A 72,089-nucleotide genomic window follows, 5' to 3' on the forward strand; every position below is an offset into this window, starting at 1 on the left:
TCTCTGGAATAGGTATATTTTGTTTACGTTAAAAGTTCTATTTTATTAAAGTTATAATTTATATAATAATCAATTTTGTTTTTTTGTTTTGTTAGCTTCGCTTGGGGTAGCTATCTCTGGGATTTTACTTATGTTGACCTTGAGGATACATGGAATAAGATACATAATTATTTATCACTTCCTAAGTGTGGTCAAACTTTAAAGTACTCCGTCTCAGGATTTACGGCTCCAATAAGGGTATAAAATTTTTCTTATATTTAAATTGTTTTATTGTTATGTTTTTTATTTTAATTTTAACTTTTATTACTGTAATTGTAAAAAATTGTAGATATGGATATATGAGATGATTTCGGCTGTTCGTGCATGTGGATTTGCATCGAGAAAAAATAAAGACTTGCCTCGGATGAAACGATGGAGTGGAACAAAAAAAATGAAATGGGTTGACGTGAACAAGATTTGGTCAAAGATGCAGGTTTAAAAATATTTCGTTTATTATTAATAAAGTTGATTATTATACTTTTATATGCATTTTTAATATGTTTAAATTTTTAGGAGGGGCTACCACCAAGACAAAACATGTTACCGGGTGATAGTGAGATGACATCTTTTTATTATATGTCATTTCAAGAGTATGTATATGGTGAAGGGAAAGCAGTTCTATCCCCAGTATGGGACCATTTTAGGAGACAAGACGAATCTTAGTCTAGTATGTCGTCCAGTGGTCGCTCTCATGGTAGAGGTCGGGGCAGTGGGAAACACAAGCTAGACGAGGTGTTGAAACGGCTACATGCACTGGAGCAGCATGTGTTTATGAACCGACAACCTACAGAGGTTTTTGTTGAAGAAGTGAATAATGACCAATTTTGGAACGACATTTTTTTTGATGATACGACAGTGTCACAAAGAAATTATGATGAACATGTTAGTTACACGCTACATTATTTATTAAATTTTATTAACATATATTAATACCTGTGTTCATATTTTATATTTGAAAATATAGGTTGTGCAAGATGAAGTGATGAATAAAAACAATACAACTGAAAATGTTTTTGGTGATACTCAAGACGACAAGGTTGTTATAGATGTTACCTTTACGATTTTAATAATTACTTTTTAATAAAGTGTCTTTCGTTATTAAGTAAAAAGTTATATTTTTAATGTAGGTGTTGGAGGAGAGGAATGAGTATGCGGGGAACAAATTTGATGATGATGTGTTTGATGTAAATGATTATAGTGAAGTTAAAGAGGTTATTATAGTTACATTAGTATAAATATTTTGTTTATTTAGATATTATTGCTTATTAAATTATGTGTATTTCGTTATTAAGTATAAAGTATTATTTTTAATGTAGGAGTGGGAGGAGAGGAATGACAATGCGGGGAACAAATTTGATGATGATGTGTCGGACGAAGACGAACTAATAATAACGGGAAATGTAGATTATTTTCATGATGATGATGATGACAAAGAAGTTACACCCGATAAACCGAGGAGTCGAAAACCATCACAATATTTGTGCTCTCCTTACACCGAGGTATTCGTTTTATTTATAAACTGATGATTTTATGTTTATGTGAATTATCTGAAAGATATAGATTTAAACATTTGAATATTGTTTTTAGTTGCACACGACACCGAAGCAAAAAAGAAGAACAAAAAAGAAGGTTGATATGAAATCAACAAGCCCCGTTCCTTCTCCAGTTTTTGGTGTTGCTCATGACTTCTCCATGTTGCGCCTGCAACCTTACGTAGCAGGCGGTGAAGATGTCATCCAAAATTATGTATTGCATTCATATGATGTCCAGCATCGTTTGTTTAATTTCGTGTTAGATAGAGATTTTTGGAGCTCATTGTTTGGGCATACACACGACGGATGGTTGGAGTCAGCGGTAAATTAATTGTTAATTAATTCTTTTAAAAGTTAATTGTTTTTTAGTCAATAACAAAAGTATCATGTGTGCAGCATATAACCATTTGGTACCGACTTTTGATGGAGAGACGGTTTGAGAGCGACCGACATACAATAATGCCTCCAAATTTTTTTGTTTCTCATGCTTTTGAAGGACAGGACTGGAGGGCGTTTATGGCTGGTATTGCTACGTACCCCAACTTCATGGTTGCTTGGTGGGATGTTGATACGGTAAACTTAATAGTTTATATTGAAAATAATATCGTTTTTTTGTTATGTTTTTGTATTGTGATGTTTTTGTATTGTGATGTAAATAAACATAATTTTATTTTCTGATCCTTATACAGGTCTTATTGCCGATTCATTCATCCCCTAATCATTGGCTATTTGGGGAACTACGATTAGCGTCAATGGAAGTGCATATTTATGACAGTCTTGGTAGAGGTGCTTATGAAAAATTCCAATCTGAAGGAATCTTTTCCAAATTTGAACGTCGGGTGGCAAATTATTTGGACAAGATTAAGTATTGGGCCCGGAGGAACATCCCAAGGATTCCATTGAATATGCAATTCATTTATGAAGAAAACGTTCCCCAACAAAGTAGTCATTTGGGAGATTGCGGTGTTTTTCTTTGTATGTTTATGGAGCAATTGGTTTCAGGTCAACCAATACGTGTTCTTATTGACCCAAAAAACGCAGCTTTAGAGTTCCGTCTCCGGATGGCAAAAATTATTTGGGGGTCTAGTCTTGGTCCTATGTAGTTGGATTATATAAATGTATATACAAATTAATGTTGGATTTCATTATTAGTTTATTTTTACAGTTTACTCAACGGATGACAAAAAATATAACGTTATGACAATTACAACAATTTAATGACCTACTAATTACTTATCAATACATACAACATAAGAACGACTACAACATTTGTTTTAACGTTACAAATACAACAATTTATTGACCTAACAACTTCAAAACCATAAAAACAATATTGAAAAGCTTACAACCTGTAAACAAGAACTGCCAAGAACAACACCCAACTACAAACCAACGCTATCTTTAACTTCTTATTTTCTGATTGAAAGAGCTTATTAGAGTTAGCTACTTTAGCTATTACCATAGAAGATTGGTCCTTCTCTTCATCAACCCAACTGATAAACCCGCATTTTGGTCCCTGTTAAATTTAATATTCACAGTAAGAAAATAAATTTTTGTGATGTAAACACGAGGGTTTAAATTTGAATGACGGTAAGAACATGATACCAAATACGGGCAAGCGTAAAACAATCTTCCTGGGTTTTTAGCTGTACCCGAAATCCTAACGATACGTTCTTCTCCGCAATTGCAGTATGCCATTAGCCTTCTTATTCTTTTAAATCGGAGTTACTTTCTCAGTTAAATTTTTCATAATGAGTGACACCCATTTATAGAATAAATCATATTACGGACAATTCTTTTTGACTATGAAATGAACTGGTTTGACTATGAATTCAAAAAGTTCAACTATGAAATGCAGACAAGTACATTCTGTAGTATTGTCATGTCGGTCAGTGAAATTTGACTATGAAATTAACTGGTTTGACTATGAATTCAAAAAGTTCAACTATGAATTTAAAAGGTTAAACTATGAATTTTGATCAGTAGAGATACAATATTTTCTATTTATATTTGCATTTGTTTCATATTGCATTTGTGTGATCATTGTAGAGCACTATCATCGGTATTGAAAATGAGTAGTTACAGCGAAAGAACCTTTTCTCAACTACCAATTTTCTTGCATAACCTTCAAAGAACAAATCCTAATACCTTCACAGCCATTAAGAAAACCGATACCAACCGCTTTCAATTCTGTTTTGTAGCTTTAGGTTGCGTGGTATAACATACTTCTTTTATTGAGTTATACAATATTTCATGGTAATGTATCTCGATTGGTTTTTACTTATCACTAATATGTGTTCGTTTTTATGTAGATTCGTACCTTCCTTAGGTGCATGATACCGCTGATATATGTGGGTTATTTACCCCTTCTTGGGAGCTTTCTGACAACAATGTACTTCGCAGTGGCTTTAGATGGAAATCATGAACCACTACTCTTAGCACTTGGTTTGGGAACCTTACAGTGTGAAGAATCATGGAGATGGTTCATGATGAGGTTAAGAGATTGTTTAGGTGAGGACATAGAGGTTGGTTTCATAAGCAACCTGTGTGATAACATAGACTTTGGTGTTGAGAGTGCCTACCCAGATTCCTATCATGGATATTGTCCTAAAGATATAGCTCGAAAGATACGTGAGTCTGTCGGACATAACAATACGGAAGTCGAATCGTTGTTTTGGAACTCATGCAATGCATATAGCGTTGATGATTTTTACTTGTGTTTGGAAAGGTTGCAAAGTACATGTAGGAAACCACCTTTCTGCACCTTGCTTATGAGTCCAATTTAGTGGCTTGACGATATACTGATTTCAAAATGGACAAGAACATTTTTCCCAAAAATACGTTACAATGTTAAATCGATTGACGTCCCTGAAATTTTGCAAATTATATCCTCACGTGAGTTTCCTATAACAACGATAATTGAGTTAACCACCACGTCGATACAATCAAAGTATGCTGAACGGGCCGAACTGGCTGGTAAGGGAGATTGTTATATTTAGTTTTTTTTATTGTGCTACTATTTTTATTAAAATATCAAATTTTACAGGGAGGTTGTCTGGTGGGTTGACCCCTTACGTTGAGAGTAAGGTTCAAAAAAGTCTCAACAAGTCTTATAATTGTAATGCAAGACGTTTGTATGGGGATACATTTGAAGTCGATGACACTTTTGCCACCAGCAACGTACAACTTGAACGAAGGGTATGTAGTTGTGGTAAATGGCAAAAAAGCGGCATACCATGTGGCCACGCTATAGCATGTCTAAGAACCCGTACATCTGAGTCCATTCAGAGAATGGTTGATTACAAGTTCACTAATTATGTGTATCGACTTGCATATGGATCTGAGTTGGTGAATGCTATACCATCACATGTGCATTGGGAAATACCAAATGAAACGATGGTCCTGTTACCTCCCTCAATGCAGTAGTTATTCATGTAGCACCTTTATGTTTTATGTAGTATTATGTATTAGTTTTTTATGTACCCCGTTTTTATTTTAGTGCTGTGTTACGTATTAGTTATCCATGTACCCAGTTTATATTTTATGTCGTATTATGTGTTAGTTATTTATGTACCCCATTTATATTTTATTGCGTTCTAAATATTGGCTATTGAGGAAAGAACATACATTAAAAGAAATGGACGTTTATTAAATAGTAACGACTAGACACATACAACAACAAGCAACTTAAATAACGAAAAACAATTAACTTAACCAACATGCATATTAAAAATAAGGGACATTCTTTAAAAGATTCCATGCATCTAAGTGGGTAAACTCGCTACCATCATATTCAAAACGGTATAGTTCCAAAGCCACCTGCCGTAGAATGTCTTCATCCGTATTTGCATGTTCGTTATCCAACTCGTTATAAATACGTTGAAATTGTTTCACCTTCATTTTCATATCTAGAAACTTCGCTTTGACATCTCTTATTCTTCGATATTTGAGTACTAGGTTATTTTCATGTACTAGGTTATTTTCATGTATTTCTGATGTATTTCGTATGTATTTCGTTTGTTTAAAATCTATTTTAGTTTATTATGTGAGCAACTCGTATGATTAACTTGAGTTAATAAATGACCATTGCATTAGTTATCACAATATATTAGAATACATTAGTAACAAGGATTCCATGAACCATTAAAAACATCACAACAATTACATGAAAAACAACGACATAATACGAACAAAGCATTAATGTAAAACACAAGTCCATGGGTTATTCTTAACAGAAATTAGAGCGGTCTACTTGAAATACTGTTTATCTCTAACAACCTTCCAAACTTCCTCATATTCGAAGTCTCTGCCGTCATGCTCACAGATGTAAAACTCTGTAACAACTTCCAAGAACTCTTCTTCGTCACGATAACGAACATTGTTACGTTTCGCATAACTACATGCTCGATTGAACCATGTCACTTCTTCCTTTACATCCGTCCACTTAGTAACAACATCTGATTTTTCTCTTTTTTTTCCTTCTCCCATCTCATGGTTAAACAAAGATGTGAGGCGACTCCATTCATCACCAATTAGGCAATGCGGGGGAGCAAGTAACGGTTCACCATCCTTAACACTTAGCCAGCATCGTGTTAGAAGTAACACCTCGTTTGTCGTCCATGGCCTTTCAGAATTGGAACCAGGTACTTCATTCGAAGAACTTGCTGCATTTGACGACATTTCTAATAATGGGAATTCGTTTCGTTTAGGTGATTTGGGTGTTTGGTTTATAGATCTTAAACATCTATTTATATAAATAAATAGACTATGAATTCATACTTTGACTACGAAATGGTAATATTTGGACTACCATTTTCAGCTTTATGCAGTGTTTTGTCATGTCAAACTGTCATTTATCTCTTGTCACTTAAGGGTCCCACTGGGATGTGCAGGTTACTACAGTGACTTGTCATTACTGTCTAGTCATTTCAAAGTTGGACTTCTCATTACTGTCTAGTATGTATAAATACCACTTATTGCTCCAGTTTAATACAATATCGACTTTATTATGAGTTCCTCACACAAATTCGAAATTTGCTCATGCAACGAAGTAGATTGTTACTACTGTGATTCGGTAGACCCTTTTTTTACACCCTCTTCAGCCGGGCCATATATGTCACATGAAAATTTTGAAGAATTAAAGAAGGCTGAAGCACAACAAGAAGAGGACAAAGAGTCATCCCGACTTCTCACTCAACTTGCTAATGATATAGATTCGGAATGTAAACAAGCTCAAGAATGGATTGACCTCAATAAAAACAAAATCAAAGAGCATAAAGATTGGATAAAAAAGAGTAAGAAGGCAATTAAAATGTCACAACTGTGAATTTTAAGCTATGTAATCTATACATTCAAGTTAATGTGAATCAAAAACTTTAATCAAATACAAGATACAAGTACTATAAATAGTCATCAAACAATTGGAGACCCTAGAAGTTTTGGTTAAGTCCATTTTGGACTAAGACTTCCTTATTGGATCCAAATGAACCAATAAGCTTCCAATTAGACTATCATGGGCTTAGGACCCTAATTGGGCTCTAATTGGACCCACATTCGTTTATTCCAATATTTTGGGCTAGGTAGAACCTAGAAGGAAATAAAACACAAGTTTGATCCATAATTTAACCTAACCTAGCTTAATAAAGCATAAAAAAAAAAAAATCACAATTTTATTTTATAAGTCCAATAAATACCCTAAACTACCTCTAATGTTGGGCTTAGGGGCAAAAGCCCAAATTTTTCCTCTTTCCCCTTCATATTCTCGGCCCAAGGCCCAAATCCAAGGGAGGTTGACTTTGGTTGCCACCTCACTATTATCTAATGGATTTCTAGGCACATATCACATACCTCCATGCATGTATCACTTCAAGAGTCACTTCTTTTCTCTCTTCTCTTCTTGTTTGGCCGAGAGCAACACCACACACACCAAAAATATCTCAACTTTCTCTCTAGAACACACAAGAACTCTCCTCCCTCCCCTCTCCAAAAATCTCGAAATTTAGGGACTTTCCAAGAGGATTTTGCAAGTAAATCATCATCTAAGGTAAGATTATGCATGGATCTATGGTTTAAATTCTTTTGTTATTAAAATCCTTTCCTAATCTATACAAAAATCGTGATCTTACACCCTAGAATCATCTCAAAACTCAAGATCTTCACCAAAGGGAGCCAAGGCCAAAAACACTTCATTTTTCCTTCCATTTTCCTTGCAAAAACCGAACCAACACCCCAAGGTGAGATTCATACCCCTATTTTCTGTTTTTATGAGTTTTTGTGGGGGGGAATACAAGTGAAAGTGTAGATCTATATGTGTTTGTATGCCTTGTATGATTTCCATGCTTATATGTATGCTTATATGTGTTTTAATGTTGGATCTAGCTATTAAACCCCTCAAAACCGAGATGTAACTTATGTTTTATGATTTTAGCTTCAAATGTGTTCCTACATAATAAGTGATACAAGAAAAATAGCTAAGTGGTTAACAACAATTTTCTTTAAGCTAAAAACACACATTTTGGGCCAAAAATGTGAAAAATACAAAATTAAGGGCCCAAATTGACATTTTACAGATTCTGATGGTTGAAATGTGCCAAAACAGTTTCCATAAAACTATTTCTGGAATTCTATTCAATTAGAGGATTAAAAACATAAATTTCAAGCTTATTGGGCTAAAAATGAAAATTTCGGCCCAAAGAGGCCCATTATGCGAATTTTTCTGTTTTGAAGGGCCAAAACTGTGAAATTCTGTAAAACAGTGGACTATAAGTGTCCCAAACCCTTTTCAAAGGTTTAAAATGCTTTTTAAATTTAAAAAGGACCAAAGTTGCAAAAATTTTCCATTTTGGGCCAAAATTGTTAAAATTGCGAAAAGAAGGGCTAAAACCGAGAAAAACTGCATTTTCAGGGACCTAAACTGTTTTCTATGGAAAATATGCTGGAAAATATTAATTTCAATAATTTTTGGTGTTAAAATGTCAAGAAAAATAGTTTAAGGACCAAACCGGGAAATATTGAAATAAAAGGGTTGAAAATGTAAATTTTACAAATAATGAGGGGCTGAAAACAGAAATATTCCAAGGCTGATTCAATATGTACAACTTGATCAAATAATGACACCTCAACTATCAATGAGATACAACTCATTACAATACCAAAAGTCGTTGTTAAACGAATTGGCTCGGTCTCGAGCCAATGAAAATCTACAACTACTAACTCTTCGATACGTACAAATAACGACTGGTAATACATATACATACGAGTGTGCACAGACGTCTACGCACCATCTTCGGGCCCCAAAAGTGTAAAAGCTTGTTTGTTGGGCCTAGCTAGCCCAATGACCTGATCTTAAGGCCCGAAGACATTTTTTTTCTACGAAGTGTTGAGTTTCACCGACTTGGCACAACGTAGGGTGACTTTCAATGGCTTGTACCACTGGTCCCCAAGGGTCCATGGTATTGCTAGAAAAGTCTACACATTTTACGAGGCGGGTCGGGGACCCCTCGCACGCATATTTTCCCCAACCGATTAATGGAGTTACCGGGGTCTTCGTGACCTCTTTCTCTTCGGATGTGGGACTACACTTAGTCCGGGCGATTGGATAACGTGATTAGTACGGACGACGCCTTCGGGTTCGTTAGTATAACTATAAACTGGGCGTTTGTGTAATGCGGGTTTGTAGTAAATAATCAATGCTCGAGAACCTTCCAACGTCGCTTGGGACCGATACTGCTATTTTCATAATGTTTTCAACGCAACTTAATGGATTCCAAAAGAGCTAGGGGAACATCGGGTTTCCCTAGGTTTTTTTTTATCACATACAGATTTGAAACGCATACATCTTAAAGGAACATTTTTTTTAAGTATAGAAACAAACAAGCATACCTATGGATCTTCACAAACGTTTTCGAAAGCTTTTCTTTTCAGAAAATATCGGATTTTCTGGTGGTTTTTCAAGCAATATAAACATTCAATTTCAAACACTACTTATGAACTCACCAACATTTCATATGTTGACGTTTTTCAAAATACTTGTATTCTCAGGGAACCAGTGAATCAAGGGAAATCATACTCAGTGACGGTTGCAGTTTATTTTTGAATGAACCAAACAAAATTAATTTTTGGAAAGGTAATGTCTTAAACAATGTATGACATGTAAACACTACTGGTTGTACTATGTTGATGAATGGTGACGAATGTTGTTTTGTTTCATATATATTCAATGTTATGGTATTCAATTGAGTCACGACAGCCCCCGGACGTTTCCGCCGTCTGGTTCGGGGGTGTGACAGGTTGGTATCAGAGCTTTGTTTATAGTGAACTAGCATGTCGAGCCATACATTGATATGCAACTATAAACCAAAAAGAAGGACTAACATAACTCTGAACAAAACAAATGAATAAAATACACTTGCTTGCATTAGGGATAAGAACCTAACGCCGAATCAAACACAATAATGCTGGTATCTCGGTTAATTCGGGACTGTTCTTAGTGATACCAAGGAGTGAATGTAGCCTGATCAACTACATTCCCTCCAAAGTAAAACTAACACACGTCTTGATGAGATCGGGATAGCCAGGGAACCTAAAACTATACCCTTCTAGCACCAAAAAGAGAACGTTTGTTTAGTCTGCAATAGTGGGAGAGGCATAGGATGATATTAGTGAACTCTTACGTGTTTTGCTATGTGTTGCGAATCTATGATTGTATGTTAAATGATAGAAGTACTTAAGTTCGTACCATACACCTAGTCAGTAGGACCACGACCTCACGGAAACCACGTACACTCAACATCTTTCCGTTTCGTGACAAGAAGATGCCTCGCCCAGCTACTCGCAGAAATCCCGAACCAACCCCGCCGGAAGTTGACTCCACTGCTTTCCAGGCAGCCGTGTCTGCTGCGGTCACGGCAGCTATGGCACAACTTCACCGAGGAAACAACGGAGGAGGCAATGGTCAAGGCTCCGGAAGTTCGAACAACGGGACGAACCAAGGACTCACTAAAACGTGCACCTACAAGGATTTTGCGAACGCTAAACCCCGAACTTTCAACGGTACCGGAGGAGTGATCGCCCTGAAGCGATGGATCGAGAAGGTAGAGTCGGTATTCGAGATATGCGAGTGCCCCGAGCAGATGAAAGTGAAGTTCGCGGCCTGCACTTTTGTAGACCAAGCACTCACTTGGTGGAATGGTCATGTGGAAGCTATGACACTCCCTGTCGCCAACTCTATTCCCTGGGCAGAGATGAAAGAGATGTTAACGGCTGAGTACTGCCCCCGGGGCGAAATACAGAAGATGGAGCAGGAACTATGGAATCTCACGGTGCAGAATGGGAACATCGATGCTTACATATCGAGATTCAGCGAACTGTCTCTGTTGTGCCCGGGTATGATCACATCAGAGGGGAAGAAGATTGAACGATTCATTTGGGGATTGACAACCCCCATTCAAGGGAATGTGATAGCTGCGAACCCTGAAACTTTTGACAGTGCGAAGAGATTGGCAAAGAGGCTGTATGATCATAACCACAAAAAGGGCGAGAAACCGGTAGAGACTGAAAAGAAGAAGGAGAGCGATGGTAAGAAAGGATGGAACAACAAGAGGAAGGGGCGTCAAGGTCCCGAGACCTCTAAAAAGCAACAAACGGTGGCAGTTCACGCTGTCACTGCGCCGGTACCAGTCACATCACATGCTCCAGCCTCAGCTGCTTCAAATACTTCAAGACCCTATTCCGGCACTCATCCCAAATGCAACAAGTGCGGTTTCCATCACCAAGGAGAATGTAGGGAGTTCCATTGCACCAGTTGCAACCGAAGGGGACACACTGCAAAGTTCTGCAGGACTTATCCTCCTCAGAACCAGAGTCAGGGAAACAACCAGAACAACAACAACAACCACCGCAATACCAACAACACCAATGCCGGCGGCAACAACACAGGGCCTAGCCACACCTGTTTCGGGTGTGGAAGGACGGGACATTTCCGTCGAGACTGCCCTAACAACAACAACAACTCAGGAAACGGAGGAGCAGGAAGAATGCTGACTATGGGTCAGAGTGATGCAGTTCAGGACCCCGCAGTTGTGACCGGTACGTTCCTCCTAAACCACACTTATGCATGCATCTTATTTGATACCGGAGCGGAGTGAAGTTTCGTAAGCGAGAAGTTTAAACATTTATTAAAACAACAACCCCAAAAGCTAAATGAAACCTATACGGTGGAAATGGCCAATGGGAAGACCGAATCCACTAGGGAAATCTACACTGGATGTACCCTAACCCTTAACTAGCACGTCTTTCGAATAGATCTAATGCCAGTATCAATTAGGAGTTTTGATGTGATTATCGGCATGGATTGGTTAAGCCCCCACCATGCTGAGATTATGTGCCACGAGAAGGCCGTTCGCCTTCGTCTCCCGAATCACGAAACCCTAGTAATTTACGGAGACAAACCTAGCACGAATCTTCGTCTTATCTCGTGCATCAAAGCACAAAAACATCTGCGAAAGAACAACGTAGCGTTCTTGGCCCACATAGTGGACAAGGCCAAAGAAGAAACTAACATCCAAGACATTCCGGTAGCATGTGAATTTCCGGACGTGTTTCCCGAAGATCTTCCAGGAGTACCCCCAGAGAGACAGGTTGAGTTCCGAATCGACCTCGTCCCAGAAGCAACTCCTCTCGCTAAATCACCATACCGACTGGCTCCCGCTGAAATGCAGGAATTATCCAGCCAACTCAGTGAGCTTCTGGACAAGGGATTTATCCGACCTAGCTACTCGCCATGGGGAGCTCCGGTGCTCTTTGTCAAAAAGAAGGATGGATCTTTCAGAATGTGCATCGATTACAGAGAGTTGAACAAACTCACTGTTAAAAATCGCTACCCACTCCCGCGAATCGATGATCTATTCGACCAGCTCCAAGGAGCTAGCTATTTTTCTAAAATAGATCTACGGTCCGGATACCATCAACTCAAGGTCCGAGAAGAAGATATTCCTAAAACCGCTTTCCGAACCCGCTATGGACATTATGAATTCGTCGTAATGCCCTTCGGTCTAACAAATGCACCCGCCGCATTTATGGACCTAATGAACCGAATCTGTCGACCGTTCTTGGACAACTTCGTCATTGTGTTTATCGATGACATCCTCGTCTATTCTCGAAGCAAAGAGGAGCATGGCCAACATCTCCGACAAGTCCTAGAGACGCTGCGATCGGAAAGGCTTTACGCCAAACTCTCTAAGTGTGAGTTTTGGCTACGGAGCGTGAATTTTCTAGGTCACGTAGTTAGCCAAGATGGAATTCATGTGGATCCCTCTAAGGTCAAAGCTGTGGAAGGATGGGCAACTCCGACTACGCCCACAGAAATTCGTCAGTTCTTAGGCCTAGCAGGGTACTATAGGAGATTCATCCAAAACTTCTCTAAAATCGCCAAGCCACTTACCTTGCTTACGCAAAAGAGTGTGCCATTCAAGTGGACAGACAGACAAGAGATTGCGTTTCGAACCTTGAAGCAAGCTCTTTGTAGCGCTCCTGTATTATCTCTACCCGAAGGAACGGAAGATTTTGTAGTTTACTGTGACGCGTCAAATCAGGGCTTAGGTTGCGTTCTCATGCAACGTGGAAGAGTAATAGCATATGCGTCCCGTCAACTAAAGACGCACGAAGTAAATTACACAACCCATGACCTAGAACTGGGAGCTGTGGTCTTCGCTCTAAAAATTTGGAGGCACTACCTGTACGGTACAAAGTGCACCATCTTTACGGACCACAAGAGCCTCCAGCACATCTTGAATCAGAAGGAGCTGAACATGAGACAACGAAGATGGGTGGAGTTGTTAAACGACTACGAATGCGAGATCAAGTACCATCCAGGCAAGGCCAACGTGGTAGCTGACGCATTAAGTCGGAAGGAATACACAAATCGCCGTACGAAAACGCACTCGATAACCATTCAGTCTCATCTGACCACTCAAATTGCATCAGCCCAGGCAGAGGCTATGAAAACGGAAAATAGAACTAGCGAGGCATTACGTGGAATGGAGAAGAACCTGGAAGTCAAAGAGAATGGGGTATACTACTTCATGAACCGTATTTGGGTTCCAAAAATCGGAGGATTCAGGGAGATCGTTATGAAGGAAGCTCACAAGACACGATACTCCATTCATCCTGGTTCGGACAAGATGTATTTGGACATTAAGCAGCACTATTGGTGGCCTAACATGAAGGCGGAAATCGCAACTTATGTTAGTAAGTGCCTTACGTGTGCCAAAGTAAAAGTGGAATACCAGAAACCTTCCGGATTGTTACAGCAACCGGCAATCCCTGAGTGGAAATGGGAGGGGATTTCTATGGACTTCGTGACCAAGCTGCCCAAGACGTCGGACGGATTGGACACCATATGGGTAATAATCGACCGACTGACGAAATCTGCCCATTTCCTGCCCATCAAAGAGTCCTACAAGATGGAGAGGCTGACGCGTTTGTACCTACGAGAGATTGTAAGACTTCATGGAGTGCCAAAATCCATCATTTCGGATAGGGACAGTAGGTTCACGTCACGCTTTTGGCAGTCGCTCCACAAGGCAATGGGAACTCATCTTGATATGAGCACCGCGTATCACCCACAAACGGACGGTCAAAGCGAACGAACCATTCAGACGCTTGAAGACATGCTTCGTGCATGTGTGATAGACTTCGGAAAGTCTTGGGATACCCACCTACCGTTGATCGAGTTTTCATATAACAATAGTTATCATTCGAGCATTAAGGTGGCCCCTTTCGAAGCACTGTACGGGCGTAAATGTAGATCACCGTTATGTTGGGCTGAAGTAGGTGACACCCAGCTAGCAAGAACACATACGTCGGATAGGGCAATGACAGGACCGGAAATCATTCGCGAGACCACAGAAAAGATTGTCCAGATCAAAGCTCGATTACAGGCATCGCGTGACCGGCAAAAGAGCTACGCTGATAAACGGCGAAAGCCCTTAGAGTTCCAGGTCGGTGATCGAGTATTGTTGAAGGTCTCACCCTGGAAAGGGGTTATACGTTTCGGAAAACGAGGAAAGCTAAACCCACGGTACATTGGACCTTTCGAAATCGTCGCCCGAATAGGTCCGGTAGCCTACAGACTACAACTACCCCCGGAGCTAAACGGTGTACACCCCGTGTTTCATGTTTCTAATCTGAAAAAGTGCCTATCAGATGAAACCCTTGTCATTCCTCTTGATGAAATCGAAATCAATGAGAATCTCCTGTTCGTCGAAGAACCAATCGAAATCATGGACAGGGAGGTGAAGCGTACTAAACAAAGTCGCATCCCGATCGTGAAGGTACGGTGGAACGCAAAGCGTGGGCCAGAATTCACATGGGAACGCGAAGATCAAATGAAGCAAAAGTACCCTCGCCTATTCTAGCATTCTCAAATCTAGCTTTCAAACAGAATTTCGGGACGAAATTCCCTTTAACGGGGGGATGATGTCACAACTGTGAATTTTAAGCTATGTAATCTATACATTCAAGTTAATGTGAATCAAAAACTTTAATCAAATACAAGATACAAGTACTATAAATAGTCATCAAACAATTGGAGACCCTAGAAGTTTTGGTTAAGTCCATTTTGGACTAAGACTTCCTTATTGGATCCAAATGAACCAATAAGCTTCCAATTAGACTATCATGGGCTTAGGACCCTAATTGGGCTCTAATTGGACCCACATTCGTTTATTCCAATATTTTGGGCTAGGTAGAACCTAGAAGGAAATAAAACACAAGTTTGATCCATAATTTAACCTAACCTAGCTTAATAAAGCATAAAAAAAAAAAAATCACAATTTTATTTTATAAGTCCAATAAATACCCTAAACTACCTCTAATGTTGGGCTTAGGGGCAAAAGCCCAAATTTTTCCTCTTTCCCCTTCATATTCTCGGCCCAAGGCCCAAATCCAAGGGAGGTTGACTTTGGTTGCCACCTCACTATTATCTAATGGATTTCTAGGCACATATCACATACCTCCATGCATGTATCACTTCAAGAGTCACTTCTTTTCTCTCTTCTCTTCTTGTTTGGCCGAGAGCAACACCACACACACCAAAAATATCTCAACTTTCTCTCTAGAACACACAAGAACTCTCCTCCCTCCCCTCTCCAAAAATCTCGAAATTTAGGGACTTTCCAAGAGGATTTTGCAAGTAAATCATCATCTAAGGTAAGATTATGCATGGATCTATGGTTTAAATTCTTTTGTTATTAAAATCCTTTCCTAATCTATACAAAAATCGTGATCTTACACCCTAGAATCATCTCAAAACTCAAGATCTTCACCAAAGGGAGCCAAGGCCAAAAACACTTCATTTTTCCTTCCATTTTCCTTGCAAAAACCGAACCAACACCCCAAGGTGAGATTCATACCCCTATTTTCTGTTTTTATGAGTTTTTGTGGGGGGGAATACAAGTGAAAGTGTAGATCTATATGTGTTTGTATGCCTTGTATGATTTCCATGCTTATATGTATGCTTATATGTGTTTTAATGTTGGATCTAGCTATTAAACCCCTCAAAACCGAGATGTAACTTATGTTTTATGATTTTAGCTTCAAATGTGTTCCTACATAATAAGTGATACAAGAAAAATAGCTAAGTGGTTAACAACAATTTTCTTTAAGCTAAAAACACACATTTTGGGCCAAAAATGTGAAAAATACAAAATTAAGGGCCCAAATTGACATTTTACAGATTCTGATGGTTGAAATGTGCCAAAACAGTTTCCATAAAACTATTTCTGGAATTCTATTCAATTAGAGGATTAAAAACATAAATTTCAAGCTTATTGGGCTAAAAATGAAAATTTCGGCCCAAAGAGGCCCATTATGCGAATTTTTCTGTTTTGAAGGGCCAAAACTGTGAAATTCTGTAAAACAGTGGACTATAAGTGTCCCAAACCCTTTTCAAAGGTTTAAAATGCTTTTTAAATTTAAAAAGGACCAAAGTTGCAAAAATTTTCCATTTTGGGCCAAAATTGTTAAAATTGCGAAAAGAAGGGCTAAAACCGAGAAAAACTGCATTTTCAGGGACCTAAACTGTTTTCTATGGAAAATATGCTGGAAAATATTAATTTCAATAATTTTTGGTGTTAAAATGTCAAGAAAAATAGTTTAAGGACCAAACCGGGAAATATTGAAATAAAAGGGTTGAAAATGTAAATTTTACAAATAATGAGGGGCTGAAAACAGAAATATTCCAAGGCTGATTCAATATGTACAACTTGATCAAATAATGACACCTCAACTATCAACGAGATACAACTCATTACAATACCAAAAGTCGTTGTTAAACGAATTGGCTCGGTCTCGAGCCAATGAAAATCTACAACTACTAACTCTTCGATACGTACAAATAACGACTGGTAATACATATACATACGAGTGTGCACAGACGTCTACGCACCATCTTCGGGCCCCAAAAGTGTAAAAGCTTGTTTGTTGGGCCTAGCTAGCCCAATGACCTGATCTTAAGGCCCGAAGACATTTTTTTTCTACGAAGTGTTGAGTTTCACCGACTTGGCACAACGTAGGGTGACTTTCAATGGCTTGTACCACTGGTCCCCAAGGGTCCATGGTATTGCTAGAAAAGTCTACACATTTTACGAGGCGGGTCGGGGACCCCTCGCACGCATATTTTCCCCAACCGATTAATGGAGTTACCGGGGTCTTCGTGACCTCTTTCTCTTCGGATGTGGGACTACACTTAGTCCGGGCGATTGGATAACGTGATTAGTACGGACGACGCCTTCGGGTTCGTTAGTATAACTATAAACTGGGCGTTTGTGTAATGCGGGTTTGTAGTAAATAATCAATGCTCGAGAACCTTCCAACGTCGCTTGGGACCGATACTGCTATTTTCATAATGTTTTCAACGCAACTTAATGGATTCCAAAAGAGCTAGGGGAACATCGGGTTTCCCTAGGTTTTTTTTTATCACATACAGATTTGAAACGCATACATCTTAAAGGAACATTTTTTTTAAGTATAGAAACAAACAAGCATACCTATGGATCTTCACAAACGTTTTCGAAAGCTTTTCTTTTCAGAAAATATCGGATTTTCTGGTGGTTTTTCAAGCAATATAAACATTCAATTTCAAACACTACTTATGAACTCACCAACATTTCATATGTTGACGTTTTTCAAAATACTTGTATTCTCAGGGAACCAGTGAATCAAGGGAAATCATACTCAGTGACGGTTGCAGTTTATTTTTGAATGAACCAAACAAAATTAATTTTTGGAAATGTAATGTCTTAAACAATGTATGACATGTAAACACTACTGGTTGTACTATGTTGATGAATGGTGACGAATGTTGTTTTGTTTCATATATATTCAATGTTATGGTATTCAATTGAGTCACGACAGCCCCCGGACGTTTCCGCCGTCTGGTTCGGGGGTGTGACATAAAACGACTGAAAAACGGCTTGCTGAGAAGGATGAGCAGTTGATACACATTATGGTAAAAAAAGGATCGTTTCGAAGACAAAATGAGAATTAGGGATGACTATATAACAATGGAGAAAGAGAAGTACCCGTTGCAGTTCCCTGAGTTTAAAAATTAGTTATAAAGTTGTTGTAATATTATCATGAAACAGATTAGGTTGCCAAAGGATCGTTTGTTGTTTTTTTTAAATAACATGTTGTAACTGTTAAAATAAATCTGCAAACTATATTTTATAATATAAAGGCTTCATTCATTGTTATAATCAACAAACTTAACTAAAATATGAAAGCATAGCAATGTCTTGTAAGAGTTAATAAAAATATTACAATACATAATAAGCTAACAACTCGTCATTACTCTTAATTTCAAGGTTGTTTTATATCAAAATCAGCGTTATGGGTTTGTGAGCAACCCGCTGAACCACCAATATTATATGCCATTTATGGAGTAGAAATTATGTGACATGCTCTGCTACCAGACGCCCTTCCAGTACAATTATTTCTCGTGTGTCCTAGTTGACCACATGTAGAACACTCTTTTATAATTGGACCCTCGCCTTGGGATGGAATGCGGTCTGTGTTTCTTGGCCTGCCTGGCTGACGTTTATCCATTATAGGTGGCTTAACAATCATCAAATCATCGGGGATCTCCCATTCGGATGGCTTCGACAGAGGGTTTATTGATTCCTCATATGTTTTCCTCAGTGTTTCGGTAAGGTAAGCATTTAATGCAAACCTCGAGCAGTCTTGGTAATTGTTCACTGTTAAACATCTTATGACATGACCATAAGGTATCCCATCAAGTTGCCAATGCCTACATGTACATGTCATATGTTGAAAATCAACAATCACATTTTGTGCCCCATTTTTGACCTCGCATTTCGTATTTGAGATCATGCGAACATCCCATTTCGTAAAAGTTTTCTTGTTTTCTTTTACAACTTCATCCGCCCAAGGGGTAAGTGTTGTTGTTGCTTCCGCTAAAAAAACAGCCAAAATGAAGAAGTTAAGATCAATAACATCAAAACTAATAAAACATTAATATTACAAATTTACGTAATACCTGCAAAGTTACGTCTTTGAAACCACCATTGTTGCATTGTAGCACGAAAAAAATCAATCAACATAAGTATTGGCACCTTACGTGCGTGTCTAGATAATGCATTTATAGACTCTGCACTGTTGGACGACATAAGATTGTATCGGTTCCCTTTAAAATGTGCCCTTGACCAGGTTTCTGGATTTATACTTTTTAAGTACTCCCATACTGGTTCTTTTGTCTTTTTCATAACATCCATGGCAGCATCAAAAGCATCAACTGTGTATGCCCTACACGCCTCCCAAAAAATTCCTTTAACCGTCTTACTCTTGCCGAATCTAGATACTATGTTGAAATACAAATGGACACCACATATTCCATGATGAGCGTGAGGAAAAATGTTGGGAACGGATGTTGCTATAGATGGAGACCTATCAGATATAATTGTAAGCTCCTGCATATTTCCTATGCAATCACGTAGTTTTTGAAAAAACCATGTCCAAGAATCAGTACACTCATTTTTGCATATACCATATGCAACCGGTAATATTTGATTTTGTCCGTCCTTAGTAACTGCAAGTAGCATGATACCTTTGAACTCGCCCTTTAGGTGAGCTCCATCTACTACTAGGGTCGGCTTACAAAAATTGACAAAAGCTCGTACCTACAATACATTGTATATCTATTCAAATACACCAAAATAAATATTAAAAAAAAAATTAGGACATGATAATACTAACCGAGCAACCGAGTGCGACGTACAAAAACTCAAAGCGATCATCAGCATCTGTTTTAATATGTATGACAGTACCCGGATTATGTTTGGCCAAGTTGTGACAATACGCCGGAAGTTTGGTAAAAGAATCCTCTTTCGTACCCCTTAACGACAACAATGCATATTGCTTCGCACACCATGCCTGATGGTATGAGATATTGATATTCAATTGAGCATTCATATCATTAACAATTTCTTTTCCCCGATAAACTCTACTATAGTCTTCAGCCAAAACATCAGCAACATATTCACCCAAAACATATTTGTTTGCTTGTCGATGATTAGGTTGCAACAATGTTGAAGAACATGTGTGTACATCAACAAATTTATTCACTTGGAAAAGTCCATCAGAATTTTTAATTGCTTTTGCTCTTAGTAACCAAGAACAATTTTTCGAAACACACACAGCTTCATACCTTGATTTGGTGGATCTACTTGTCCTCGTCTGGAAACCTTCTCGAAGACATTTTTTACCAATACACCGCTTTAAAAGTTCTTTGTTTTTAAATATACTCTCACATTGAATCTTTTGAAGATTAATGTCTACCATCTGTGTTGGGATATCTTCATTAATATCAACTGGCCATGCTGGTACAGGGGGCATACCGTGAAAAAGGTTATCGGGATACTTAGCTTTAACTTCATCACCCAACTCATCTCTATCGGAATTACTTTGTAGCTCGGTTATATCTAAACATACATCACCAACATCAACATAATGCCCGTAAACATGATTTTTTTCATTTTTTTGAGTTGAATTTTTTTTCTTTTTAGTTTTATCTACCATACGCCTATTCATAAGTTTAACTTCTTGTTCGGCAACATCATCACAACGACCACCCACATGATTATGATATGTACCAACATCATCATCACCAACAGACTTGTAATTCTCGGGATCCACATAGTGAATAGGTGAATAACTAACATTAACATTTTCAGCAACACTGTGAAACTGAGGTACACTAGGAGTATTGAAAGTACCTATCGGATCGTTGCTCCCTTTATAACTGCATAAATTACCAACAAGTTGGTTTCCAATTTCACCACCTCCATTAACCTCCTCAACTTCATCAACCACCACAAACACTTTCACAGCCCTTCCTCCACTACATTTGATTACGTTTATCAACATTCTAACATCCACGTCTTCAACTATAGCTATATAATAATTTAATTCAGGATGGTGGAAACGAAGACTAATTCTATATTTGTCTAACAAACCAATTTTGCTTCTTACCAAAGATACAAAATCACTATAACTAATATACTCAGAAAATATCAAAGCGAGTTCAGAAATACCTCCCTGTGGACATATGTATTCCAGATTAGTTCCATTAACTTGCCATCTCCCACCGGTTACAAGACAAACCAAATATTCAATCATTTTTTGAGCAAATTATAGAGAGAGTTCCTAAACAAATAACAACCAAAATGATATTTTTTCTACAAAAGTTTTTATATAGCAACGTGATTTCGTAGTCAAACCAATTCATTTCATAGTCAAACTTAAAAAAAAAAATACAAAAAAATACACCATTTCGCAGATAGACTGAGAGGATTTCGCAGATGGACCTATTCCATCTGCGAAATTAACCCTATTTATACAGAAAAAATATTAAAAAAAAAAAATTCTCATCTGCGAAAGTACAAGTACCTAAAGCACAACTAGTACTTGTACTTTCGCAGATGAGAAGCCCATTTCGCAGATGGGATCTTCTCATCTGCGAAATGGGTGGCCATTTTTGTAATTTCGATTTTTTTTGACTATTTTTGTAATGCAATTAGTGCAAATGACTATTTTTGTCATTTTCTCTAGTATTTATGTATCCTCCTGATGCAACAATTTGTATGAATAAAAATGATATTTATAGTACAACTCTAAAAAAATACTTTAACATATTATCTACTTAGTTGTAGTTGATGGGTTAAAAAAATACTTTAACATATTATCTGACTCATGACTCAATTGTAATTGATGGATTAAAAAAAATACTTTAACATATTATCTTACTCAGTATAGTTGATGGGTCTAGAATTATGTCAAAAGTTTCTTTAAAGAATCAATTATGTAATTGTTTTGGAAATTCGTGTAAGTTAAAAGTTGGTAAAATGGCTGGATTAGCATCCATTGGAAGAGTTGAATTCAATATGATTTGTGAAAACTATGTACAAATTGAAAAGAAGATAAGACGGCACGTTTAAACATTTTGAAGATAAAATTAAGAAAAAATGACAGATATTTTAAAAGATAATAACTATTTATTAATTTTTTTGGTAACACCTTGACCTTGTCGTAATATAGTTAGATACAAAATTAGATTAATAAGTTGTTAATTCGTGTATTTATATTTGTTGCATCAGCCATCATACATGCATACGGATTTAATTTGGTTAATGTTATTTGGCAAATGTTTGATGATATAGGCAAGTAATAACGAATTTTTCTTTGCAAATTATTTTCTCCATATTTTGAATGTGTTACAATATACAAAACACGCAACTTCATATATGTATAAACAATATGGTCCCTTTGCATATTTTAGGCAACAAAAAATCATATAACAAAAAATAAATACCGAGTAAGCACATATGAATTAACGGGTTCAACATTAAAAGGACCTAATCATCAAAACTAATAATAGTTCAGGGACCAATTCTGTATTAATTCTGTAATGCAGGGAGGGATTTTGTTTAGGAGATCCCATCAAATCGCTGGCATCTTTCTTTGCATACGTGCCCCCAGCTCATTCCCTCACGCATTATCTACTTACAGAACTAAAACAGCCAAATCCTAGATCAATGTACAACTACATCTCCATTACGTACAAGTTATTACAGCGTGTTTGTTATCGATATCCCATTAATAGTTCTGGAAGATATTTCCAGCCTGTAATCTCTCTGTCTCGCTTATATCTCTCTGTATCGACATCTATCTGTAAATATGCGTATAATATATATACGACACACTTGATTTTAACAATTTCACAACTGGGTTTTGTAATCTGATCCAGGAGAATTACGATCATTAGGGGAAAAAGGAGTGTAAAAAGAGTGGTTCTTGATTAAATTAAACGGGAGGACGCCATGGATCCGTGTCCTTACGTGCGAATACTCGTCGGAAGTTTAGGATTGAAGTTTTCCGGTGGTACTACACCGCCGTCGACATATTATTGCAAGATTAAACTCAAAAACGATCTTACCCAGTTCGCGGATATCAGTTCTATCGCAGATGGTGATGGTAATCAAGTTAATGATCAAGTTCAAGCTTGCTTTAATTTGAAGAAATCTGAGTTTGATAAGCTCGTTGATAAATCAAACGTGTTAAAGATGGAGGTTTATTCGGGCCGGAGGAGTAATCCGATTTGTGGGTTTGGGAGCAGTAAGCTTCTTGGAGTTGTGACGGTGGGTTTGGATTCGGAGGCGGTTTCCGGTGGTGGTAACCGTGGATGTTCGGTGGTTCGGAACGGGTGGGTAGGGATTGGTGATCGGAGTTCGAAAAATCCGGTTCAGTTGCATTTGAGTATTCGGGTCGAACGTGACCCGAGATTTGTGTTCGAGTTTGATGGTGAACCCGAGTGTAGCCCACAAGTATTCCAAGTGAACGGGAATCTTCGTCAAGCTGTGTTTACTTGCAAATTCAGTTTCAGAAACAACAGAGAACAGAAATTGAGATCTGAGTAAGTTCGTTCTTCACTTTTTCAGTTTTTCTAAACATGTTCGACGAATTGTCTCAACGAAAATTTAAACCTCTTTCATTGCTTAATCTAATGGTGTGTTTGATTTTTGTTTTACAGTTCGTCGTTATCGGAAACAAAGAACTCAAAAATATGGTTAAGATCGATACGAAATGATAAAGAAAAGCCTGTAAAAGAACGAAAAGGATGGTCAATTACAATTCACGATCTTTCCGGTTCGCCGGTGGCTATGGCGTCAATGGTGACGCCGTTTGTCCCATCAAACGGAACAGACAGCGTCTGCTCGTCGAACCCCGGCGCGTGGCTCATTCTCCGACCGGGTCACAGCACGTGGAAGCCATGGGGCCGTTTGGAGGCGTGGCGGGAGTCGAAAGGTAAAGATCACCTCGGCTACCGGTTCGAGCTTCTACCGGACGCCGCCGTGAGTGGGCTGGATCCGGTGACGTTATCCAACTCCACCATCAGCTCCAAAACCGGTGGGAAATTCACCATAGACATGAGTAATGGAAGCTCACCGAATTCCACCCCAAATGGGAGTTTCGGATCCGGGTCTGGGTCAGGCTCCGATTTCGAAATCGGGTCATGGGCGCATTTGATGTATCAAGGTTTTGTGATGTCGTCATCGGTGGCCGGCGCAGGACGGTGTAGTAAGCCGGAGGTGGAAGTTGGTGTTCAGCACGTGACATGCACGGAGGATGCAGCCGCTTTTGTTGCATTGGCGGCGGCGATGGATTTGAGTATGGATGCTTGTCAGCCGTTCTCTAGGAAGCTCCGAAAGGAGCTGAGGCACGACGGCGAAGAGTCGATATTTTAATTTTAATTTTTTTTTTTTCCGTTTTGAAGAATGTTCTAGAAGAGAGTGTACAGTCAAATTCAGTCGCATATGTTTTTTTTTTGGAATGTTTGATGGGTTTTGTCTTTTTGTTTGGGAAGATGAATGTATGTACAGCTGTTTCTTTAAAGACATCAAAAAATCAATTAAAAATTGTTTCGACTTTTCATACTCTGAGTTATAACATTGTTATCTTTTACATTTCCTTTTATCAATTAAATCATTTATATCAAAATAATCAAAATCCAAATAAACTTAAAATCACATTTTCAGAAGAATTGATAGCTCATATTCCTCTTCGACAATCAAATCCAAATAAACTTAAATCGAATTAGGAAGAAAATAAGTCCGGATAAATTCGAAAGAATCCATGTGTTTCGTATTATCACAATTTTTGTATAAATAATGTATAAGAAATACTAGAAATTCGTAACCAACCGATATTTGCAACTACATGATAAACCATCCAAACTCTTTAACAATACAAAATTCATAAACAATCAAAATTGCTTAACAACCATATCTTTTCATATTCTTAATTTTGAGATTTAAATATAGACGTTAAAATAATATGTAGAAAGACGGATTTTCTCTCGTGTACATGGCACACGAGGCTTTCTAAGGATCCCATGTCTAAAACACTGCAACCAATTTCTGTAATTTACTCTAGTTTAATACGTTAGTATTCATAATGGATTTAAAAAAAATAAAACTACACATTTTTTGTATTATAGATTTTGCTTTCTTACAAAAGGTTACATAATATGCAAATATCATGATGTGAGGTATCTTTGCAGGGTTATGTCGATAGACCTGGCAATGGGACGAGTTTGGAACGAATCGACCTTGATCCAAACCCTTTTAACAAATTTCAAAATCCGATCCAAACCCGTTCCGTAACCCGCAGGGTTTTGAATAATCAAACTCATACCTTTATCCACCGAATCAGCAGATATCCAAACCCGCCCCGTAACCCGTAAGTTTTTTGAATAATAAAACACATTTTACTTAAATCATAAAATCACATTTATTAAATAAAACTAAGTTTTGATTTAGAAAACACAGTATGTACTCGAGGACTGTCTATAAGAATTAAAATCCTTATTTTAGTTACTTCCGATTGGTTTTTGAGCGTCGATTGCATTGATAGAGAATACAAATTACAAACTTTCTTCCGGTTGATAAATAACCTTATTGATTTATAAATGAAATTGGTGATTACATGATGAAATATAAAGGAAATGAAATCATAAATCTTGGGAGAAGAGTAGAAGACTGGAAGTCTAGAAGTTGAGTCATTGACTTCTATGTAAAAACAATTTAGTCTTTGACATTTTCTCTTTGGATTTCTGATTGAAATTTAATGTAAACTTTAGGCAATATAAAATATAAATTTATATTTTTAAAATTTATATGGAGCGAGTTATAAATGGAGCGGATCGGTGCTGATCCATACCCGACCCTTTTAATAAAATGGTTAGCGGATACGGGTCGTTAACGGGTAAACGGATAAAAAACTATGCTCCAAACCCATATAATTGTTAAGGGTTTGGATCGGATCAGGGTCAAAACCCGCTCCATTGCCAGACCTATATGCTGAGGATTAGAATACCAACCCTTTTATTTATTTTTTTAAATAAAAAAAGTTCATATAATCATGCTACCAAGGAGAGGCATGATTGTCGAATGTTGTATATGAGACATTACTAACCATTGAGATACATATAACTAAATACATCATTTCATTTTAATTAAATTTAATTCAAAAATATAATGAAAATAAAATAAAATATAGATTTAAAAAAAAAACTATTTTTCATTTAATAAAAAAGATTACATTAATTTAGTTTTTCATTCAATAAAAAGGATTATATTAATTTAGTTTTTCATTCGTAAACTTAAAAACAAATATATTGATTAAAAAGGTTAATCCATATATGATTTTTCCAAAATCAATTATTTGAAGCCTAACTAAATAAATATATAAATATGTCTTTCAATTTTGTATGCAGACTAAGTTTATATTCCAAACATCTTCATCGTTGTAAATTTGATCCTCGTTTAGATCCATTAACTAAGCCCAAATACTTGGTGTACATCGAAAATCAAAGAACCCTAATTTTGAAAACCAAATTTCCATCTAATTGAAAAGTGGTCAAAGAAATTACCTCTTTCCTTCCCAGCTACAATCGTCTTCCTCACAGGAGCACCACCCTGATGAAATCAAACATCACCTTCTTCCTATTGGCCGTTTTAACTCGTGTACACCACAATTAACCACGACCACAGTCAATCACCATGGTGGTGTTCACGGTCCGTGGTCGTTGCCACCTAGACCGCGAGATGGCTCGTTGCCGGTACTCCGTGCGACCTTATAAACACATGGTAATATCGTATCAAATTTCGTATTGAACTTTAAATAAGAATAAGATACGATTCGATATTGTTTTTTACACTTTACAAACAAAAATTCAAATTTTAATTTGGTCCCAATTTTATTTAGACAAAACTGCAAAAATGGTCAATGTGATATGTATTTTTTATGAGGTTTAGTCCAAACCTCGACTTTTTTGGTTTCGTTGTCCTTTTAAGCTAATTTCGTTGCAGATTTTGTCCCTCAGTAAACTGAAATGACTTTAATACCCTTGGGTATTTATTTTCTATTTTTTTAATTTATTTTTTTAAAGTTTCATAATTGTTTTTTTTTTATTTTAATAATTAAAAAAATTAGAGGCTCTCTCTCTACCCAAAAATTGAGATTAGTGAAAGAAATTTGGGATATGTTTTGCTTTCACCAACCAATTTTTCTTCCTAAGATGTGTTAACAAGCACCCACGTCAGAAACTATAACGACCCGAAGATCACGACATAAAATTTATTGTTTTTAAATTAATAAATTGTCAATATTTCTGTAAAACCAGAGTAATCAATATTTAGCAAAACATCCTTTAACCAAAGTAATTCACAAAGTGCGGAACCATGTGGTGTGTGCGTTGCAATCGTCCCAAACTCTTTCATTTGAAAACCGGAGTACTTGAAACATAAATTGAAAACCATAAGCACAAAACTTAATGAGTTCCCCAAAATACCACACCACATATAATCACAGATTATCATGCACATACATATAGATGCCATGGGCTCCCCCATGGTCTTTACCTGGAATGCCATGGGGTTCCCCCCCCCCCCCCTCCCCTCATGGTCTGACATCCAATTGCCACAAGCTCCTCTCGGAGCCTTCCATGCAAGTATCACTTAGACAACTAGCATACCACATAACACATAATGGGCCGACATTGGTGCCTTCGACCCATGGATATAGTGAGAAGACTTATCTCGCACTGCTGAAACATACAGAAAATCCTTGGCTGCTGGCTGACAAATCCTCGAACTACCAATAACAAAACAATACCCAATTAACAATTGGGTTCTAATCTATAACAATAACTCCATGCCTAGGGTAAAAAGACCATTTTACCGCTAACCTATCCTTGTCCAAAACTATGGCCCAAACTATAATCTGCAAGGCCCAAAAGCCAATTAATAGACCAATGGCCTAATTTTTCAAATTGGGCCCAAGCCTCTACATGGGCCTTACCCTAAAGCCCAAACATCTTTCTATTCCAAAACATTTAGCATTCCGATGGCCCATTAGCGTATAATCATCCAAAGCCCAATAATGGCCCACTTATGGCCTAATTTTCCAAATTGGGCCCAAACCTCTCCAATGGCCTTATCCTAAAGTCTAATAATTTCCTTGGTCTAAAAACCCGTTTCCAGATGGTCCACGAAGGTGATGGGTTTGAGCCAAAAGAACATCCTATGTGCTCATGCAAACCCTAAAGCTTGGATCTAGGTTTCTCTATTGTACATGCAATTCATCCAAGACTTATGAACCCTAGATCTAGCATTCATATTTCAATATTATCACATGAAAACAGATCTAGATGATTACCTCTTCAACAATGGCTTGAATCTTCTTGTCTTGGAGCTTAGAGTCACAAATGTCACTCCTCTAATGGCTTACAAACACCACACAAGAAAGAGGATGATATTGGAGAGATGGGAGAGGCACAAATGTCGGCTATAAACTCTTCTAGGGTTTCAAGTGGCCGAAAACTGATGCCCTATGGGTTCTATTTATACTTGTGCTGCTAGGGTTTCAGTCAAAACCCTAATGGACAGCTTAGGCCTTAAGCAGTCCAAAGAAGCTTTTAGAATAGGGCCCTTATGGCCGAAATTAGGATGGACACATCCCTAATTTCGTCCATGCCTAGTCTAAGGCTTCCCAGCCCAATATTCAACTATCACACATTTGACCGTTTAAGTCCCCTTTATTAATTAATGTCTTTTAGCCACAGAAGTATTTCTTAATTAATTCTTGTCTAATATTAATTAAACTATATGATTTCTCTTTTAATATATTATTCATATAATATATTAATAAACCATAATAACCTCTCTCTCTCTCTCTCACCATAAATCACCCTGTCAAGTTGCTCTGGTGTAGGCAACCCAAAAGCACCATGCACAACCGGGTCAAATACATACCAAATATATTTACGGACTTAGACACTAATCCAACAGTCTCCCACTTGGATAAGTCTAGTAACTATAGTGTAAGTACAATCCGATTAGCAATCGTAGCTCTTAAAGATGCTGTCGAACTTTGATCTTATCAGTAACTTGTCCTTTAGATAAGGGATTGTATAGTCCTCCGTTCTAGATATCATGCGGACAATTACATGGAACATAGTCATACTCATTGTCCAACAGTTTGTTTCTCAATCTCTGATTCGTCTGACATAGAACTTAATTGAACACATCAATTCAGTCCTGACCGGGCCCGACACATAAGTCAAACCAAATCATCGAGGGGCCCGGATATCGCTTTTACCCTCTTAAGATAAAAGGAACAGATAAACTTCGACTTATATGCATTTACCATTCACTCATCAAATCATGCACAACAATGCGTTTTATAACATCAATTTACTGATGCGTTTACGCATTATCAATGCACAACTAACTCGCAAATGATAAACCATATATCTAGGTTTTAAGACCATATGATATTATCATCTTGCGATCACTCGTGACAAATTCTATGAAGTGATACCAGCAAGCGCAGGTTTAATCCAATGCTCAAATCAAATTCATAAGCACTCATGAACGTTGCAGCAAACCTTTGCTATGTCTAATACACTTTAGACAATCTACAAACTAATTTATGACAATCTTCTTTCATACCTACTTCCAAAGTATGAGCTACTGTGGAACATTTGAATAATCTTATTATTCACGAAGTCAAAACATTCAAAGTGAAACAATAGGTAAACAATTAACATAAGACAGTAACTTTACTTATAAATAATACTCTTTTATTTAATCATCAAATGTCAATTACATTTATCTATTACATGTTTCGAAGCTATCTAATCCAAAATAATATCGTCCTTCAGTCCGATGCTCCTAGCGTGCTGCAAGTGTTTAACCCTACTTAGTCCCTTCGTAAGGGGATCTGCTGGGTTATCCTCCGACGATACCCTCTTCACTACGAGGAGTCCTTTTTCCACCCGATGTCGAATAAAGTGATATTTTTTGTCGATATGTCGAGATCTACCATGATCTCGCGGTTCCTTGGTCAAGGCATTCACTCTTTCATTATGACAGAAAATTTCCATGGGCTCCTTTATGGCTGGCACAACTACAAGGTCTCCGATGAAGTTCTTTAACCATATCGCCTCCTTTGACGCTTCGCTCGCCACTATATACTCTGATTCGCACATTGAATCAGCTATGGTCTCCTGCTTGGAAATTTTCCAAGTCACTGCTCCTCCATTCAAGGTAAAGACCTAGCCCGACTACGAACGGTAGTTGTCCCTGTCGGTTTGAAAATTGGCGTCACTATACCCTCACACCCTTTAGTCATCACTCCCACCGAGGAATAGAAACAATTCCTTGGTCCTCCGAAGGCACTTAAGAATATTCTTAACTGCGGTCCAATGTGCTTTGACAGGGTTCCCTTGATATCTGCTGACCATGCTCAAAGTGAAGGCCATATCAGGGCGAGTACAAGTCATAGCATACATAATCAAGCCAACTGTGGAAGCGTATGGTACTCGACTCATTTATGCTATCTCGACTTTGGTACTAGGGCTTTAAGTCTTACTCAACTTGGCATTACTTTGGATTGGTAACTCTCCCTTCTTAGAATTCTCCATACTAAAACATTTTAGCACTTTGTCCAAGTAAGTATTTTGACTAAGTCCTATTAGTCTTTTACTTATGTTTCTCACTATCCTTATTCCCAAAATATAGGTAGCCTCTCCGAGGTCCTTCATAGCGAAACACTTCCCAAACCAGGACCTGACTTCCTACAACGTCGGGATGTCATTTCCTATGAGTAGTATATCGTCGACATACAACACGAGGAAGCTAACTATACTATCACTGGATTTGACATATACACATGATTCATCCTCTCTTCGCAGAATACCAAACTCTTTGACTTTCTCATCGAAACAAAGATTCCATCTGCGAGACACTTGCTTCAATCCATAAATGGATTTTTCAAGCTTGCACACTCTATTGGGATGCTTCGCAATGACAAAACCTTCTGGCTGACTCATGTAAACATCCTCAGCCAACTTCCCATTAAGGAAATCGGTTTTGTCATCCATCTGCCATATTTCATAGTCATGAAATGCAGCAATGGCCAACATCACCCTAATAGACTTTATCTTCGCAACCGGTGAGAAGGTCTCATCATAGTCAACTCCGAGAGTTTGAGTAAAGCCCTTCGCAACCAATCGCGCCTTATAAGTGTGCACATTCCCATCCATGTCAGTCTTCTTCTTGAAGTTCCATTTGCACCCGACCATCTTACGACCTGGCACATTGTCAACCAAGCTCAAAACTTGGTTATCGTACATGGAATGAATCTCGCTGTCCATCGCCTCTTTCCACTTTGCAGACTCCGGGCCTGCCATGGCTTCCTTATAGTTGTTAGGTTCGTCCAAATTCACCAATGAATGTATCCCCTTCTATAGTAATATGAAAACCATAAAACAGGGGTTGAACCCTAACTCTTTCGGAACCTTTAAGAGGTTAGGAATCGTAAATCGGTTCAACCGGAGTTTCCTCCTCGGGTTGAGCGCCAATGTTAGAGGTTCCTTCATCGCTCGACTCTTGAAGATCTTCAAGATCGATTTGCCTCCCACTGTCCCTTTGGCTTATAAGTTCTCATTCTCGGAAAACCCTTCTCCTCGCAACGAAGACAATATTGTCACTTGGTCTATAGAAGAGATATCCAAAGGACTTCTGTGGGTAGCCAATGAAAATACACCGCTCACTACGAGGCTCGAGCTTTTTGTGAGTCTCTCATCTTAGGAAAGCCTCGCACACCCAAACCTTGATATGTGCCAACGAGGGAGCTTTCCATGTCCACATCTCGTGAGGTGTTTTGGCAACCTTCTCCGTAGGGACTAAGTTAAGGATATAGGTGGCAGTCTCTAAGGCATACCCCCGAAATGAGATAGGTAGCGAAGCACGACTCATCATGGAATGAGCCATGTCTAGCAAGGTTCGATTATGCCTCTCCGCCACACAATTCAACTGCGGTGACTTAGGTGGCATCAATTGTGACACGATTCCACATTCCTTGAAGTAGTCGTGGAATTCAAGACTTAGGTACTCTCCACCTCGATTGGATCGAAGCATCTTGATTTTCCTACCCAACTGATTCTCCACTTCTTGTTTAAACTCTTTGAACTTTTCAAAGATTTCTGACTTGTGCTTAATTAAGTAGATATACCCATATTTGCTATAATCATCAGTGAAAGTCACATAGAAGCGGCTGGCATCCCTTGTGGTGGATCTAAAGGGCCCACACACATCGGTGTGTATGAGATCCAATAAACCCTCACCCCTTTCACAAGTGTCAGTGAAGGGTGACTTGGTCATCTTTCCAAGTAAACAAGACTCGCACACGTCATCGTCCCTAAGGTCGAATGACTCCAACACTCCATCCTTTTGGAGTTGGGCTATGCGTTTCTTGTTGACATGTCCAAGACGACAATGCCACAAGCATGCTTTATCCAAACCATTGGAAGAATCAATACACAACACATCATTTCCTAAATTGTCTACAACCATCACAATTTTATATATTCCATTACAAAGCAATGGTTCAAAATAGAAAACACCATTAATATAAGCATTAATAGAACCCTTTTCATTATCAAATGAATATCTAAAACCTTGTCTATACAAACATGAAAATAAATGATGTTTCTTGCCATATCTGGCGAATAGCAACAATTATTTAAATATAATCCTAATCCATTACTAAGCACTAAAGAGTAAACTCCAATCTTAGTGACAGGCGACAATCTTCTGTTCCCCATGATCAAGTTTATCTTCCCATGCTCCACATCCCTATTTCTTTTTAGGCCATGCAAATTAGAACAAATGTGAAAACCACATCCTGTATCAAGTACCCAAGAAATAGCATGTGATGAATCATTAGATTTAATAGTGTAAATACCTGCGTAGGACGACTTGATCTTTCCATCCTTGATATCTTGCAGATATTTTGGGCAACTTCGTTTCCAATGCCCTATTTCGTGGCCGTGGTGGCGCTCTGCCTCCTTGGGGTTGGAGTTGGGTTTTGCAGAACTAGCCTTGGTTCCACTAGAAGAGGTCCCATCATGGGAATTTCCCTTATGGTGGCTCTTTGAGGGAGCCTTACTCTTCTTATCCTTCCCTTGCCTAATTGTCAAGACTAGGGCAGCAACAAGAGTAGGAGTTGATGCAACATATTTGTCTTTGAGGTTGCTCTCAGTAGTCCTCAGCAAGCCTTGAAGCTTGCTCAAAGTGACCTCCTCCTTGTTCATGTGGTAGGTCATGCGGAACTGGTTGTAGTAGGGAGGCAAGGAGTGAAGGATGATGTCAATTTCCAAATCTTCATCAAAGTTCACATTCAACTTTAGCAGGTGATCGACATATCTCTGCATCTTTTGTAGATGAGCGGTAAAGGACTCTCCATTACTCATTTTAGCAGTGATCATCGAAGTGATGATCTCGTACCTTTCTTGCCTAGCGCTTTGGTGGTACCGGTCCAACAGATCTTGATGCATCTCATAGGGATACATGCCCTCATAGGACTTCTGGAGTTCTACAATCATAATTGCCAACATGATGCAATGGACTTTCGTAGCATCATGCTCATGGGCCTCAAAGGCAACGATTTCTTCAACAGAGTCAGTGTTGATGTTGATTTCCTTCAGCTTCTCATCGAGAATATACTCCTTATCCTCGTAACGAGTGACCATTCGAATGTTAGGGATCCAATCATTGAAATTGGACCCGTCTAAGATAACTCTCCCATACAAGTTCATGAGTGAGAACGAGCCAGAGGAACTAGAAGCGTTGTTGTTTGCGTTCGACATCTGAAATAGAAAAGAGAAAAGTTTGATTAGAAATGAATCCCCAATTAAACACCCAAATGAGAAATTAAGGCTAGGATCCAACAACATTATTTACAAATTAGAAGAGGGATGCCGTAATCTAACATGCAAATAATTTGAAGGTAAGTGAATGACAATTCACTAATTTTCCACCATGAAAAACAAATTAAAGCTAAGTTTTAAATGTATTGAAAACTCCTAGATCTTCTGAGATTAATTGAACTTTTCAATGGCAAGTTTAAATGTCGATATGCCCCTCAAGTTTGTGACTGGGATGCCAAGGATCACAAATCGGGTGTGAATAACCATGCAAATGTACATGGTGCCCTCAAGGTTACAGTCACCTATTCGATGTGCCGGTTAACCACACACGCTCCATCGGACTATGAAAAACATCGAGTCACCCTTTTCCACCTTTGCTTAGAACCTAATTAGTGTGCCGGTTAACCACACTCACTCCACTAACGTCTTAGCAAGGGTACAAAGTGTAATTTCATGGAATTGCATCAATTCACTTTTACCTAAAGTAACTAAGATTGAGAATTTTGTAAAAACATTTAGTTACTTTATTAATTCATTATACTTTTAATGAGGAAAGGGTTACCCTATCCTACATGTTCGGTTAACGACCCTCCACCAATCAAGGAAGCGGTGGGTGAGAGTGGACACCCATTAAACGATTATTTTATAGGCCATAACCTTATACCCCCTTATAGATCGGTTTCGTGAACGAGGCCTACTAACGGCTATTTTTTGGTCCCAACTTGTCTGCCAACTATCAGAAACATCGGACTCTTACTCGGTTGCTGAGCCAAAAGACTCGCAAGCACAGTCGCTCCACATGACTTTTGAAAGAAAACTTCATCTGGCGATAATACCCCAAACCACATTGACACCAAACCCACTACTAAAAGATTTCCATGAGACCAATACAATCTCATAACATACCCGGTCTCCAACGACCTACCTTATCCTGGTTCCAAACACGTTGAGGCCCTCTCACAGACAGAACCAACCCAAGACACAACACAACGAATCAATTGCTATCAAAACTTAACTCATTCATTACCCTTGAAACATACGAATGATGCCCTTGGCATATAGCTACGCCAATTCTTATTCCACTGAACCGAAATCATGTGCAAATTCAGCACAATATTCGACATCGAGTTCTTACCTAAAACCAATTTAATACTCCACTCATAACCCGATATTCCCAAATTTGACTTGCATTTCACACCACAACCTTCCGAATCCCAATGAACCCTTACCTGATTGATAAATAACTACCCCCAAACCATTTCTGAGACAATCAGTCTCACACCTGGTCCAACCACCAGGTTCCCAAGAGTCCAAACAACAAGGATCATTTTAGATGCTCTTGCCTTTGGCTTTGGAGGCACACTCGCTCTTGTTGCTTCAGTTTTATTCGAGCAGTCCCTAGAAATTTGGCCTTCTTCCTTACATCCGTATTACACCTTCTTGTTAAATGTACACTCATTGGCGTAATGACTAGTCTTCCCACACTTGAAACAAGTCACCTTCCTGCCATATTTTTCAGAGCGTTTCTTTTTGCACCTCTCACACCATTTTTATTTACCTCCTCCTCCCCCTCCAGACCTTGAGAACATATTGTTCTTGTTGGACCTTGAAGTGTTGGGTTTTGAGCATTCTAACACTCCTAAGTGTACATGCAACCCTAAATACCTTGGATCTATGTTTTCTCTATTATACATGGAATTATGAACTTTCCAAGGTATTACCTATCTAGCATACAATAATTGATACTTGGGTAATCAAATGGATAAAATACATACCTTTGTTTGATGTAGCTTGTCTTCATGAAACTTAAGTGCCTAGTGGCCCAAGTGTGACACCTCAAATGGTTCACACAACACCATGAACTCCTGGAATAACCTTGAGAATAAGGATACTTTGATTCTCTTTAGTGAAATCGGCTAGCCCTCTTAGTGTACCCACACTAGTGCTAATTTCACCAACCAAGGACATCTTTATATAATGTGGAGATTAGGGTTAAACCCATGACCCTTCATTTCATATGATCCATGAGTTAAACACTCCATGGACTATCCATGAAAGCTTAGCCCAACCTAAATGAACTTGGCCCATCACACATATATATCTAAGAGTCCATACTTAATTAGTTCCTTTTGATCACTTAATTAATTATAAATTAATTATTGATCAATACTAATTAAATAATATGATTATATATTAATATATTAGAACTTATAATATATTAATATAAAATCACTAGTATCCTTTTTTCCTCATCTTGTCTATCCAATTGTCCCGATGCCATGAAACCCAAATGGACCATCCCGGGTCGGGTCAAGTCTTACCAATTATAGTTATGGACTTAGACATTAATCCAATAGTCTCCCACTTGGATAAGTCTAAAACTATTATTGCGTATGACTTCAAGAACCGACTGGCAATTGTAGCTCTCAAAAGCTTCCGTCGAACTCTGACCTTCGTCAATGACCTGTCCATCTGTTGTTTCCCGATTTCCGATTCATGATGATTGACTGATTGAACAGATCAAATCAGTCCTGGCTTGGCCAAGCACTCACATGTATCATCATTAAATCATCGAGGGGCCCACAGATATCGCGTTTATCCCGAAGGTAAAAGGAATGGATAAACTTTGACTCATATGGCTTGTTCTACTACTTGTTGAATCATACACAAAGGCACATTTTGTAACATCGAGTTACCAATGCATTTTCGTGCAATCAATGTACAACCAACTCATAGTAACAACTCATATCTCTAGGTTTGAAGAATATAAGATATTATCGTCTCATGATCACTCGTGATAAAATCTATGAAGTGATTCCAATGAGCGTGGGTTGAATCCAATACTCAGAACTTATGAGCACTCATGAGTGTTGTAGCACAACTTTTTCCACCAACTTGGACCTCTACAAGCCAACCCATGACAGTCTTGATTCATATCTACTTCCAACATATGACCGATTGTGGATGGTTTGAATAACTTAGTCATTCCGGAAGAATAACCTAGTTATTATGGAAGTTAAAACATGCAAAAATGAAACACAAGAATAATTGAATCCAATATGGTCTCAGAACTTATGAATATAAATAAAACACCTTTTATTTATCACCATATGATTACACATTATTCATTGCATACTGTTTCAACTATCAACTTTATTCTTGAATTAAAACAATAGTTGTCCCATGCTCCGAGCATGTACACTATGTTTTTCTAAACAATAGCTTTGCCATACACCAAGTATACACTCTATGTTTGTCTAAACATTAGTTATGCCATACTCCAAGTATGCATACCAAGTTTTTCTATGATCTTTACTTTGTGAAATAACCAATTGAACCATGATTCTAATTTCACACTCCCAAGTCCTTACGGCAATGCAAGAATTCCAAATTCATGCCTTTTACCGAAATCTGTTCGATTCTAAACTTATATGCATTGGTCCCCTTGTAACGATTATGCATAAAGTCACAAAGACTTGTCAACAAACATTACAGAGTATTCCAATGGAGATCAACTCCATGGAACCAGAGTCTCATATTCAAAGTTCATTGCCTATGAACATTCTTCTTGCATTAAGTTTCTTACATAGATAACTTCCAGATATGGAGACAACTCCATATTCCCATTTTGACTACCCCTTCCGAACAAGAATTGCCTCTTTTCAGATTAGGTCAATATGGTCCTTCCAAAGTTAACACTATACTTCCAAATGTCCTTGAGCAACCAATCCTTGGTAAAACCTTAGATTGTCCTCGACAATTGCTTAATCACTTTAGTCAAATCCAATTATAGACCTTTTCCCCTCTTAATGCCCCAGGCATTTGGAAAATTTTAGAAAGGATGAATATTGTAGTACATGCAATCGATCCTGTACCCAAAGCAAATGGGACATGATTCATGATGTCTCACATAAAGACATGATTCTAGACCAGTATTTTGCTATAATATTTTTTATTTGCCATGCTCTCAAGATTTGACTATGAAGAGGGATGCCGTAATCATAATCGAATTTTGAGAACACAATATATATAATTTCCTTATGTCGAATCATTCCAACATGAAATTCATATATATATATATATATATATATATATATATATATGACTAAAGATGATTAAAATCTCAATCTAAGCTTAAAATCTCACTCTAAGCCTTTTAGAATTGACATGAAGTATAATTTTCCTCTCCCTTAATTATAGCAAAACACTTTTTTTCCAACGAATTGAAACTTTTATTTTCTATAATTAACATTGCTAACTTGCAATACTTATCATAATTATCATGCTCCCACTAACATGATGATTATTAGCATAACACTAATGCTCCCACTAGCTTTGACATGTAATCAGAAATCAGCTGGACTTCTAGAAATCAATACTTTATTGACTTTCTTACCAAAGTTCAGATTTCTGATACTAGATTGCTTTGATAAAACTTTATCAATTTCATACACCTTATCTTAGATAGCTCATAAGTGTGTCTAAACAATTTAAGAACTATGAAAAGGGATGCTGTAATCATAGTCTCAATTGTTTAGACCTTTGCCACTTCTCACAAGTCCATGTTAGTGTGTCGTTTAACCACACACGCTCCACTAACGACTTTGAGAATGCAAATATCACAATTGCTATCTAGTTAAAATCTACTTAGTGAAAGTGTTTCCTGTTGGGTTTTGAGCATTCTAACACTCCTAAGTGTACATGCAACCCTAAATACCTTGGATCTATGTTTTCTCTATTATACATGCAAATAAGAACTTCCAAGGTATTATCCTAATCTAGCATACAAAAACAATGAATGTAACAAGATAGAATACATACCTCTTGATGTAGAAAGTCTTCATGAAGCTTGAGTGCCTAGCCCCAATAGTGTGGAAGCCTCAAATGGAATCACAATCACCAAAACACTTAGAATAACTTGAGAGAATTCTACAACTCATGAAATCGGCTAGCCCTTTTACTTCACACACTAGTAACTGATTTTGGTCAAGAATAAGATGCTTATATAGTTAGGGTTACACCATGTAAACCCTAATTGACATGGCCTTTCATTTCCATGATCCATGGGTACAAATACACCATGGAGCATCCATGGACCATCCTATGGGTTTTAGCCCAACTTGATTATCCATGGAGCATTAGCCCACTATACAAGTATGGATGATTTACACAATCAACCCATATATTTAATTAGTCTTCTTTTGATCACTTAATTAATCCTAGATTAATTCTTGATCAATACTAATTAAATAATCTTATTATTCTTATTATTAATATACTAGAACTTATAATATATTAATAACCATAAGTGTCTTATTTCTCTCATTATAGTCTATCCAAGTGCATGATGGTATGCAACCCAAATGGACCATGTCGGGTCGGGTCAAGTCTTACCAATTATAGTTATGGACTTAGACATTAATCCAACAGTCTCCCACTTAGATAAGTCTAAAACTATTATTGTGTATGACTTCAGGAACCAACTGGCAATCGTAGCTCTCAAAAGCTTCTGTCGAACTCTGACCTTGTAGATGAACTCTGACCTTTGTCAATGACTTGTCCATTAGATAAGGGATCATATATTCCTCCATTCTAGATATCATATGGACTGAGACATGGATTATAATCATTCTCTCTGTCCATTTGTTGTTTCCCGATTTCCGATTTATGACGACTGACTAATTGAACAAATCAAATCAGTCCTGGCCCGGCCGAGCACTTCCGTTTGTCATCATCAAATCATCGAGGGGCCCACAGATATCGCTTTTATCCCGAAGGTAAAAGGAATGGATAAACTTCGACTCATATGGCTTGTTCTACTACTTGTTGAATCATACACAAAGGCACGTTTTATAGCACCGAGTTACCAAATGCGTTTTCGTGCAATCAATGTACTATCAACTCATAGTAACAACTCATATCTCTAGGTTTGAAGAATATAAGATATTATCATCTCATGATCACTCGTGATAAAATCCATGAAGTGATTCCAATGAGCGCGGGTTGAATCCAATACTCAGAACTTATGAGCACTCATGAGTGTTGTAGCCCTTTGTCCAACACCTTAGACCTCTACAAGCCAACCCATGACAGTCTTAATTCATATCTACTTCCAACATATGACCGACTGTGGATGGTTTGAATAACTTAGTCATTCCGGAAGAATAACCTAGTTTATTCGGGAAGTCAAAACATGCAAAATGAAACACAATAATAATTGAATCCAATATGGTATCAAAACCTATGAACATAAATAAAACACCTTTTATTTATCACCATATGATTACACATTATTCATTGTATACTGTTTCAGCTATCAACTTTATTCTTGAATTTAAAACAATAGTTGTCCCATGCTCCAAGCATGTACACTATGTTTTCTAAACACTAGTCATGCCACACACCAAGTATGCATACTATGTTTGTCTATGATCTTTACTTTGTGAACTAGATCCATTGAACATAACTTCAATGATTCTCTTTTCACACTCCCAAATCCTTACTGCAAATGCAAGAATTCCAAATTCATGCCATTTATTGGAATATGTCAGATTCTAAACTTATATGCATTGATCCTCTTGTAATGATTATGCACAAAGTCATAAAGACTTGCCAACAATCATTACAGAGTATTCCAAAGGAGATCAACTCCTTGGAAACATCCTTCTTGCATTAAGTTTCCTAATCTTAAACAGATTGAAAATACTAACTTTGAAACATTTCCAGATTCATTTTGACTATCACATCTGAAAAAGAGTTGCCTCCTTACAGATTATGTCAATATAATCCTTCTAGAATTATCACTATACTTCCGAATGTCCTTGAGCAACCAATCTTTGGTAAACCTTAGATTATCCTCGACAATTGTTTAATCCTTTTAGTCATATCCAGTTCTAAACCTTTTCCCTTCTTAATGCCCCATGCATTTGGAAAATTTTAGAAAGGATGAATATAGCACATGTAATCGATCATATATCCGAAGCATATGGGACACGATTCATGATGTCTCACATAAAGACTAAACCAGTCTTTTGCTATAACATTTCCATTTCTATTTGCCAAGTTCTCATAATTCAGATTATGAAAAGGGATGCCGTAATCATAATCGAATTTTAGAACGCAAATAATGGACCCATATACAGAATTTCCTTATGTTGAGCCATTCCAACATGAAATTCATATATATGTCCTTGACTAAATGATTAAAACTTCACGATCTAAGCTTATAGATTTGAGATGAAGTATAATTTTCTCTCCCTTAATTATAGCAAAACAACTCTTTCCCAATTGAAACTTTTATTTTCTATAATTAACATTTCTAACTTGCAATACTTATCATAATTATCATGCTCCCACTAACATGATGATTATTAGCATAGCACTTATGCTCCCACTAGCTTTGACATGTACTCAGAAATTAGCTGACTTTCTACCAAAGTTCAGATTTCTGATACTAGATTGTTTTGATAAGACTTTATCAAAAACATACACCTTCCCTTAGATAGCACACTTGTGTGTCTAAACAATTATGAAGAGGTATGCCGTAATCATAATGGTTAGACCTTTTTGCCACTTCTCACAAGTCCAGGTTAGTGTGCCGGTAAACCACACACGCTCCACTAACGACTTTGAGAATGCAAATATCACAATTGCTATCTAGCTAAAATCTACTTAGTGAAAGTGTTTCCTCACCATCATTTTCATGAATCGGAGAGAAACCTTATGACACTTAGATTTAATGGTGTATGTATTCTTATCCATGTGAATTGTCAAAACCTTAGTCACAGGGCAAGGGTAATGACAAATCCAATCTCATATGGACTGAACTCAATCTTAACTTCTTGCCACCTGGCAGCTTAAGGGCCTGCCATTGCTTCCAAGTTGTTGTGCAACAAATTGAGAACTCTAAGAACTCATATGCAAAGCCAACTTTAACTGGAATGGGCACAGAATATGTCAACACGATAGGTTATAAACCTCAAGTCGTGTGCTAGTGAAGAACTTCAGGTTTATTCTTGATTAGTTCTTGAGACTTTCAAGACCTTTAAGACTCCCACTGTCCTCTTGACATATAAGACGCCCTTGTCAAACATCCAAGAGATAGTGTGGATTCTAATCAAGACAAACACTTCACACAATTGGCCTTAGTTGGTCTTTGTTTTATCCAAAACATCACAACTTACCAATTTCAAATGTACAAGAGTTTTAAACCTTCTTTAAGACATGTCACTCAAGTTACAATCTTAGAGTATAACTCTAAGAATTGTTTTTGGAACGAAGTATGAATCATCTTCTTGATTTAACCACTTCAACAATTCAAGTTCCTCTTCTTAGCTATAAGAAGGCTCTTAGAGAATGAATTGTCTCTAAATCATTAAGATGATCACAAAACTGATATGAAAGTACTCTCTCCCATCTTTTCAGATTTGAGAAACTTTTATCCTTCTACCTAATTTGATTCTTCTTATTCGCTCTGCCATACATTGGAACCTTTTCCAATGTCTCAGAATTACACTTAAGCTTGTAAGTATAACCATATTTACTGAGCTATAGTAAATTATGACGAATAATCTTATCGATCTTTTGTGGTGGACTTAATCAGTGCACAAGACTGTGTACTCGATCCCTTAGTCCTTCACTTGACTCACACATGCATGTGAACAAGTAATTAGTCTTAATTTTCCAATACTTGAAAGTTCTCATTCATCATGCTATACAACTTGCATGATTCCAAGTTCCGGTCCAATTGAAACTTGGGTGATGAGAATCTTTCCTTATTTGGTAAATTTAGACATTACCACAAATGAAAGAATCAATTTCATACTTCCACTCTTGCTATTAATGGAATCTTATAAGCAACAAAAATTTCCACAGATGCCATTGTAAGGATATTTTAAAATAAATAAAATCAAAAATTTTCCTTTTATTTTAAAAACTTTGCGGAAGAACTTGTCCTTACAATCCATATGAAAACTTGTTGTTATCTATTCCTAAGCAATATCTCATAACTCCTAAGAAGTAGCTCAAGAATCCGATCTTCAAACTATGCGATAGAAATCCATCAACGCCATCAGATTCAACATATTCTTTCTTTAAGTTTCTTCACTTTTCTTTGATTCTTAAAACATCACCATGTGACCCAGTCACATCATGTATCAGGAATCTCAGAATAGAAACTTAGCAGAGTTAGATAGTGGAGGTTACCTGAAGTAGAGTCAAACTTATTGACTTTAACATCCTTAGGTAAATTTGGCAGCTTCGCAACCAATGCCCCTTCCTTTGGCAATATAAACATATGGACCCTTTGATAATGGTACAAGGGACTATCACAGACTTAGCTTTTCTCTTTACCATTTGGTCAACCGAGTTGACTATGGCCGATCCCTTTACCATTGGGAAGAGAATGCTTTTCTGGATTTCCTGTGTCACTATTGTCAATGTCCATCAAGTTTTAAGGAAGTTGATCTTAACAAATAGATAAGATCATTAAGGGTCTTGTCATAGTCTGTTTCATAGGTGTCCCAAAGGAACTCACTATGTGACTTAGAAAGTGATTGAACCACCAACTTTCTCAAGACTTTGACACCCAACTCTCCCGGCTTGTCAATATGTGACTACATCTCCAAGATGTGATCACACCTAGACCTTGCCTTGCCAATAGGGCTTGAGTGACCTTGAACTTGTGGGTTAGGGAGAATAATTGGAGGAGGTGAAAGAAGTATGATTTGCATGGGACATCATCTTCATTTAGGAAAGCTTGTTTCAAGAGATTTAGGAAGATCATAAATGTCTAAACCAAACATCTTTTGGGAGATATTCAAGATAGTTGATTTTAAAGTACTTAATATGACACCCAATATGAAATATTAAGGCTAGGACCCAACAAACTATTTTATAACTTAGAAGAGGGATGCCGTAATCCAAGCTATAAAATATTTGAAGGTAGGTGAATGACGATTCACCAATTTCCACCAAGATAAACGAAATGTATTATTAGGTTTTAATTGGATTTGAAACTCCTAGATCTTTGAGATTCATTGAACTGTTCAAAGGCATGTTTCAATCTCGAGTGTGCCCTCTCAAATTTTGTGACTGGGATGCCGAGGATCACAAAACAAGGTGTGAATAACCATACCAATTCACTTGGTACCCTTAATATTATCACCCAATCAATGTGCCGGTTAACCACACACGCTCTATTGATCTATGAGAAACATTAAGTCACCCTTCGTGATCTTTACTAGTCCAAGTTAGTGTGCCGGTTAACCACACACGCTCCACCAACGACTTGGTAAGGTACAAAGTGTGAATTCCATGGGCTAGCACCAAATTCACATTTTTCCTAAGTAACTAAGATTGGGTATTATTAAGAGTTTAGTTACTTAGTATTTATCATTAATACTTTTAATGAAGGGAGAATTATAGTCTTGTCAAACCCGTTCGGCTAACGACCCTCCACCGGTCAAGCAAGCGGTGGGTGAGAGTGGACACCCATTAAGTCGCCATTTTATAGGCAACAACCTTATACCCACCTTATAGACCGGCTTCGTGAATGAGGCGTACTAGCGGTAAGACTGACTTTACTATTATACATATATATATTATTAACTTATAATATTATAAAGTATAAGGGTTGAATTTTAACTCTTTAAAATTCTAAGGGCTAACTTGGAATTAAAGTATTCATAAGTGAAAACTTTTCAAATTCCAAAACTTGAGGGCAAGTTTTGAAACTATTCAAAACTAATTAATTCCATAACTTATGTGTTTAAAGTAGTTTTAATCCAAAAACTCTTCAAGTTCCATAACTTGAGGACAAGTTATGGAAGACTTTAAACTAATAAAAGAATTAACTTTTCTTTATTTTATAACTTATGGAATTAATTAAGGTTACACTTTTTTTTAATTTATTATTTAATGAAGAGACTCTTGGTCATCTATAACTTGAGGACAAGTTATGGAGTCATAAAACAATTTAATGAGGAAAAAGACTCTTCATTTTGTAACCTATTACAACTTTTATGAGTTTTAAGATTCATAAATTTGACTTATAAGTTACATAAACACATTTTATGAACTTCTTTTAGATTAATTTGGATTAAAACCAACTATCACATAATTTTATTCATTAATCTAAATTCACTCATAAAACAAGGTAACACAAAAAACGTTTGGTGATCCATAACTTATTCTTAAGTTATGGAATCCTTTAAAACATTAACACCAAATTTTGTAACTCCATAAAAACTTTGAATCAATTTTTTTTTAAAACCTTTTCATATCCATAACTTATGGAGGTTTCAAAAAATAAAACTCTTTAGATCAAACTTTTAAAACTAATAAAATAATCATATCATTTTATCTTTTATTAAATTTGACCTAATTCAACTCATAAAGCAAATTATTCAAATTTTACAAATAATTAGTTTTTCACAAGAACAAGTAATTATCTTAAAATTTGACAAACTTCATGTTTTTTTTTTCAACTTTGAAAATAAAATATTTGCATCAATATAACAGAAAACAACCCGTGGCTCTGATACCACTGTTGGGTTTTGAGCATTGTAACACTCCTAAGTGTACATGCAACCTTAAATACCTTGGATCTATGTTTTCTCTATTATACATGCAAATAAGAACTTCCAAGGTATTATCCTAATCTAGCATACAAAAACAATGAATGTAACAAGATAGAATACATACCTCTTGATGTAGAAAGTCTTCATGAAGCTTGAGTGCCTAGCCCCAATAGTGTGGAAGCCTCAAATGGAATCACAATCACCAAAACACTTAGAATAACTTGAGAGAATTCTACAACTCATGAAATCGGCTAGCCCTTTTACTTCACACACTAGTAACCGATTTTGGTCAAGAATAAGATGCTTATATAGTTAGGGTTACACCATGTAAACCCTAATTGACATGGCCTTTCATTTCCATAATCCATGGGTACAAATACACCATGGAGCATCCATGGACCATCCTATGGGTTTTAGCCCAACTTGATTATCCATGGAGCATTAGCCCACTATACAAGTATGGATGATTTACACAATCAACCCATATATTTAATTAGTCTTCTTTTGATCACTTAATTAATCCTAGATTAATTCTTGATCAATACTAATTAAATAATCTTATTATTCTTATTATTAATATACTAGAACTTATAATATATTAATAACCATAAGTGTCTTATTTCTCTCATTATAGTCTATCCAAGTGCATGATGGTTTGCAACCCAAATGGACCATGCCGGGTCGGGTCAAGTCTTACCAATTATAGTTATGGACTTAGACATTAATCCAATATTTCCTCACCCTCATTTTCATGAATTCGAGAGAAACCTTATGACACTTAGATTTTATGGTGTATGTGCTCTTATCCACATGAATTTTCAAAACCATAATCACAAGACTAGGTTAGTGACAAATCCTAACTCATATGGATTGAACTTGTGCAATCTTAACTTCTTGCCACCTGGCAGCTCAAGGGCCTGCCATTTCTTCCAAGTAGCTATGCAAACAATTGAGAACATGTAGAACTCAAATGTATAACCAACTTAACTGGAATGGGCACAGAAATGTCAACACGATAGGTTATAAACCTCTAGTTGTGTGCTAGTGATGAAATACAGGTTTTATTCTTGATTACTTATTGAAACCCTTTCAGGATCTTTTAGACTCCCACTGTCTCCTTGACCTATAAGACTTTCTTGCCAAATATTCAAGAGATAGTGTGGATTCTAATCAAGATAGACACTTAACACAATTGGCCTTAGTTGGTCTTTGTTTTATCCAAAACATCACAACTTACCAATTTCAAATGTACAAGAGTAGAAAACTTTTACTGTTATATTTGAGAAGTGTTTTAAACATTCTTTAAGACATGTCACTCAAGTTACAATCTAAGAGTATAACTCTAAGAATTGTTTTTGGAACGAAGTATGGATCATTTTCTTGATTTAACCACTTCAACAATTCATAAATCCTCTTCTTAACTATCAGAATGCACTCAAAGAATGAATTGTGATAAGGTCTCAAAATCATTAAGATGATCTTAAAACATGATACTAATGTACTCTCCCATCTTTTCAGATTTGAGAAACTTTTATCCTTCTGCCTAATTAGATTCTTCTTATTCGTTCTTTCATACATTGAAACTTTTCCAATGTCTCAGAATTGTACTTAACTTGTAAGTATAATCATATTTACTAAACCTTAGTAAATCATGACGAATAGTCTTATCCATCTTTTATGGTGGACTTTGACAAGTGCACAAGAAAGTGTACTTGATCCCTTGGTCCTATACTTGACTCACACATCCATGTGAACAAGTAATTAGTCTTAATTTTCCAATGCTTGAAAGTTCTCATTCATCATACTATACAACTTGCATGATTCAAAGTTTCGGTCCAATTGAAACTTGGGTCACTACTAGAAAAACAGCCTTTTACGACGCGCGAACCATGACACGCGCTCTTTTATGATACGCATTAGTGTGTGCCCTATAAATAATGTCTACTCTCGGAAAATTAGAAGGATTTAGGGCACGCATTTTCGCGCGTGCTAAAATAAGTGTCACATTGAAAAAAAATAAAAACATGGAGGGCACATAACTTAAAATGCGCGTCCTCTATGTATGTCGCTTTATATTTTTTTAATGAAACGCGGGGTCAATTCTTTTGGGGGAAATGAAATTCCAAAAAGTTTGAAAGGCCCGCCATGAAGGGACGATTCTACTTCTTTTTTCAAAAATCCTATTCAACATATGTTGACTCTCACACGCACAGACTTATCTCTATCTCTCTCTCTCTCTCTCTCTCAAACACACATCTATATCTCTATATCTCTCTCTCAATCACACACATACACACAAAATTGAAGGGACGATTCTAGGGTTTTTTTCAAGAACCATTCAAAACGCAAAGGAGTCCTCTTTACAATAGGTTGGCGACTTCGTCTCACCTCACCTCATCGGCGACTGTGACTCCTCGAAGATTTAGGGTTGTGCTCGGTGTTGTGCTCGGTGATTCAGCAACTAACTGAGGTCTAAGTTTATGTGGTTGTGTTTGGTACTAATGGAAATAGAGAATATATTGTTTTTACAATCAGATAAGCCTTCTTCTAACCGGTATGCCCCCTCTTCTCTTTTTAATTCGATCACAGCTCTGTCCTTACCCTTCTTCTTCTTATTATTTTGTGGCTGATGTTTTACCTTGAGGAATATACTGTGGAGGCGATGTCGGGGGCAAAGAAGGAATTTCAGCGGTGGAACTTATTCCATCTGATGGAGGAGATGCCTGAGGAGGGGCATTTTCGGAAATATGAAGTTTTTCCAATATATCAGAATAGTTAGTCTTCCAAAAATTCATAGAGGTACTTCCATCTGGCATTATTTTTTATGAACTATTACCATTTATCAGGGTCCTCATTGATGTATATCGCATGGGCAATCTTGGTGTTGTTTTTGATGTGCCAAGACAATGGGACTTTTGACTGCAAAAAGCATTGGAAGATCTTGTGATGTCCCTCATTTTACCTGTGTATGTGTTGCTATGCCCCTCATTTGAGCTCGACTACTTTGTAGGTTGGCTATTTGTTGTCTAAGCATGATCAATTGGCGTGCTAAAATCTTTGTTGCTGCCTGATCAAACCACATGTTACTACTCATTAATAGTTAGACGTGATCAAAAAACTTAGGAATCCTAATTTAAGTAGATCTTTATTGCACACTAATTGTTTGATGATATGCCTTAGTGACAATGTGTATGCTTTTTTTCTTCTTATATGATAATCAACAATCTTGCTGCTATAAGAGAGATGATCCGATGGCTAAAGGTAATTAAGAGACATGATTAATCATAGAATGTCGAAATAGGACAAGAAGAAGAAAATGTTCTACATTCCTAATGCTTTATGTATGTTCTAGTTGATTCTCAATTTGGGATCCCATTAATGGATCTCAACTATAATTTGAAAGTGGTCATTGCAAAATGTTTTTAGAATAAGAGGAATCGGAAATCTTGATAATTATTATTCTCATGTTTGTGTGTATATATACTTCATGAATCATGATTTATTATTTTTCCTATATTTCTTATGCATTAATTAACAAGTCTGACTTGTCAACATCTGTAGAATGCAAATGATCCCACAATAGGATTCTTGTTTGATGGAATGGACCATCTTTGCTAACTAGTATGAAAATACATTGCAGGTGAAGCTTTAAAGGTTTAATTACCTTTTTGCCCTTGATAATCGTTGGGTAATTATACTAAACTATCGTTGGGGAATTATAATCATCAATCGCCATGTGGTTAAACTAGGTAAGATGAGAGCTTTATTTTCTTATTATTTTATTGGGTTTCAAATATTTCTTATTCTTTTATTGGGTTTCAAAGATTCAGAGTCAGAAGCTCTAAATTGGATGTTACTAAAACCCAGTTCTATTTGCTGTTAGCAACCCATTTATGAATGCCCTGTTCTCTCCAATATTGAACCCAAACAGATCAAAGTTTGGTTCCAAGATCAATGGTATGATTATGAATATAGCAATTTTTTCTTCCAAATCTCTTTTCAAATGGTTGTGTAGGTTTAACTTTGAACCTTGTGGTTGTTAATGATCTTTACAGATGCAAGGAGAAAAAGGGGAAATAGGCTTCCCATCTTTAGTTTCTGAATCCAAAGCTTTTAATGGAGGAAAATTATAGCTTTTAATGGAGGAAAATGATAGGTTGCAGAAGCAAGTGTCACACCTGTATACATAATGTTTGACAATTTTATTGATATTGTGGTAAGCAACAATGAATCAAAATTACACATATGATGGATTGTACAAGGTAGACTAATAGACACTTTGGAATTTTTTAGAATAAATAGGTAATAATTTTATATAAACATTAAAATTATACTTGTTTTTCTTTTTCAGGTTGTCAAATATTGGGCAAAAAAAGGGGTTTCGGGTTTCTATGTTTACAAGTTTCGTCTCAAGCGTATGGAAGGGTAGCCTTCTTTAGTGACTGACATGGCTAATTTGTTGTTTTTAATGTTAGGATGGTATGTGAAGACATCAGTGGAGGCCTTGAGAATATTCCCATTCCAGCAACAAATTTAGTTGATGATCCACCTGTTCCCCCAACTAGCATGTTACTTACACTGCCTCAATATTTTTTTTATTAAATTAAACTACATCCATGATCCATGATCCATGATCTATGATTATGATGATGTGTTATTAATTTTTTATTGCAATGTGCATGTGATAACATGGCAGGTTACAAGTATATCAAGTCTATTAAAGTTTCAAAGAATGTTGTGGTCCCTGGTAGTGCCTCTAGATGCACCTGCATTAAAGAAGGCAGATATAGGAATTGCCATGGACTCAGGCACAACAGTTGCAAAGGTATATTTGATGACTTTTTGACTAGTCAACTCTTTCTTATGTTGACTTTATGGTTATAATATAGCAAATTAATAATCATTATTATCAGAGTGCTTCACACGTGGTTTTGACTGATGACAATTTTGCTACAATAGTTGCAGTAATGAGACTTTTTAAAGGCCCATAACATATCATATTAGTTTAGTATATTTATACCTTTGTATGGTTGGGATATTGATTTAGTTGGATCAAATATAGTCATAATAATGTTTTATAGTGCACGAAGTCTTGAAATTGAGCACTTCAGTTCATTGACTCCATTAGACTTTACAGCATATCTAGAAATGTACAAATGTTGTTTTCCATCGTAATGGCCCATAGCATATCATATTAGTATAGTATATTTATGCAATTATAAAATTATCATAGGCTAATCGACACTCTTGTTTCAATCGGTTGTTGTTCTGTTCCAATCCACGTGATAATAATGTTATGTTAAATCTGTTTATTGTGTGAAATTAATGCTACAACATATCATGAATGACTTAAATAGCTAATTTCATAGCATACTTTCTGTTGTTTTTACAGTTGATGAACGTTGTGATATGGAGCTGGATGAAAAGTTGCTGGATAATCTCACCTCTCAGCCTTCTTTGAAGTCAAGGGGTCCATATACAGGTTACAAATCTTCTACAATTACAGACAATGGTCTGAGCGTTTTTCTAGTAGTGTGTGTGCACGAATTAACCATGCTTTGTGCTAAACCTAATCGCTTAGTGTTAAGTATTTACAAAATTTTACTGTCTTTGTGGACGAATCAGCTAAAGACATGTTATGCTGTATACTTTTATTTTCCCTATGCTATAGATCTGATTTTCACTTTCTGGAATGTTTTCTGTTCTGTGATGGAATTATTTTCCAAAAATACCCCATGGATTGGATCTTGTCTCTAGTATGTTTAAACAGGTTTGTGATTTAGGAGTTGGATTCTATTTTTTTTAAAAGTAGAATGCAATTATTTGTATTTGTTGTCATCTGTTTTTATCTTTTTGACGCAATGCAGCATGTTGCTGCTGAAGGCACAACCATGGTCAAACAAGCAGAAGATGCTGCAAGTAATAAGAAGGCAGAAAAGAGATTGCAGGTTGATCTTGCTATGTGGCCAATAATGATCTTTAGGGTCTGCTAGAAGGATTGGAGATTGCAGTTAAGCTTCTATCTAAGACTTCACGCCAAGGACTTGATGAATTTAAGATATCATATTTTGGCATGGCTAGAAGCTTTGGAGGAAACGAGACTCAAGCAAAAGTAAACACACAGAGAGTTGTTGGTACATAGTAAACTAGATAATGCAATTGTATATAAATGAGTTCATTTTTTTTATAACATTTACTCACTATTGGAATAATAATTTGTATTTGACATATTAGTGAAACGAATTATATTTGTTATTTATAGTATTTTATTTTGTATTATGAGATTTTTAATGTATTATTTAATTTGAAAATTAGTAAATCTATAAATATTTTTTTTAGACATTTAAAATTATGATACGCAAAAATGTGTGTCATCTTCATTTATGACATGGCCTTTCTTGATACGCATTGCGTGTCATTCGCACGCGCGTCGTAAGGTTACGAGACGCGAATGCGTGTCGTCTTCCTTTATGAGAGGACCTTCCTTTATACGCATTGCGTGTCGTAAACGCGCATCGTAAATGAGCAACGTAAATGCGCGTCGTCTATAGACGACGCGCAAAAGCACGTCGTCTCTCTTTATGACAGGGCCTTCGTTGACGCGCATTTGCGCGTCGTCTGAGCCTTTTACGACGCGCAATGAGCGTCGTAAAAGGCTGTTTTTCTAGTAGTGGGTGATGAGAAACTTTCCTTAATTGGTAAATTTAGACATTACCACAAATGAAAGAATCAAAACCAGTTTCCTATATTACTAGCAATGGAATCATACAAACAACAATTTTTTTTTTCACAAATGTCATTGTAAGGATACTTAAAATAAATAAAATAAAAAATTTCCTCTTATTTTAAAATTTTTGCGGAAAACCTTATCCTTACAATCCATATGAAAACCTTGTTGTTATATATTGTGACATCCCCAAAATCTCGGCCAGAAAAGACCGATTTTCATTTATTCTTTTAAATAATTTCAGAGTAAATCCTTTTGATTTGAAAGAGTTGCGGAATTTGTTCCCAAAAACAAAACATGATAAAACAATGTTTACCAAAGCATTTCATAAAAGAAATGTATTTTCATTATATAATCAAAACTCGGGGTGTCATGTTCCGATACAGACCAATAAGCATAAACGATAACATTACAAGTCATTCAACAAATATATACATATACAGACTTGTAAACAAAACAACTTGATGGTTCGTCCATCTTATGCCCTCGCGCCACTTCCTGTAATACAAATAAAACTGAGTGGGTCAGGCTTGGGAGCCTGGTGAGCATATAGGGTTTTCAACCCACAATAAATAATTATATTTAATTTCCACCAACCAACAATAACGCGGGGCGTACTGCTCCGAAATCGTCACTGCTTACGTATCCGAAGTGCTCGAGTGCGAGTTTCGACATTCCTCAGTGTACGCGGGGCGTACACGAGTATGCGGGGCGTACTTCGGATGAGTCCGATGACTCCTCTTCGGATAATGCCGGATTTTCCAATTAAATTTAAATACAAATTATTTAATAAACTTAGGAAATTCATATCTTCTTCGTACGAACACCGTTTTCGACGTTCTTTATATCCACGCGAAGGTGAGACTACACTCTACAACTTTCGTTTAGACTCTGTCGACTAATTTTAACTTTATTTTTATTATTTATTTTTAGTAGGCCGGGACAGAAAAACTTCGTTATAAATTCATAACTTCTTCGTTTGACGTCCGTTCTCGCCTAACTTTTCATCGCTTCGATACCAACAACGAGATCTTCGACTCTCGTTTAGATTGCTTCGGCTAAAAACCGCTTGATCTCAAATCGAGTATTTCGGGCTGCATACCGCTAAGTCGAAACTTCAATAAATCATAACTTCCTCATACGAAGTCAGATTTGGGCTTTGTATATATATATTCGGAAACCTCGTTTCAACAACTACAACATTATCCAAAGATATCAAGTTTATTTTACACTTAAATTTCGACGCTTATTTTTATTCTTAATTAATCCAACCACATAATTAAGCAATTAAGCACAAAACACATAATACTCAAATAATACAATCTTATTATTTCAAAACGGGTTACAAAGGTTAACCTAGTCTATTACATTGCTAAAAATGGCAAGCCCGGAAACACAGGCGTTACAATTCTCTCCATCTTAGAATGATTCCGTCCCCGGAATCACACATCAACAAACAAATGCGGATAGCGACTCAACATGTCACTCTCCGTCTCCCAGATGAGATTCGGCCCATTCGTGTGTTTCCATCGGACAAGCACTAACCCAACCATTTTGTGTCGCAACTTCTTAGTCTTCCGGTCAACAATTGCCTCTGGTTCTTCAATCAACCTTTTGTTCTCATCAATTCTCAATTCAGAAATTGGAATTATATCAGGAACTTCTCCCGTGAACTTCCTCAAATAACACACATGAAAAGTGTTGTGAATTCCATTCAGTTCTTCGGGTAATTCGAGCTTGTAAGCTTGGTTCCCAATCCTCTGAAGAACTTTAAACGGTCCAATAAACCTTGGACTTAACTTTCCCCTTTTACCAAATCTTTAAGTCCCTTCCACGGCGAGACTTTAAGCAAAACCGAATCTCCAACCTCAAAAGTCATCGGTCTTCGCTTTTTGTCAGCATAACTCTTTTGACGATCCTGAGCTGCTAACATTCTTTCCCTAATTATTTTCAACTTTCCAGCTGTTTGATGAACCATCTCCGGTCCCATAAACTGCTTTTCCCCAGCCTCAAGCCAACAAGACGGCGTATGACACTTCTGTCCATACAAAGCTTGATAAGGTGCCATCTTAATGCTCGCGTGAAAAATATTATTATAGGAAAATTCTACCAATGGTAAATGTTCATCCCAATTACCTAGGAATTCCAAGGTACATGCTCTTAGCATATCTTCAAGTGTTTGTATCGTTCTTTCACTCTGACCATTAGTCTGCGGATGGTAAGTTGTACTTAAACATAACTTGGTACCCATTTCCTCTTGTAGACTTTTCCAAAACCTCGAGGTGAAACGGCTATCACGATCCGATACAATCGTTAACGGAACACCGTGAAGCCTCACAATTTCCTTCACGTAAGAATTCGCAAGCTTTTCTATAGACCATTTCTCCTTGGCTGCTATGAAATGCGCACTCTTAGTGAATCGATCAACGACCACCCAAATCATGTCGTGACCATTCTTTGTTCTGGGTAGTTTAGTGACAAAATCCGTAGCAATGTCTTCCCACTTACCCATAGGCACAGGCAATGGTTCTAAACTCCCGTACGGTTTCTGATGTTGTGTCTTTACTCTCGCACAAGTCACACACTCAGCCACATACTTTGCAACATCAAGCTTCATCGTCGGCCACCAGTAGTAGGGTTTTAGGTCCCTATACATTTTAGTGCTACCAGGATGAATCGAGTACATGGTTTTGTGTGCTTCTTCCATCAGAAGATCCCTAATTCCTCCTGACTTAGGTACCCAAATACGATCTTGGAATACCTTCAGTCCATGACCGTTTGTACCAAACACCAACGTTTTACCCAAACGTTCCTCCTTTCGGTCATTTTTCTCAGAAGCTTCCTCTTGAGCTTTCTTTATACTTTCCACAATGGTCGAGACAACTTCAATTCTCAACGCTCTTGGCGTCTTCCTTTCAAGATTGACTTTCCGACTAAGAGCATCAGCAACAACATTAGCTTTACCGGGGTGGTAAAGTATCTCACAGTCGTAGTCCTTGAGTAACTCTAGCCAGCGTCGTTGCCTCATATTTAACTCTTTCTGATTAAAGAGATATTGGAGACTCTTATGATCAGTAAAAAGTTTGCACTTCGTGCCATAGAGGTAATGCCTCCATATTTTCAGAGCGAAAACTACCGTTGCCAACTCCAAATCATGAGTCGGGTAATTCTTTTCATGCTCCTTCAGCTGTCAAGATGCATATGCTATCACCTTTTCTCTTTGGGTCAAAACACAACCCAATCCAACCCCAGACGCATCGCTATAAACAGCGAAGTCTTCAACTCCATCGGGTAAAGAAAGTATTGGTGCCTCGCATAGCTTCTTCTTTAGCTTCTCGAATGCTTCTTTATGCTTATCACTCCAAGCATAAGTAGCTCATTTGTGGGTCAAAGCTGTTAATGGAGTAGCAATCGAAGAAAAGCCTTGGATAAACCTTCGGTAATATCCGGCTAATCCTAAAAAGCTTCGAATCTCCGTGGGAGTTTTCGGTTGTTCCCACTTCATCACAGCTTCGATCTTCGCTGGATCAACCATTATCCCTTCTTGGTTGACCACGTGACCCAAGAATTGGACTTCACGAATCCAAAAATCACATTTGGAGAACTTTGCATACAGCTTCTCCTGCTTCAAAACTTCTAACACTTCTCGCAAGTGTCTGCCATGCTCCTCCTGGCTTTTCGAGTAAATCAGAATGTCGTCTATGAACACTATCATAGATTTATCAAGGAAAGGATTACAAACCCTATTCATTAAATCCATAAATGCTGCCGGAGCATTGGTTAGTCCAAACGACATAACCAAGAACTCATAGTGTCCATATCTAGTTCTGAATGCAGTATTCTCGATATCTTGCTCTCTTACTTTTAGCTGATGATATCCTGACCTAAGATCGATCTTCGAGAAATAGCTCGAACCTTGCAATTGATCAAATAGGTCATCAATCCTTGGCAACGGATATCTATTCTTTATTGTTGCCTTGTTCAGCTCTCTGTAATCGATGCACATTCTCATACTTCCATCTTTCTTCTTCACAAATAACACCGGAGCTCCCCAGGGCGATGAACTAGGTCTAATGAAACCTTTGTTCAATAACTCCTGAAGTTGCATCATTAGCTCCTTCAACTCCGTTGGTGCTAATCGGTAAGGTGCTTTTGCTATTGGCGTGGTTCCTGGTAACAAGTCAATTTTGAACTCCACTTGTCTATCAGGTGGTAATCCAAGAAGATCTTCGGGAAATACTTCCGGATACTCACACACCACTGGAATACTCTGCATCACCTTCTTTTCTTTCTTAGCATCAATCACGGATGCTAAATATGATGTACATACCTTGGTCAAACACTTTCTGGCTTTCATTAGGGAAATGATTCCAGAATTCACTCGCCGTTTGTCCCCATACACCATAAACGAATCTTTCCCAGGCGGGTTTACTTTAACTATCTTCTTCTTGCATAAAATTTCAGCATCATTGGCGCTAAGCCAATCCATTCCCAACACGATGTCGAAACCATTTAGTTCGATAGGCAATAATTCCTCGTGAAACTTATTCCCATTAAGTTCGATTAAGATGTTTTTCATACGATGGCTAACAGGTACAAACTTGCCACTAGCAAACTCGACTAATAAAGCATTATCTAGTCTATCAACAGGCAAAGCTAGTTTTCTACCAAACTCATGTGAAATAAAGGAGTAGTTGGCTCCAGAATCAAACAAAATTTGAGCAGGTAATTTGTTTACGAGAAAGGTACCTGAAGCGACATCAGCTTCATCTTTCGCAGCCTCAAGTGTCATCTGGAAGGCTCTCGCCTTCGGCTTTGGTGGAATGTTGGGCTTTGCTGCCTCCTTCTTCTTCGGACAGTCTTTCAAAATGTGCCCCTCTTCATTACAACCAAAACACATCCTTTTGTTGTTCGGACACTCATTGAAAAAATTTCCAACCTTTCCACACTTGTAGCAGGTTACATCCTCGCTACATTTCCCAAAGTGCTTTTTCTTACACTTATCACACCACTTCGCTTCGCCTCCCTTTCCTCCAAACTTTTTCGAATCAGATTTCGAAAATTTGCCCTTCTGACCAGAACCAGATGTTCCCTCAAACTTTCTCTTCTCACCAACCTCAACCTTGTCGGTGGTTCTCCCCTTAATGATGTTCTCAACAGACTTGGCAGCCCAGATAGCTGCCTCTAGAGTATGTGCCTGGCGTACTGGCACCTCGTACTCCCATGGGAGTCCCTTCGCATACCGGTCCACCTTTGTCAGCTCATCTGGAACGATGCGCAAAGCAAAATCCATCTTATCGGTGAAGTTATTAGTGTATTCATCAACTGACATGCTGCCCTTCGTCAATGCCAAAAACTTATTCTCCAACTCCAACAAATTTTGGGCCGAGCAGAACCTGCGCTTGAACTGCATCAAGAACTTTGCCCATGTCAATTGCAGTGGCTCATTAGGTCTTAACGTATTCCCTAGAGTGTTCCACCAACGAACGGCTCCACCTCGGAACTGACGCACTGCATAGATAGTTTGCAACTTGCCTCTGCAGCCACAAGTCATGAAGGCTAACTCCATTTCGGAGATCCAATCCATAACTCCAATCAGATCCTCCTTTCCATTGAAGGTCGATGGTTTGCAAGTTAGAAAGTCCTTGTACTTGCATCCTATTCCATCATTCCTTCCATCATGGTTGTTTTGCCTAACTATCGGTGGGTTGGCTTGACCAACAGACCCACTAAAGTCTCCACCTTCCGAGTGCCCTTCATTTAATTCTGGCTCCTCCACACGAATTGACAGTTCTTCACGATTCTGTTGAAGCAACCATCTAGTTTCATCCATCTGACGATCCAACATTGTTTGAATCATCATTTGCACACCAGCCATGGTTATTGGCTCAGGTGCTGCTGCTACGACAGGTATTTGTTCAATCACTGGTGGTTGATTCCTGTTTTCATCAGCATTTCCAACTCCACTTCTTGTTCTCACCATTTTGATCTATACACCGAATAAGGTGAAATTAGATCCTCAATCACGATAGATATTCAAATCATCCTTATCGCTCCGAAACGTTTACATGCTAGTTCTAATATCGTAGACGTACGCTTAGAATCCTACACACATAAAGTTTCTAGATCCGGTCGGCAACAGACCATAGATCCGAACAAATAATATCATATATGGCAACATATAACATTTAGCACATAAAGCATTTTAGGCAACTTTCCTAAAATAAACTAGTGCTCGTGTCTAAAGTATCACAGACACACATCTCAAAATTTCACTTAGCATTCTAATTTTAAGTCTAGAAATCCTACAAATTCCTAGTTCGCTTAAACTAATGCTCTGATACCAACTGTGACATCCCCAGAATCTCGGCCAGAAAAGACCGATTTTCATTTATTCTTTTAAATAATTTCAGAGTAAATCCTTTTGATTTGAAAGAGTTGCGGAATTTGTTCCTAAAAACAAAACATGATAAAACAATGTTTACCAAAGCATTTCATAAAAGAAATGTATTTTCATTATATAATCAAAACTCGGGGTGTCATGTTCCGATACAGACCAATAAGCATAAACGATAACATTACAAGTCATTCAACAAATATATACATATACAGACTTGTAAACAAAACAACTTGATGGTTCGTCCATCTTATGCCCTCGCGCCACTTCCTGTAATACAAATAAAACTGAGTGGGTCAGGCTTGGGAGCCTGGTGAGCATATAGGGTTTTCAACCCACAATAAATAATTATATTTAATTTCCACCAACCAACAATAACCCAACTACCCATTCCCGTTATTCTCACTTTATGTCCCTAAAATAACTAACACAAGGGACCTAGTCTAAGAATATTTCATCGGGGCGACAGCACATGCTTCGGGGGTTCCTCAACAATATAAGTCAAATAAGGCAACCATGAGGGGGATGGAGTACAACGAATGAACACCCAAGTTCATTAACACCTACAGGTGGCGAACCTGCTAATGTTTCCACAAGACTGTTTAGAAAAGTCCGTGGTCGTCATCTAAACTCCGCTAGATGACTAAATCAAACAACAACGAGGCCTCTCATCTGTTTATTACACACCAACTATCTACCCATGTTCTACCCAACATATTAGTAGATAAAAGATACATTTTTATACATGGATAAAAACCCGTATAGCATGCTTTGATCAATACATATTCCACATAACAGATGAGGCACACACACATAACACGTATTTCATAGAAAACAAATCAGATCCATGAGATAGAAGAGAGTGAATATACAATCACACATATAACACAAAATATACACACAACACGTATTTCGTATAAAATACTTCATAATTATGCGTTAGAAGAAAGTAACCACACACTCACACCTATAAACAACAATACCCTTAATACTCTCGAGCCATACTTGTATTATTATCGTGTTTATGAAAGGTAGTATACACTCACTTGATCAGAAGATGATCGGACAGCACTACGACTTGCAGAAGTAGTAATCCTCAGCAGATCTGGAAGATCTTCACAAAAATCGAACTTCTCGCGGGCAGAGCTTCGGCTCGGGAACCGCACTTCTCGGGATCTTCGGGATCTCGGGACTTGCTTCGGGGCTCAAGAATAATACCGGGGCTTCGGGGTATTTCTGGCACGCAAATCGATGCAAAACGGGAGAGAGAAGAGAGAAAAATAGCAATTGAGTCGGCTGCCCTCGCTTCCTATTTATAGGAGGCTGGAGCCTCGGAGTACGCGGGGCGTACTGCTCCGAAATCGTCACTGCTTACGTATCCAAAGTGCTCGAGTGCAAGTGTCGACATTCCTCAGTGTACGCGGGGCGTACACGAGTACGCGGGGCGTACTTCGGATGAGTCCGATGACTCCTCTTTGGATAATGCCGAATTTTCCAATTAAATTTAAATACAAATTATTTAATAAACTTCGGAAATTCATATCTTCTTCGTACGAACTCCGTTTTCGACGTTCTTTATATCCACGCGAAGGTGAGACTACACTCTACAACTTTCGTTTAGACTCCGTCGGCTAATTTTAACTTTATTTTTATTATTTATTTTTAGTAGGCTGGGACAGAAAAACTGCGTTATAAATTCATAACTTCTTCGTTTGACGTCCATTCTTGCCTAACTTTTCATCGCTTCGATACCAACAACGAGATCTTCGACTCTCGTTTATATTGCTTCGGCTAAAAACCGCTTGATCTCAAATCGAGTATTTCGGGCTGCATACCGCTAAGTCGAAACTTCAATAAATCATAACTTCCTCATACGAAGTCAGATTTGGGTGTTCTATATATATTCGGAAACCTCGTTTCAACTACTACAACATTATCCAAAGATATCAAGTTTATTTTACACTTAAGTTTCGACGCTTATTTTTATTCTTAATTAATCCAACCACATAATTAAGCAATTAAGCACAAAACACATAATACTTAAATAATACAATCTTATTATTTCAAAACGGGTTACAAAGGTTAACCTAGGCTATTACATTGTTAAAAATGGCAAGCCCGGAAACACAGGCGTTACATCTATTCTTAAGCAATGTGTCATAACTCTTAAGTAACAGCTTGAAAATTCTGATGTGATCGAAATCCATCTTCGCGATCAGAAGCAGCATATACTTTCTTTAAGCTTTTTCTCTTTTGTTTGATTCTTATAACATCACCATGTGACTCAGTCACATTATGTAATAAGAATCTCCAAATAGGAGCTTAAGTAGAGTCAAACTTATTGACTTTAACATCCTTAGGTAAATTTTGGCAGCTTCGCAAATAGTGCCCCTTCCTTTGGCAATTTTAACAAATGGACCCTTTGTCAATGCTACATGGGACAATCACAGACTTAGTTTTTCTCTTTACCATTTGGTCAATCGAGTTGACTATGGCCGATCCCTTTCCATTGGGAAGATAATGCTTTTTTTGGATTTCCAGTGTCTTCACTGTCAATGTCCATAAAGTTTTGGGAAGACGATCTTCTAATCAAATTTGATTTACTAGCCTTCCAAATCATTGCTGATTTAGCAGCACCAAGCAAATAGATAAGATCATTAAGGGTCTTGTCATAGTCTGTTTAATAGGAGTCCCAAAGGAACTCACTATGTGACTTAGAAAGTGATTGAACCACTAACTTTCTCAAGACTTTGACACCCTACTCTCCCGACTTGTCAATATGTGACTTCATCTCCAAGATGCGATCACACATAGACCTTGCTTGCCAATAGGGATTGAGTGACCTTGAAATTGTGGGTTATGGAGAATAATTGGAAGAGGTGGAGGAAGAGAAGTTCCAAGAGATTTGGGAAGATCATAGATGTCTGAACCATACATCTTTTTGGGAGATATTCAAGATAGTTGATCTAAAGTCCTTAATATAACACCCAATATGAAATATTAAGGCTAGGAACCTACAAACTATTTTATAACTTGGAAAAGGGATGCCGTAATCTAAGCTATAAAATATTTGAAGGTATGTGAATGACGATTCACCAATTTCCACCAAGATAAACGAAATGTATTATTAGGTTTTAATTGGTTTTGAAACTCCTAGATTCTTTTGAGATTCATTGAACTTTTCAATGGCATGTTTCAATCTCGAGTGTGCCCTTCAGGTTTTGTGACTGGGATGTCGAGGATCACAAAACAAGGTGTGAAGTAACCATGCAAATATACTTGGTACCCTTAATATTTACCCCTTAATCGATGTGCCGGTTAACCACACACGCTCCATCGATACTATGATAAATATTAAGTTACCCTTTGCCTACCTTGTTAAGTCCAGGTTAGTGTGCCGGTTAACCACACACGCTCCACTAACGGCTTAAACAAAGTGCAAAGTGTAATTTCATGGATTAGCACCTTATTTACATTTTCCTAAGTAACTAAGATTGGGTATTCATAAGACTTTAGTTACTTAGTATTTATCATTAATACTTTTAATGAAGGGAGAATTCTAGTCCTTGTCCTACCCGTTCGGCTAACGACCCTCCACCGGTCAAGGAATCGGTGGGTGAGAGTGGACACCCATTAAACTGCCATTTTATAGGCAGTAACCTTATACCCCCCTTATAGACTGGCTCCGTGAATCAGGCCTACTAACGGTAAGACTGACTTTACTCTTATACATATATATAAATATTATTAACTTATAATATTATAAAGTATAAGGGTTGAATTTTAACTTTTAAAATTCTAAGGCTAACTTGGAATTAAAGTATTCATAAGTGAAAACTTTTCAAATTCCAAAACTTGAGGGCAATTTTTGAAACTATTCAAAACTAATTTATTCCATAACTTATGAGTTTAAAGTAGTTCTAATTAAAAAACTTTTCAAGTTCCATAACTTGAGGACAAGTTATGGAAGACTTTAAACTATTAAAGAATGTAACTTTTCTTCTTTTGTAACTTATGGAACTAATTAAGGCTACACATTCTTATTATTTAATGAAGTGACTCTTGAACCTCCATAACTTGAGGACAAGTTATGGAGTCATAAAACCATTTAATGAGAACAAGACTCTTCATTTTTGTAACCTTTGCCATCTTTTATGAGTTTTAAGAAACTTAAATGTGACCTTTCATGTAACTTGAGGACAAGTTACACAAACACATTTTAGAATCATCTCTTAGATTAAAATGGATTGAAAACACATAATCAATTAACTTTTCTATTAATCTAAGCAACTCATAAGAACAAGATAATTCAAATTAAACTTTTTCATGTAATTAGCCTAATCACTAAACTAATACAAAACATGAATCTATTGACAATTATCTTTGAAATTGGATTAGTATGAACATTACCACATCAAAAACAAGTTTATAAGTTCAAAAACATCTTAGGGTAATGTTCCTAGTCCATTTCTAGCCAAAACAGTCGAATATATGCTGTCTGGGGGTCCAACTCGTCGAGTGCACGAACCAACTCGCCGAGTTGGATGCTTTTTGCCTTGGACTCGGCGAGTCATTCAGTGGACTCGGCGAGTCTGCTGTGCAGACAGCACCAAAATTCGATTTTTCAGTTAATTTTGCAAGTATAACAAGAAAACAAGCCTAGGCTCTGATACCACTGTTGGGTTTTGAGCATTCTATCACTCCTAAGTGTACATGCAACTCTAAATACCTTGGATATATGTTTTCCCTATCTAGCATGCAATAATTGATACTTGGGTAACCAAATGGATAAAATACATACCTTTGTTTGATGTAGCTTGTCTTCATGAAGCTTGAGTGCCTAGTGGCCCAAGTGTGACACCTCAAATGGTTCACACAACACCATGAACTATTGGAATAACCTTGAGAATAAGGATACTTTAATTCTCTCTACTGAAATCGGCTAGCCCTCTTAGTGTACCCACACTAGTGCCAATTTCACCAACCAAGGACATCTTTATATAGTGTGGAGATTAGGGTTAAACCCATGAACCTTCATTTCATATGATCCATAGGTTAAACACTCCATGGACTATCCATGAAAGCTTAGCCCAACCTAAATGAACTTGGCCCATCACACATATATATCTAAGAGTCCATATTTAATTAGTTCCTTTTGATCACTTAATTAATTATAAATTAACTCTTGATCAATACTAATTTATGATTATATATTAATATATTAGAACTTATAATATATTAATATAAAATCACTAGTATCCTTTTTTCCTCATCTTGTCTATCCAATTGTCCCGATGCAATGCAACCCAAATGGACCATGCCAGGTCGGGTCAAGTCTTACCAATTATAGTTATGGACTTAGACATTAATCCAACATGAAGATCCCTTAAATTTTCACTTCTTGCCAACTTCAACCTTGTTGGCGGTTCTGCCTTTGATCATTTCTTCAACAGACTTAGCAACCTAGATGGTTACCTTAAGAGTAGGTACCTGGCGTATTGGCACAACAGGTTCATCCTTATTTTGTTGAAGTCAACGCCTTATTTCTTCCATCCAACAATCCAACGCCCTCTGCATCATTGCTTGTACTCCTGCTATCATGGTTGGCTTGAGTGCAACTTCTACTTCTGGAGTACGCTTAATCACTTGTGGCTCAGGCTGCACGTTACCGCTTCCAGTTCTCACCATGTCGATCTATACACCAAATCAGACGTTCTGTGTACGGTGCCAAGAATTTTGATAAGGAAAGCTTTATTTACGATGGATGTATAAATCTCCTTATCACTTCGAAACGTTACATGCCAGTTCTAATATCGTAATTAAGTAGTTAGAAATCTGAACGCATAAAGTTTCCATATCCGTTCGGCAGCAGACCATGGATCCAATAAAATAATGACATCATAAAGCATCACAAATCATTTAGCACATAAAAGCATTTTAGGCATCTTCCCTAATTAAGCTACTGCTCTTGTCTATTTAGGTATATTTACTAAATATAATAAACACTCATCTCACAATCACCACTTAGCATTTTAAGTTTAAGTCTAGAAATTTATTACAAATTCGTAGTTCGCTTAAACTAATGCTCTGATACCAACTGTGACATCCCAAATTCCTGGTCATTTTAAAAATTTTGTTTATGCTTATTTAAAAATCAGAGTATCCATTTTAAAGAATAATATTGCGGAATTTGTTCCCAGAAAACATGATAAATATTTTATCAAATCGTTTCCGAAGAAATGCATTTAAGCTGTTCTGAAATCCAACAACCCTATCTAGCCATTTAGACCAGATTCCCCGTACCGCGAGTAGTTAAAAGATATTATAATAACACTTTCTATATTATATTTTATAAAAGATATATTGTTTATAGGTTCATAATAACGATATTGAACTTAAACATAAGTTATACTTAAAGTAGGGTAAGCATAACTCACATACATAGGGGTTTGGCTAGGAACTGGGCTCTACGGGGGCAGAAGTTCCAAGCTGAAAGCTCTTCTTCTTAGAGCCTTCTGGCACTCCAGGACTCGCCTCATAGCACTTGGGAAGTACTAGGGATTGGGAGGGGTTTAGAGAGATGTTTGAGAGAGAAAGAAAGGTTGTGGTATGAAGATATGTGAAGGACCTCACATCTTTTTATAGTGGCAACCTCGGACTACACTAGGTGTACTCCTCGGAGTACGATGCGGAAACTGTCATCGTCTGAAGCGAAGACCTTGGGGAGCAAGCGAGGGTCCGAATTGTGCCTTGTCACCCTCTTCACATCAACATATATACAACTTCTAAATGCCATAACTTTTACATAAGAGCCCAGTTTTTGATGTTCGTTATATCCATGCATAGGTGGCAACGTAATCTACAACTTTCGTTTATACTCCGTCGGCTAATTTTGATTTATTTTTAAAGTTATATTTTAACAGGCTTAGATAGGTAAAGTCCGTGAAAATTTCATAAGTTTGTTATCTAATGTCAGTTTTTGTTTGTCTATATTTTGTTGAGCTCTTATTAATGAGATATTTTATTCTCGTTTAGATTGTGTTGGCTAAAAATCGATTGTTCTAAAATTCAAATTCCGGGTTGTGTACTGCTTTGCTAAATCTTAGAAAAATCACACCTTCCCCATACGAAGTCAGATTTGGACGTTCTTTTTATGAATGCTTTTGGTTTAACGTATACTATGACTTCCGTTTAGATCGCTAAGGCTAAAAAGTATTTTATCGCAAACTCACTTTTTACATCACACAACGTCGTGCCGGTTTTTTCACGAAACTTCGACAGGTCATAACTTCTTCGTTATGACTTGCATTTCAACGTTCTTTATATGTACGAAAACCTTGTGATATATTCTATAACTTAGTTAAGATTATTTATTCTAAATAATCTTCTATCAAAAAGTCATTTTTTTTTGACACTTATTGTCTCTAAATTGACTAGCTCAAATCTGCGTGCGTTACAATTATCTCCCCCTTAGGATGATTACTTCCTAGAATCATCAACAAAATAGGGCTTGTATAATGACTCCATATGTTATCTCTCCATCCTAGGTAATAACCGTAGCTACTATCTTCCTTCGAATGAGTATCTATCTCTTGAACTTCTTGATAGCGGGCGGTGCTCAATCTTCCACCCGCTCTCTATATCGCGTTGGACTTTCAATTGTAACCTTTGAGTTACAAAATCAATCCTTATTAGAGTTTCATTCTCCTTCTGAAATTAAGATAAGTTCTTTACTTCGATTATCGTAACAGACTAATGAGTCATGTTCTAATGACCTCTCATCGTATGATGCAATGCTTAGACTCATGTATTTTAGAGCCAAATTCAAAAATGGATTATACCTTCCTTCATGTTCTAATGTGATATAATCACATTCTAGCATGTATCACTTCTATCTACAAGCTTCTTACTTTAACAATGATCGCGATACTTCTACTGATCGCTTTGATTATCTTTCTCTTCAATCTTTTGGATTAAGTTTCATACTACATCGAACTTGGTTCTATGAACCACGCAAGACATTCATCTTAGTCGGACTCGATTTAATATGTCCACTAGGGTTGAAATAATCATCTTCTTAGTCATTTCCGAAACAATGGTAACGTTAGACAAGAATAAAAGAGAATCAATTACTAGTGTCATGGTAACCTTGTGACTTTCCCTGATCCAAGTGTGAGTCATGTGCTTCCGGTAGTATAGGCCTCTACTACCTTTCACACATAGTCATACTCGTTCCAAGTATTGTCTCGCAGTTCACTAAGTCACCATACAAGTATTTCACATAGTCATTTAACACATCAGTTAACATAAATAAGGTTTATATTATTTCTTGAAATGATTACATAGATGTTTAAGTTCACCCTACACTAGGCCTCTTATTATAGGCTACACCACATGATACTATCTATATGGCTACTTCATATCTCGATCTTTGGCTATATATAGATCCTCACTCCTGATCCCGTGCATTGTCAACTGCTTCGTCAAGGATCATCTGAGATGCTCTTTCCTTTGGCTTTGAAGGCGCATTCGATCTTGATGCTTCAGTTTTCTTTGGGCAGTCCCTAGAAATATACCTTTCTTCCTTTCACCCGTATCACACCTTCTTGTTAAATGTACACTCATTGGCGTAATGACTAGTCTTCCCCACTTGACGCAAGTCACCTTCATGCCATATTTTACAGAGCGTTTCTTTTGCACTTATCACACCATTTTTATTTACCTCCTCCTCCTACAGACCTTGAGAACATGTTGTTCTTGTTGGACCTTGAAGATCCCTCAAATTTCCACTTATTGCCAACTTCAACCTTGTTGGCGGTTCTGCCTTTGATCATTTCTTCAAAAGACTTAGCAACCCAGATGATTGCCTCAAGGTAGGTGCCTAGCGTACAGGCACAACAGGTTCATCCTTATTTGGTTGAAGTCAACACCTTGTGTCTTCCATCCGACGATCCAATATCATCTGCATCATATCTTGTACTCCTGCCATTGTGGTTGTCTCGGGTGCAGCTTCTACTTCTGGTGCACACTCAATCACTTGTGGCTTAGGCTGCACGTCACCGCTTTCCAATCCGCTTATAGTTCTCACCATGTCAATTTATACACCAAATCAGACGTTCGGTGTGCGGTGATGAGAATTTAGATAGGGAAAGCTTTATTTACGATGGACGTATAAATCTCCTTATCACTCCAGAACGCTACATGCCAGTTCTAATACTGTAATTAAATTGTTAGAAATTTGAACGCATAAAGTTTCCAGATCCTGTCGGCAACAGACCATAGATCCAATCAAATAATGGCATCATAAAGCATCACAAATCATTTAGCACATAAAAGCATTTTAGGCATCTTCCCTAATTAAGCTAGTGTTCGTGTCTATTTAGGCATATTTACTAAATATAGCAGAAACTCATATCACAATCATCGCTTAGCATTCTAAGGTTAAGTCTAGAAATTTCCTAAAAATTTCTAGTTCGCTTAAACTAATGCTCTGATAACAACCGTGACATCCCCAAATTCACGGTCATTTTAATAATAAGCTATGCAGTTATCGTGGTCGAAAATCAAATAGCGGTCGAAGTCTGCTATTTGAAATAACGGTTTTTACGGTGGTAAAGCGTTGATATAGTGTTATATATATATATATATATATATATATATATATATATATATATATATATATAGTTAATATTTAGCTAATTTTTATTCTTTAGTTAATCTTTAATCAGTATAAACCATTCGAACATTTATAGTTATTAAGTTTAATGTTTAAGCATTAATTAGTTTATTAATATTTCTTAATAATATCATAAAGAAATAAAAAGAAGTCAATCAAAAAGTAAGGGATAGTCATATACGAGGAGGGATTCGTTTACATGCAAAGATCATTAGGGAAAAAAAATAAAAAATCGGTGGAAATTTTTATAATAAAAACACAATATTGGGTTTGAGTTTTGACTGAAGAATAAAGTATCGGGCATACTATAATCGTATATAACGAAAAAAACTATGGGCTCATTCATTTAATACCGGATCTAATAACTAAGTAGCCCATTGTGGATGAAAATCAAAAAGCGGTAATAGCGGTGATATTACGGTCATAAGTTTCGTGGTCAATAGCGGTAAATTGCGCCGATATTAGCAGTACCGCAATTACTAAACGCTATTTTGAAAATGTAGGTCGTCGAACACCGTGAACCGCTATAGCGCGCGATTGATAACATAGTTCTTAAGTATCTTCCCTAAGAATTATCTATTCCTCAATATTTATTCCTAAGGATTGTCTGAAGGAATAGGCACGAAGTTTATCATTTCCAGGGTTTATATAACAAACACTAAGTCCATAGCTGTCGATGTTATTTGTTAGGCACTAAGTCCATAGCTGCCAGGGTTTATCTATTTTATTGACAATATTATTTTAGGGAGTCCACCCACAATACATGTCAATGGTTTTATAGAGTACATCTGATGAACATATCATTCAAAACACATACAGGTTGTGAGTCTGCTAGTGTTCGACTGGACTGTCTAGAATAGTCCGTGGTTGTTATCTATACTCTGCTAGATGACCGGGCCATCAATTGGGCCAAGGCTTCTCATCATCTCTTATCTCTCATCATTTATATCATCTTTCATCCCTCATCTCATACTCCCTCCGCCCCAAATTGATAGTCCACTTCTGACTTTTAAAGTATTTTTTCTTCAACTTTGACCTTAAATATTTTTATTTGTGTTATATACTACTTGATAAAACTTATAACAATGAAAAAACATTTAAAATACAACTCATTCATATATTTTGCATCAAGTATTATCTATCAAACATAAAAATATTTAAGGTCAAATTTGAAAAAGAAAGACTTCAAAAGTCAAAAGTGGACTATCAATTTGGGACGGATGTAGTATTTCATCTACCCATCTTTAACCATCATAATTATACGTATAAAATACGTATACCGTTTAAATCGAACAAAACATGTAAATTTTGTTCATCCAACATAGATATCAAGAACATAGATAGTATGCACACATAACATGTAATTTATATTAAATACTTTATATCTGTGTGTAAGATGAAAGTAACTATGCACTCACTTGTTAAAGTCATGATTCCAAACTCGGGCAGCGCTTCACTTCTAATAATTATATTCTCCTTTGACGAAACCTAGTATCATTACCGCAAGATTTTAGTCTAATATTTATAGCGACTATTTAAGTGTGATATTGTTTTACAAGTGTTAAACAATACTTCTCAACAACTATTTATAGATAGGGGCCAGACATCAAACACCAGAGGGCTGGACCATTTTGACATTTAAGCTGTTCTGAAATCCAACAACCCTATGCGGCCCTTCAAACCAGATGCCGCGTACATCGTGTAGTTAAAAGATATTATAATAACACTTTATATATTATATTTTATAATACATATATTGTTTATAGGTTCATAATAACGATATTGAACTTAAACATAAGTTATAGTTAAAGTAGGGTAAGCATAACTCGCTTAGAAGGGGGTTTGGCTAGGAACCGGGCTCTGCGGGGGCAAAACTTCCGAGCATAAATCTCTTCTTCTCGGAGCCTTTTGGCGCTCCGAGAATCGCCTATTAGCTTCAGACTATGTTGAGAGAGAAAAAAAGGTTGTGGTGTGAAGAAATCTGAAGGACCTTACATCTTACTTATAGTGGTAGCTTCAGACTATGTTGGGCATACTCCTTGGAGTACGCTGCGTGTATTAAGGGGCAGTTGTCATCATCCTAAGAGAAGACCGTGGGGAGCAAGCGAAGGTCAGGATTCGACCATGTCACCCTCTTCGCATCAGCATATACATAACTTCTAAATTCCGTAATTTTCACATACAAGCTCCGTTTTTGACATTCTTTATATCCATGCGTAGGTGGCGAAGTAATATACAACTTTCGTTTAGACCCCGTCATCTAATTTTGACTTTATTTTTAAATTTATATTTTAACAGGCTTAGACGGGTAAAGTCTGTGAAAATTTCATAACTTTGTCATCCGACATCCGTATTCGTTTGTCTTTATATCGTTGAGCTCCTATTAACAAGATCTTCGATTCTTGTTAAGAATGTGTCGGCTAAAAATTGGTCGATCTAAAATTCAAATTTCGGGTTGTGCACTGCTATGCTAAATCATAAAAAATATGAAGTCAGATTCGGACATTCTTTTTATGCATGCTCTCGGTTTAACGTATAATACGAATTTCGTTTCGATAGCTAAGGATAATAAGTTGTTGAGTCTATTAGATTGTGTCATGGGCTCGGTCCTTAACCCAATTTGAATGCCGGTATTGGGCTTGTCCAGCCGTGCATAATTTTGTACTAGGGTTTAGTATATAAGCTGCATGCATGCAGACTTAGAAGGTATCGCTTTCATTGTGTATTTTCTTCATAGTTTTTGTAAACCCTGGCTCGCCTCTACAACAGAAGTTCTTCATTGAGCTCTGCTGAGGCGTGACTCAGTTTTGAATCATAAGCACATATTTGATTCTGTTCTGTGTTCATTCTCATGTTGTTCTCAAACTGTTTGATTTCTTTTATCGTATTTGTGAAAGATCTAATCGATCTAAGAGTTTTGAAATCAACAATTGGTATCAGAGCAGGAGACTGTGTAATTCATACACACCTCTTCTGTCGAAGAAGTTCTTAGGGTTTTAATTCCGCATTGGTTGATATTTATTGAGCCGTCACTCTTTATTGACGTATCTCATTAATTGTTAATGTAACCCTAACGATATATTACAAGTCTGATCTTTTACAGATTATCGATCAAAAGCATTTACAATGTCCATGGATGATTCGCAAACCAATCCGATAATATCTCCAACAACATAGGGTCTACAACAAGAATACCAATCTTGTATACACAAGACTATGAAGTTTGGACACATCACTTTGAACACTACGTGATTGGATCGGAGGACAATGGGTATTTAATCTAGGAAACTATTACTGCAGGCCCATTCGCTCACTCAAGCACATCAAAGATTGTTTAAACACAGAAAGAATACAATCAGCTTGTCAATGATGTCAAGGATATTCCTCAGGATGAAAAGGAGAAATTTCAATGCAACATCAAGGCCCTGAGGATGATAAGGTTTGCGCTGCAATCGGATACGTTTCGTTTAGTGAGTTCTTATGCTACATCTAAGGAGATTTGGGATAGACTGAAGGAATTATATTCCACAGACGAAGACTTGGTACACTCTATCCAAACTCTCTTGCTATCTGAGTTTAGTGACTTTAAGCAGAAGCCTGAAGAAAAACTTGTTCAAACTTTTGATCGCTTCAATCATCTTTTAAGTAAGATGATAAAGCATGGGATTGAAAGGAAAGTTATTGAACAAAAGGTTACTTTCATGAATGGCCTCAGACCTGAATGGATGGCTGTTGTGTCAACAGTCAAAACTCATGAACAGTTCAAGTCTTACTCTCTGGCAAAACTAGTGG

At 37.2% G+C, this 72,089-nt stretch overlaps 1 protein-coding gene across 1 annotated transcript; it reads left to right on the plus strand.

The window, feature by feature from the left end:
- Positions 1-22,824: 22,824 nt before the first annotated feature.
- Positions 22,825-24,575, plus strand: LOC145074449 (uncharacterized). The gene is made up of 2 exons (XM_079020818.1): positions 22,825-23,556; positions 23,674-24,575. The coding sequence occupies exons 1-2, from the start codon at positions 22,964-22,966 to the stop codon at positions 24,386-24,388; spliced, it is 1,308 nt and encodes a 435-aa protein (XP_078876944.1). The 5' UTR covers positions 22,825-22,963; the 3' UTR covers positions 24,389-24,575.
- The last annotated feature ends 47,514 nt before the right edge of the window (positions 24,576-72,089 follow it).

This window comes from Lactuca serriola, chromosome 9, assembly GCF_051521515.1.
Source record: "Lactuca serriola cultivar US96UC23 chromosome 9, Lser_US96UC23_V15, whole genome shotgun sequence".
Taxonomy (NCBI): domain Eukaryota; kingdom Viridiplantae; phylum Streptophyta; class Magnoliopsida; order Asterales; family Asteraceae; genus Lactuca; species Lactuca serriola.

Excerpts from the sequence above, each read along its gene's own strand:
- LOC145074449 (XM_079020818.1), top strand. The coding sequence starts at position 22,964 with ATGGATCCGTGTCCTTACGTGCGAATACTCGTCGGAAGTTTAGGATTG. Across the intron at positions 23,557-23,673 it reads GAACAGAAATTGAGATCTGA|TTCGTCGTTATCGGAAACAA; the intron begins GTAAGTTCGTTC and ends TTTGTTTTACAG.